Raw genomic sequence first — 63,197 nt, 5'->3', positions numbered from 1 at the left:
CAAAAGCAAAAGCAAAAGCAAAAAGCAAAAAGCAAAAGCAAAAAGCAAAAGCAAAAGCAAAAGCAAAAGCAAAAGCAAAAAGCAAAAAGCAAAAAGCAAAAAGCAAAAAGCAAAAGCAAAAGCAAAAGCAAAAGCAAAAGCAAAAGCAAAAGCAAAAGCAAAAAGCAAAAGCAAAAGCAAAAGCAAAAAGCAAAAGCAAAAGCAAAAAGCAAAAAGCAAAAAGCAAAAGCAAAAGCAAAAGCAAAAGCAAAAAGCAAAAGCAAAGCAAAAGCAAAAGCAAAAAGCAAAAGCAAAAGCAAAAGCAAAAGCAAAAGCAAAAGCAAGCAAAAGCAAAAGCAAAAGCAAAAGCAAAAGCAAAAGCAAAAGCAAAAGCAAAAGCAAAAGCAAAAGCAAAAGCAGCAAAAAGCAAAAGCAAAAGCAAAAGCAAAAAGCAAAAAGCAAAAAGCAAAAAGCAAAAAGCAAAAAGCAAAAAGCAAAAAGCAAAAAGCAAAAAGCAAAAAGCAAAAAGCAAAAAGCAAAAAGCAAAAAGCAAAAAGCAAAAAGCAAAAAGCAAAAAGCAAAAAACTTAAATTTAAAAAACACAATTTGTGATAAAATAAATAAAGTTGCTCATTTGGTCGCAACTGCATCGTTCAACTTTTAATGGATTTGACAATGGACAAAACTATTCATGTTCGTTTGATTTTAGAGTGTAAATCGATTGCAAAAAGTGCACTTCTTTTCAAGTATGTTGAGACGCTTTGAACTTTGTAAATCATTCAAAATATAAACTGTCTGAGGGATTATGTTTTAACTGAAGATAATCAATAATAAAAAGTTTATGGTTGAAATAAAAGGTTTTATGAAATGTAAAATGTTCATTCAGTATAACTAACTATTGTTATTTCAAGTTTAAAATTGGTAACTTCATCTTAAAATTTTAATTTCAATGCAACATTACAGAAATATGATTATTACTAGGCAATGTTGGTATTGATTTTAATAAAGTGCCTCATTGTTCTAGCAAGGTGCGTCAAACAAAATTTAAAAAAATAATAAAAGTGGTGAAGATTAAAAAATATTAAGTACACCTAAAAAACATAATAAATGGTCTTTATGTTCAATTAAATTTCAATGAAAATTCAAGATAATATAAAAGGGAGAATGTTTAAACGTTTTGCTTGAATTGGAAATGCTTAAAAAAACTGATTTCTTACATTTGAACTTTCATAAAACCAACAAAAAATATCAGATGGTTGACTTTCTGAACGCAATATGTGCGTAAAACTTATTCAAAGCTTGACTTGTAAAAAAATGATTCTGTTATTGACCAGAATGATTCGAGAAACCCGCTCAAAACAATACCGATGGGCTTAAACCGAACATTGTGTTGAAGTGTTTTCTGAATTTTTCATGATGCTGCATTTTTCTATGATCGTCACCGACCAAAATATTTATCCAAATAGTGTTTGCTGGCGTCTTAAGGTTTTCTCTTATCGTCCACTCAATTGGTAAGTGGATTGTTTGCTGCATTTTACTCGATTATTTGCAACATGTGCTTTAAATAAACATTTAATTTGCTTCCGTGAAGTGAAATTGAAAGCACGTTTTTAAATATATACATTTGATATGCACGTGCAGATACAGGCTGTCCTTATCAGAAGTAAAAATAAGCTAGATGTTTGAAGAAAATGAAATTCTATTCAAAGCATGTCAACAATATTTTAGAGAGCAAATTAGCGATTAAAATCAAATTATTTAAACTGTAAACATGAGATTTCGTAACCAGACATAATGAGCTTTTCTAACTTCTCTGGACTGTATGTAAAGCGAAATCTTAAAGTGTCAATCGAAAGAACTTCTTGTTTTTTTTTATCAAAATGTTATTTATTGGTGGGACTCTCAGTTGGAAATCCAGTTCCATCTGAAGTGCATCGTCATCCCTTTGAAGTGCATTATCCGTGTGACACGTGCTTCCTACATTGCATTCTCTTGGATTGAGTGCATTTAAGCACATGCTCCCAGAGAAAAAGTTCATCAGAGAGTGGGTTTCTGGTGACGTATTCGGAAACTATTCACTGTTATCAGTACGTGATATCTGTAACAGCTTTAAAACACGTTCATTTTCTAGAAAAAAAATCTTCTGAATTTCCGTGAAATCTTGATATCAAGCAAAAGATAAACAACACATCCAGATTCAAGTAGACAAAATTGTTTGGATCGTTAAGCTAAAAATAAATCCTACCAGCTTGGACTAGCACAAAATGTTGCGCGATGTCCAAGTCATACTTGCCTTGGCAACTGATGCTGAGGACAGCCAGTAACTCGAAGGCAATTTCAATTTCCAACGCGTTTATCCCAATTGAATAAACGCACTTGGATAACTCTGTAGGCACTGTGAGTATTTGTTGGTATCTTTAAACATGTGAAAATATTTTGTTACATTCCTTGGTACAAAACTCTAACCAGTCGTTTCAGAGAAATAAAAAATTTTGAATGAGTTCACTAAAAGTAAAAGAATAGTCAAATTGTCCAGAGTGCACCATAAATCGTGCAGCCAAAACACCCTTATCCGTTAACAAGGATTTCCTCCCGGACCATAAACCAAATTTGCGACACTTGAATGTCACTCTCGAATGAAAAAAAAAATCACTCAGCTATTTGGGAGTGAAATTTCGCCAGGGTCATATACTTTTCAGTTGGCCTGAAGATTCTTCCTCCATGTCCACGTTCGTTCTCCTGATCAAATGAATATGACTTCTAGCTGTCCGCACTGAAAGGCGATCTCATTATCGTCCTCGCCCGCGATCATCTTATTATCTAATAATTCTGGCCAATTTTCGCGATAGCGACAACAACAAGGCACGATCACGTGCTCCTCCGGGTATCTGCACTCGGCTTGTTCTGGCGAGAAGGAGATTCTGTGTCAAACTGATACAGGTTTAGTCAATTTTGCTTGTTTGTTGAAATTTGCACAAAATCAACGCTCTGTGGAAAGTGTTACGAGCTGTATGATCTCACGGTATCTCATTGTCACTTTGCCTCATAAAATTACACCATCATTTTCATTTACTACATCTACTCAATCTGCCTTGATGTGAAAAATATAAACTTCAAATTAAATAATGCTAAAATTCATGAAAAAAGAATAAAAAATTTCACCAGAAAATATGGACATTTCTACTGACACTTTTTTTCTTAGTTTTAAGGCCGTTGCAAATATTTTTCAAAGTTTAGGTCGTCCCCGCTCTTCAAAATTGGTCTGAAAAATCAGGAGGCAAAAAAAAATATTTTATCCAAAAAACTTCAAAATGTCCATGAAAATAGAAGTCTTATCAACTGAAAGCAATCTAAAATGCATTTTTCTGCATTAATAATCATATTTAGCATGTTTGGGATAGTTTAAAAATGTTTTGAATTTTTATGAAATTCCTTTGTACAGCACCGCAAACAAAAATATTTTTCGCGAAAAAGAAAACGTTCGTCAATACTTCGATATTTTGGAAACTAATGATGGCAAAACAACTGGGCAGGTGTATAATTTTAAAACACTTTTTTCATTAAAATGATAGAACCATGGCTCGTAATTTCAATTGTATACATTTTTTGCCCCCCTCGATTTTGGTCAGAAATGAGAAACATAAACTTCAAAAAATATTTGCAACGCCCTAAGTATATTGAAAACTAAAAAAAGCGTTCAAAATGTCCATATTAATGAAATATCAAGTTCCAATATTAGATTTTTCATAAATTGCAGCGATCTTTTGAAACATTTGAAATGTATCTGTCAAATTTTTAGGGAAACTTATCTCAGTTAAAAAAGTAAAAATTTCAGCCGATTTCAATCATTTTTAAATTTTGTGTTTTTTTATTTGACTTAAAATTTGTTGGGGGTTTTCCCATCACCAAAGAAGCCATTTTCTGTCATTGGTTCACCCATATTAACCTCCATACAATTTTGGCAGCAGTTCATACAGAAATGGTACATAAATATTCAAAAATCTGTAACAATTCAAGGGTTTTTTTTATTGATTTGAAGGTACACGAAAAAAAAAAATCATGATTTTTTCAGTTTCTTATAATCCGTAATTTTTACTTTTTGAATGTTTTACATGTTAATGGTATAACCCCGCATATTTAAATATCTATTATGATTTTTTTTAAACAGTAACTTAAAAAAGGAAATCTTCTACTTAAAATGTATTCACCTTTATTAATGAAAAATTGAGTATGCAATTGAAAAGTACCTAACATTTTATTTGATTAGGTACACCGTTTTAAAAATATAGCCATTCAAAGTTGATTTTTGATTTTTTTTAAATAGTATCTATAATTGTCCGTTCCTGAAATTATTTGTTTTGAATAGTTCAAAAAATCTGCTCTAAATTTGTCTAAGAGACATTGAAGATTGGACCTCTGATTGCCGAGACACAGCAGCTTAAAGAAAAAGAAACAGGAAAATTGAATTTTATTAAGCCTCACCCAAACAACAGTCCAATTTCTAATGTCGATTTCTCAGCAACTAATAGTCCGATTTTCAATGTTGAAATATGTAAAATTCGTGAAAATATCCGATCTTTTCGAAAACAATATTTTTATTTTTCTGAATTAAGTCTAACATTTCAAAAATGCCAAATATTCAATATTACGCTCTTTTGAAATGTCAGTATTAGTTATTTTTTTTTGAAAATATTGTTTTCGAAAAGATCGGAGAATTTCAGAATGGGAGCAGACGGAAATCGAACCCAGAACCATTGGCTTACAAAGCGAACACCGTAAACATTCAGCCACAGCTGCTCCTACTTTTCGATTGTAAATTAAATTTTACATAAAAAATGAGGTGAAAAAATGTAAAGCACACGATTTTATTATTTTTTTTACAAAATTCACTATTATAAAAAATCATTACTCATCAGCAAAATTTTGGTCCATACTTCTGAATGGCTTCAAAGATGCGGGTTTTTTTCACTAAACACATAAAAAATTAAAAAGAAAAAACATATTTTTTACCAAATTGTCCTCATTAATACCTAAAACTTTGCCAAAGACACCAAATCAATGAAAACAATCTTGAAAAGTTACCGAATATTTATGTACAATTTTTGTATGAACAGCTGCCAAATTTGTATGGAGACTATTATGGGTGAACCAATGAAACAAAATTACTTCTTTGGTCATAGGGAAGGCTCCCACAAAGTTTGAACCAAATAAAACAAATAGTAAAATCCATTTCCGGGTTTCGTGAAGAATTGTTCATTTGCTCTTTTGTACGAAGCCTGCTGGGATTCCTATCTAGATAGATAGAAGAGAGTACACGGGCATCGAAGTATTGATGGTATCAATAGCTCAAAAATCTAAATTTGATATTTAATCGATAGTGCAAACAAGTAAGATGACCTAATAGTTGTAGCTGGCTTACGTGTGAATTGTTCTTACTATCCGACGATTTAGCTGTAAATGGAAAATCAAACGGATGTGATAGCGATTAATTGTACCCTACTTAGAAAACACAACATTACGCTTTTGGTACTACCACGATCAAGACCACGATGAAACTATCTATAGTTTACATAGTTTGTAACGTTTTTATTTCCTACTTTTTTATAAAGCCAATGAACAGCGAATAAAATAAAACACAAACTTACTTTTTTACATAAATTTAGAAGGCAAATCCTGTGAAAAGTATTGAAATAATGAGAACACGAAAAAATAGGTTGAAATACCACTCTTTTATTACCTAAAAGTTCTAAAACTGCCACTAAGTAGTGCGTCCATCCCGGGAATTCCCGGGACAAAAATCCCGGGATTTTCCCTAAACCGGGAATTCCCGAATCCCGGGATTTTTTATATTTTGTCCCGGGAATGCCCGAAATTGAAAAATAAATCATTTTTTGGTCTGGAAACTCACATTTGGTTGTGGAAATAGATGAATGAATATTTAGTTATCGAAAAGAATTTTAAAGCATTAGCAAATTTGTATTCGGCACATATCAACATTTATTTGGCTTATAAGGAAAAATTATTAAAATTTTGCAGAATGCTTAACGCTTTAAATATTTTACATTAAATTTTATTTATTTTATAAATATTTACGTTTTGTGATGATTTTAAACTTGAAAAAAAAATTAATTATTTTTCATCAAATATCGGCATCTGGAGCAAATTAGGACAATAGTAATGAACTTAGACAGCTGTTTAACCCAATATTTTTTGCATAATGTTCTGATTTAGTATAATAATTAGTACACCGATTTTCTAATGTATTGCTCTAAAATATCCTGAACCTATTCAGACTGCAGTCCCGATTTCTCTCAGTTAGCGGTAGTGGCTTTAAGATAATTTTTTAAATATTTTTTTTGTAAAACATGAAATTATAAACTTTTCTAAAATTTAACATTGGATGGTATCATTTTATTTGTTTTCGTTTCTTGTTTTTGTTTACAGTTTCAATGAATTTCTTTAAGCGTAAGATGTCATTTTCTATGAAAAATAATAAATTTTTTTAATGATTTTAAGATGATTAATATGAAATAATTTAAATCACATTGGATTAAAAATCATGATTCATTAAAAATCCAAATCACAACAAAAAACAACAATATTTAATATTTTTTAAACAAACTAAAAATCACTCTTCTTGTTTAGATTGAAGTATAGAATATCAAAAAATAACAGTATTGAGCTTATTCTATATTAGTAAGCTTGAAAAACATAACAAATTTTATAAAAATTTAGATTTTATGGTTGTTTTAAAAAAAATCCCGGGATCCCGGGAATTCCCGGGATTTCAAAAATATTTTTCCCGTTTCCCGGGAAATTCAAAACCCGGGAAAATTGGACGCCCTATAACTAAGTATTAGGCTGGATCGTCATCATGTGAAAATCTAAAAAAAATCAAATCAAACCAAAATAAAGCTTTTTGGTGCGTTTTGGGCCTCCAAATAACCCCTCAATGGTTGGAACCGATTGATTGCGTCCACACTTTGCGCATTTCACTTTAATTTTGCTTAAAAAATTTTAAGCATTTAATTTAATTAGTATGGGAAACCCAAATTTTTTAATTTAGATTTTTGTAATTTTAATTTTGAATTGAATTTTCAATCCAATACATAAGCGTTGAAATCAAGAAAATTTTCTGAAACACACCGATATCTGCAACTTTGTAGAACTTTACACTGTTCAAAAATTATCCTGCGATTTTGCAAAAAAAAAAATAAATTTCGAAAGGAAAAGTTTTGTTCGAAATTTAAAAATGACCCTTCTGGCCAATGACTATTTTTTTGAACATGTCTTTTTCGAATGTTAGCAATAGCTTTCTTAAAACATTTTGTAAATATTTTCCGCTCAACTTAAATAAGCAAAACAAAGTCTCGCAAACAATTCCAAATAACGCTCCAGAAACATCTGCCAACCTTTCAAAATTACGGAAGTAAAAACGACCATTCGTCAACATTATCACCACTTTCAGTGACAAATTTACATACACTCTCTCGTTGCACTAGTGTTTACTGGCCCTGAACGCGACAGCGATGATCATCGCCAGAAATGGACTGAATAAATCTCCTCCCATTAAAGCCTTTCCTCATTCCATTACGTTTTTTATTGAATGACTATTTGGCCACCGACCGCGTTATGCCGTGCCGGCCGGTGAATTACCGCGAATCATAAAGCTCTGCAGCCAGCGTTGACCAGTGTGACATCGCTGATAAACAAAAACATTTGGTAACATAACTATTCCCATGATTTTGCGCTGCGGGCACTGTTTGCGAAAAATAAACTAGAAGAAATCCATGCCAATTGTGTAAAAAATTCCATGATTAAAAATTATTGATCTTTTCTGATTATTTTGTAATGATCAAATATTATCTAGTTATCGCATGATTTTTTTCAAACAAATTGGAAAACAATTTGTAACAGTGTAATTCCCAAAAAAAAATGTGTTGCGATTAGGCATGGATTCACTCGTGGATTAGATTCAAAAACCATAGAGCGCACCGGCAGCACCGGGCCGGGTTTCATTCACAAAAGAGAGACCTTTGGTTTAGTGTGATCTAAAATGTAAATTTTTCGTACATCTCCTCCAAATGGGCATGAAGGTAAACAACATTGCAGCGCTGCCACCAACCGCCGGGGATGCCACTTGGTTGGTCGGTCACACAAAATGGGGAGAGGAAAAAGGATTGCCAATTCAACGAGCAGCTGGAATGCGCAATACCCGGCGCAACATTTTGGCAATGGTAAGGGGCTCGATAATTGGTTTGTAAGCTATGTTTCGTTTGATTTATTTATTTTTGGTATTTTTGTATAAAAAAAATCAAATATAAAAGGTTGATGATTTTATATTCAAATCAAGTTTTCATGTTTCAAAAAGTGTTGATGGAATTTTACTGTTGGCTTATGCTTTTTGCTTTTTGCTTTTTGCTTTTTGCTTTTTGCTTTTTGCTTTTTGCTTTTTGCTTTTTGCTTTTTGCTTTTGCTTTTTGCTTTTTGCTTTTTGCTTTTTGCTTTTTGCTTTTGTTTTTGCTTTTGCTTTTTGCTTTTGCTTTTTGTTTTTGCTTTTGCTTTTTGCTTTTTGCTTTTTGCTTTTTGCTTTTGCTTTTTGCTTTTGTTTTTGCTTTTTGCTTTTGCTTTTGCTTTTTGTTTTTGTTTTTGCTTTTTTGTTTTTGCTTTTGCTTTTGCTTTTGCTTTTTGCTTTTGCTTTTGCTTTGCTTTTGCTTTTTTTGCTTTTTTTTTGCTTTTTTTTTGCTTTTGCTTTTTGCTTTTTTTTTTTTTTTTTTTTGCTTTTTGCTTTTGCTTTTGCTTTTTGCTTTTGCTTTTTTTTTTTTTTTTTTTTTGCTTTTTTTTTTGCTTTTTTTTTTTTTTTTTTTTTTTTTGCTTTTGCTTTTTTTTTTTTGCTTTTTTTTGCTTTTGCTTTTTTTTTTGCTTTTTGCTTTTTGCTTTTTTTTGCTTTTGCTTTTGCTTTTTTTTTTGCTTTTTGCTTTTGCTTTTTTTGCTTTTGCTTTTTTTTTTGCTTTTTTTTGCTTTTGCTTTTGCTTTTGCTTTTGCTTTTTTTGCTTTTGCTTTTGCTTTTTGCTTTTGCTTTTGCTTTTGCTTTTGCTTTTTTTTTGCTTTTTTTTTTGCTTTTGCTTTCAAAAGCTCAAAATCAATGCAATTACCCTCCTTTTATGTTTTGCGTATCCGCGGTGACCAGCACTGTTCGTCGTTGGACATTTTTGGCGGATCAGCTGCCGACTGGTCGTCCGGCCATGGTAAGGCTCTCGTCAGCTTATGAGGTCTCACGTTTTAACGACCATCCACCTCTACCTCTCACTGGGTTATGCACACTCGACTATGCACTCCTGACGACTACTGACTGACTGATCGAAAAAGGGGGGGTTACAATGTCCAACCGTACAAACAACCCCGGGCAGTACCTCTCGGAACGTGATCCAGTCAGCAGCACAAGCTGCGATTAGTGAGAAATTGTTCTAGTTAGCAACACCCAACTAGTTTGTGCCCAGTTTAGTGCAAATTCATTTACTCTGGGGGCGCCACCACACACATGCCATAAACTGGGCACCTTTTCCAAGGACACTTGGCCGCGGACCGGTCTTTGGTGTTGATCGAGACTGAACGAAAAAAAAAGTGTGCGCAAAACTCCTTAAAAGACCTTGGCCTTAACCGTGACGATCGCTGGTTAGTGGAGTGTTTTTATTTAGTGGGACGGAAGAATCGATGCTTGGTTGAGTGAATTTAGTGTGAATTAATTTTGGGACTGGAGCTTCGTTTAGGCTGCTTTCAAGTAGTGTAATAGTTTGTTTGGGTTACGATGAAGACAAAAGCAGATCAAGTAAAGCCAGCGAAGGTGGAGCCCACTGGAAATGTGCAACAACAGGCGAAAACTGCTGATCCGGAGGTAAGTTAGAATTGGACAGAGATTTGTTATTATAATGAAGATTCAAGCAAGTTTGTTTTATTTTTTGATTATTTATATTCAGCATAAGCAAAACAATATTCAAAAGCCAATGAGAGTTGGTTAGAAAAGAGTGTATCCCTGACGTAAGTAGAATACACTCTTTGTTTAAAAACTGTAATTTGCGTGCTTTCGTTGTTTTGCCTGAATTTTCGGCTGGGTGAAATGCAATCACGCTTACCCCTACACCACGAGTCCTGATAATTGATCAAAAATAAATAACAAACATAATATGAGCGTTAATATTTTAAGAACTTTTATTTTTGCTAACCTAAATTTAACCTATTGTTGGTTATCATTCAAATTTGGATTTATTTGTGTAAAACATAAAAAGTTTTGATGAACTGTAAACCGGGACGACATTGATTGATTTTCTTTTTATTTTTAAAATATTGATCAACCGAAAAGACTTCTTTCAGGATATTTTTGAAACGTGGACGGCCAAACAATGTCCATGGCCGTTTTTCAAAACTATGTTTTTCAATAGTTCTTAAAATAAATATTTCGTTCAAAAATTTAATTAAAAAATTCGGGCCGAATAAATAGCTACTTTGTTTCTACAAATTACTGCAGAAACTTTTGTATATTGAATAGATTATGTCAAATAGGCCAAGGTTAATTTTAACGTTTCATTTAAAAAACTAATATTTTTTGTTGAGATAAATGTATATACTTTTTAATAAAATTTTACTTAGAGTGAATAAAAAGTTTAAAATTTGCTAAAAAAATCATTAGAAACTGTTTAATTCATTAATTTAATTTATAAGCAGGCATCAACACAAATTTTGAAATAAGGTTAAAGTAAGTTCCACATTTACTCCGGATATTGTGAAACTGAAAATGCCTATCATTTTTAGATAGTTTAGAATTTTGTTTCAATAACACTTTAAACGATAATCCATTTCCCGTTTTGAATTTATTTTCATAAACTACATCTTTGGGTACTTTGAGCACATCACTTTCATACCATTCATGATTTCATACCATTTCTGTTAAAATAAATTCGTATTTTTTGTTTTGCAAAAATTACATCAAATTCGAGTTTTTCGACACAATTTTAGATTAGCATTTATATGATTACATATTAAATAATAAAATGCATTTTTTCAATATTTCGTTAGCCCCATATTGGCTGTAATTCTCGATTTAAAAATTCTTCTTCACATTAGCGTAGTTAAGGGGTCATACTGAAGCTCCATAATCAAAAATAAGATATTTATTTTTTCGTGATTCGATTATCTAATATTTTGATTATCCGAAGTGATATTTTTCCGTGGCCTTCGAATAATCGAGTCTAGACTTTAATCAAAAAGCTTATTAACAAAATCAATAAAGAAGCCAATGAATACAAAAAAGCGCTTACTTTTTAATTATTCATACAGTAACCTTTGTTTCGAAAAATTATTAGATTTTATTATAGAAATGATGTGTTAATTTGAACTGTTTTTTTTATGTTTTTAACAAATCTAATCTAATCTAGGTTAATATGGTTTTATTAAATTGATAGAAACAAAGTACTTTAGAGCATCTAAACTCATGGTTTAGAAAATGTTACAAAAGCTTCAAAGAAATGTCTGTCAGCATATATATTTGAAATAAGCGTGATTTCGATTCAACGTTTGAAAGCATTTGAGCAGTTCTCTACAGAATCGGTCTTTTTTCTTTAATTTTAATTTTTGTATTTTTTAATCCGGCTGAAACTTTTTTGGTGCCTTCGGTATGCCCAAAGAAGCCATTTTGCATCATTAGTTTGTCCATATAATTTTCCATACAAATTTGGCAGCTGTCCATACAAAAATGATATGTAAAAATTCAAAATCTGTATCTTTTGAAGGAATTTTTGATCGATTTGGTGTCTTTGGCAAAGTTGTAGGTATGGATATGGACTACACTGAAAAAAAATGATACACGGTAAAAAAAATTTGGTGATTTTTAATTTAACTTTTTGTCACTAAACCTTGATTTGCAAAAATACACTATTTTTATTTTTTATATGATTTAGAGGACATCAAATGCCAACTTTTCAGAAATTTCCAGAATGGGCAAAAAATCTTTGACCGAGTTATGATTTTTTGAATCAATACAGATTTTTTCAAAAAATCGAAATATTGGTCGCAAAAATTTTTCAACTTCATTTTTCGATGTAAAATCGAATTTGCAATCAAAAAGTACTCTAGTAAATTTTTGATAAAGTGCACCGTTTCCAAGTTATAACAATTTTTAGGTAACTTTTTTGAAAATAGTCGCAGTTTTTCATTTTTTAAAAATAGTGCCCATGTTTGCACACCATTGAAAAAAATATTTTTGATAAGCTGAGAAAATTCTCTATATTTTGCTTTTTCGAACTTTGTTGATACGACCCTTAGTTGCTGAGATATTGCCATGCAAAGGTTAAAAAACAGGAAAATTGATGTTTTCTAAGTCTCACCCAAACAACCCACCATTTTCTAATGTCGATATCTCAGCAACTATAGGTCCGATTTACAATGTTAAAACATGAAACATTCGTGAAATTTTACGGTCTTTTCGAAAAAAATATTTTCAAAAATTTAAAATCAAGACTAACATTTCAATCGGGCCAAACATTCAATATTATGCCCATTTGAAATGTTAGTCTTGATTTTAAATTTTTGAAAATATTTTTTTCGAAAAGATCGGAAAATTTCACGAATGTTTCATGTTTTAACATTGTAAATCGGACCTATAGTTGCTGAGATATCGACATTAGAAAATGGTGGGTTGTTTGGGTGAGACTTAAGCTAAGAACAAGATAGTCCGTTCGACGCAGTGGTGAACGCAGAACGCTGTGCCAGTTCGATTTTTCCATCAACTGTCAGTCGAACAATCTGCAGGGGTTGCTTTGTTCAATGGTCGATGACTGCCAGGCTATGATGACAGGCGCAAAATTTTGCGTTTGCGTTTAGGCCTGACGGACAATCTTGTTCTTACCTTTATAAAACATCAATTTTTCTGTTTTTTAACCTTTGCATGGCTATATCTCAGCAACTAAGGGTCGTATCAACAAAGTCCGAAAAAGCAAAATATAGAGAATTTTATCCGACCAATATTTCGATTTTTTGAAAAAATCTGTATTGAGACAAAAAGTCATAACTCGGTCAAAGATTTTTTGTCCATTCTGGAAATTTCTGAAAAGTTGGCATTTTATGTCCTCTTAAACATATCAAAAAATAAAAAAAATAGTGTTTTTTTGCAAATCAAGTTTTAGTGACAAAAAGTTAAATTAAAAATCACCAATTTTTTTTACCGTGTATCATTTTTTTTCAGTGTAGTCCATATCCATACCTACAACTTTGCCGAAGACACCAAATCGATCAAAAAATTCCTTCAAAAGATACAGATTTTTGAATTTTCACATATCATTTTTGTATGGACAGCTGCCAAATTTGTATGGAAAATTATATGAACAAACTAATGATGCAAAATGGCTTCTTTGGGCATACCGAAGGCACCAAAAAAGTTTCAGCCGGATTAAAAAATACAAAAAAAATCGAATGACCGCAATCTCACAGAATTGATTATTTATCAAATTTTGCAAAATGGTTCACTGAATTTGTTACGAGCACAGTCGCCTTATAAAAAAAATCTTATAATTCTAGTTCAATTCAGATGAACTGGAGAGCAAAATACATTATCATACATCACACGCTTTCTTCCAAGTCTTTGCTGCTTTGCTGCTGCTCTCATTTCAGCTGCTCGATTTTTTCTGTGCGAAGCTTCTGCAGTCGTCTCCACGAATGCTCCACGTTGCCTACTTTACGGGGTTAGTCGTTGTTCTAAAAAGCTTGCGGGTGATATTTCTTTCGCTCCTCCTACACAATTTCTCGATGAGACGGGCAAGCTTTTCATTCATCACAAACTGAATGTAATGGGGAGCTTTACGCTGCAAAGGCATTAAATTGCTCAGAGGCACGAGATCAGCACATGCTACGAGCGATGATCTTTTTTCGATTACGAGATTCAGTATTAAATTTTAGTTTGCTGAGTACACCAGATTAAATCTCAGCACTCAGAATAAAAAAAGTAGATTCCAATAAAACAGTATTTTATCTTACAGGAAAAATAATTTGAATTCGATCAATCTACGTTGCATACTCACACATGGGAAATAAATCAACATACCAAGACACCTCTCATTCATGCTTTAGCCGCAATGGATGTGTGTGATTTTCAAACGTGACGTCATGGAAATTTTTCATTCACACATATCGCAGCGCAGAACTGAAAATGTTGCACTCGCTTCTGCGCGGAATTTCTCACGTGAGAGTGGAATGTTTCACGCAGGTGCTACGGCGTGATCGTATGAGTTTGACGGAAACATTTAAATAATGTTGCATTATATATAATTGGAGTTCATAGGAAAATTTGATTGATTATTTTTATATATTCTAAAATTTCACCATGATTGATCTTAAATTCATGTAATTGATAACCAAGATGTCCATGACTTTGGGTTTAGCGCCACTTGCTGTAACTCCTTCCGCCATCAACCAGAACAACCAGATTGTGTCCGACTCGTGTCAATTGAGACAAATTGCTCTTGACTGGCTGGATTCTCTATCGGTATAACGCGCACTTTCGCTTTCATTCGATCAATACAGCGCTTCTTTTCCAGCCCAGTTAAAGCCAGACAAAATGGACAAAAACTTTGATTGGAGCCCTCCTTAATTGATGGACTTTACGCACTGGATTCGCGACAAGCTGAGAGTTTCGTTCCTTCCCACTTCTGCGAAAATCAAAATTGATTGAGGAGTGCGGTCTCGGTCCCACACGAGTACGAAACTGTTCACACATTGCCAATTTCGATCAATTTAAACCATCTCAGTGTCAAAAATAACTGCGGAATTATAGCTTGATTGAATGAGGTTTCTGGTGACGTTCAAGCGCCATCAGTTTGACGAATTTGGTTTCAATGAGTATCCTTAGAATTAATTTCAACTCTCAAAAATCATGTTCTTGAAAGTTACAAAATTTGCTTTTAAGTTTTTTTGAATGCATTCTTAACAAATAGCAATCGATAATTGAAGTTTCTCATAGTTTAGATTTAGTTTTTTTTCGTTGCCTTCTGTTTTTTTTGTAATATTTTTTCATGAAGTATTTCACAGTTAGTTTCAAAATAAATTATTTAAAAAAATACATGGTCAAGGAACTCTGGTTTAAAATTTTGCCATTAGTGAAAAAAAACTAAAAAAATAAAATTGGGTAAAGTTTTTTCAATAATCATTATCAATTATTTGAAAAACTAAAGTTATTGACTTAACTAGCAAAAAATCAATAGAACATTCGGCACATATTTTGTCCCAATTTCAAAACTGATACAACAATCAATAAATATGGCACCAATAACCAATGTTTGTTTATCAATTGATTCAAGAAATGACTGCTGGAAATATTTCGAGGAATAAATTTTGCATTTTTTATTTGTTGATAAATTAGTGAAAACAAATGATGATGCTTCGATTTTAGATAAATTTCATGTACCTATTAAATAAAAATGCCTAAATTTAAATTAAGAATAATACTAAAGTCGAGGCTCTAACAAAGTGTGAACCGGGAACACATTAGAAGGATTTCAATTTACCTTTTAAAAATGACTAAAGTTGTAAGACTTGTCTCAAGATTTATATTTTTGAAACATTTTGATTTGATTTGATGTGATAAGCAACAGGGCCACAATGATGAACTATGTATGAAAATAGTTATTTCAAAAACCAGGGTGACTTTCATAGTCACTGTGTTTGTTAAAAATTTCAGTCCAAAAGAGTAAGTCCTTTTATTATTTCATTCCTAAAAACTACAATTTAATGTTTACTTACCTTAGTTCATAAACGTTTAAAATAATGTAAATAAATTTGATGTTAAGAAATCTAAAAGATCCTAGTTTGAACATTATTCAATTGGATTTAGCTCAACATTAAATTATGATTGCCACAAAAAAATGGAGGCATTTTTCGCAAACTTTCCAGATTTACTTAAAAACTTGTTCCACTGGAAATGCCTGGAATCTGAATATATTTTTGAATTCTGTTTCAATAACCCTTCAATCTTGCAGCTTATTTGAAATGTTCTATGTGTAAAATTTTCTAAAAGATCCAATAATGCAGTATTTTTCTGATTTGAACTAATTTTTATTGAAGAATGTAAGACAGTTTGAGTGTGTTTAAATAATCCTATTTATCAAAATTTTCATAATTATACAGCAGTTACATTTGAAGAGAGCAAAACCAAAACAAATAAGTTCAGGTCAGGCTCATAATTGGGTTCTTTCAATTCGTCAATATAATTAGACTCATATGTTTTTTTTTGTTTTGCTCTTAGGGTGTCCTACGTTGTATTAGGGTGGTCCAAAAAATAGCTGTTTTTGTCAGTTTTAGCAAAAAACATAGTTTTTGTAAAATTATTTACATCGCACTTTACCGATTTTTTGACACAACGCAAATGAAAGGTTATTAGTTGAACTTTTATGGAAAAATAGTTTGATGCCCAAAAGAGCCTAGTCTAACATTTTAAAAAGCTGTATGAAAAATTAAAATGTTGTCAATATTTCATCAATGCCATTTAGGCCACCATCGTGAATTTAAAGTTTCAAAATCGGTTTAGAGCAGGGAAGGAATAACCGCAAAAAAAAACCTTTTTCGCGTTCGACCATTCTTCATCCGCGAATAAAAGAGGAGGCTAAACACCCAAAAGAAAATCGCTCCTGAGCTTTTCGAACAAAAAATCAATCAATAGAAGATTTTTTGTGAATCTCATTGTTAATATAACATTAAAGTCACGTTAATACAATAAACAATAACATTGTTACTACTGTTTTATTAACAAACATTGTTCATCTACGAATAGTGGCAGGTTATTTTTAGACACGTGACGTTACACCTGCAGATGTAGTATTGAAATCGTTGTTCCGCCGAATAATCCAAAGATTTTTTGATTTTTTTGAGTTTTTGAGAAATTTCTTTAATCGATTTTTCGTGCGCGAGTGAGGAGAGCCATGATCACTTCCGATTTTTTTCTTTTGATGCACGTCAAACGATTTTTTGGGCCATATTTGAGCTCAATGACTCAAAATAAGACAAGACGATATCGTATCGATGCCCGTGTGCTCTCTTATTCTAACTAGATATTAAAACCAGCAGGCTTAGTTCAGAAAAGCACACCGCCATCGGTATGTTAATTGAAATAAATTCTGAATAAGAGCACTGAGATTGGAATCACATGCTAGAGATTCGTTAACGTTATTTTGCACGTGCTTTTGAGTCGCAGCGCTCGTGTACACCACAGCGACTGCAACACTTTAGTAACACTTTCGTGAAGATGTCGCGCAACAATAAATGGTTACTTCTGGTACACCGTGACGTTGCAACCGGTAATAGTCTCCATTTACTATGTGTGACATTTTTGTATGTGAAAAATGAGTGAAAATGCAAATAGGGACAAGAAAGAGAATTCTTAATTTTATGAAGTATGTAAAATACTCTAATGTTAGCTTATAATATTATTTATAATTATTAGTGCATTATAATCTTTTTTGCGATTTTTTTCTAAAGTAGTTAGATTTTCTACATCAACAATGTTTTTACATGCTTCTTTTCAACATAAGAAAGAGAAGAAAACGAATGGAAAATAACTTCATCTAGACAAAAACGAGACCTCTTTTGTACTCCTCAAAACCGGCATTCCCCTTAAAACACGTGCATCAGCACACAAAAAAAAATCTACGAACATTCCGTCAACAAAAGCGATCCCTTAATCGCTCCAAATCTAGAACATTCCATTGAAATACACCGACGTCGGCGATCAACAAAAATCCCCGGAGTACCTGAGTCTGCATGTGCAAAAAATAATGTCGCACACGACACAGTACTAGCCGGTGCGAAGATCGCCGAACGTGACATTGAATGCCATATTCGTGTTCATGTTGCAGAAAGTGCCGACGCATGCTGTTTCACTAGCCCCATGCCGAGTGTGTGTGTGTGCGCGACTGTTCTCATCTTGCGTCGTCTAAATATTTAAATATTTGCATTCCACTTCCCGACTTCTTACTCAGCACTTTCGATCGGTAGTTTAGTGTGCGATTTTATCTCGGTGAATCAAGAGATGAAAGTTTTATCTTATCTCACAGTCGAAACAGTCACAGTTGTTCAGCGTGACTAATGAGTAATTCATTGACGTCACACAAGGTATATACTACCTACCTATAGCGTTGTTGTAAGCGATTGTTTCCTTCGCAATGTCGGCTATCACCCTCGGAGAGTAAACTGGCGCTTTTCAGGATACAAATTTAGGGGATTGAACTAAAATTAGTATGCGCATCCCTTATTTATAGCAGCGATCGCTGAACTTCTTGGCTAAGATTATGGTTGCTGGTGGGGAGGGAGATGAGCTTCATTGTTGGGTTATTTAAAGGAAAGCTAAATTTCAAACAGTTGTTTAACATTTTTGCCAAAAAATGCTTACTAAAATTCATAATTTTATGTATTCTTTGTTCGACAAAATAATCTCAACAGTTTTATTAGATGTGACAAAAATATACCATATTTTTTTATATTGTTATCACTCGCGTGCACAGGGTGGGGTAACCGTCCCACGATCCTCAGAGATTTATACTAAATTTGTTAGGGGGGCGCCCATAACCGACGTAATTTTCAATAAAATCCATATTATTAACCCACCTCTCTCGAAGAGATAGGCCCGCAAGTGATTCTTAAATTGAATTTTATTTAGGGCGTTTCATACCTGGTAAATCGGCAAAACTATCAAGGGTTGGCATGGCACGTACATAAACTATTTGTAATAATTTTTTTTCAGGATATTAAAATTTTCAGTTTTCAATAATTACCAAAACTAGTTTGAAGATGTTTAGTTGTATCGTTGCCTACATATAGCTATTTAAAGTCGACAATTTCAAAAAACGGGTGTCACGATATCTAAAAATTTTGGAGAAGACTCATTGAACTGATCCCGTGTGAATGACGGAGCCGATTTTAAAAATGTTTAGTTTAGAAAGAGATAAACATATTTAAAACATATTCAGTTTTTGATTTTTGTAATTTTTTTACAAACAAAATTCTCAACAAAATTGTGCTTCGTCTTGGACAATGAATAACTCTTGATAGTCTTCATCCCAAATTTCATCCAATTCCATCCAATTCCACCCAATTTCGAGTTATTGTGGCATATGTAAATAAAATCGAGATAAACGCTCTGAAAGTTTGACAGTTCGCTTTGCGCATTACACACTCAACTCTTCTGTTACATATTTAATAGGGTGGGTACGGATTTTGAAAAGTTCTCAGATCAAGTTCTGGTGTGGTTCCCCTTGTAGGGCATACCCAAAGGTACTCTCACACCAAATTTCAGCTCATTTGGTTGAAAACTGGCTTGTCTCAAGCGGGTTCAAGTTTACATGGAAATTACTATAGGAAATTTTGAATTTTCGTTCATTCGCTCCTACAGGCCTGGGGAAAACATGTAGAAACTTCTAGGATGGCCAGAAATGAGCGGAATCGTCTGGAGAACAACTTTCCCTAAGAGACCAGGTCGATTCGTTCAACCCCCCATCGAGCTCAACAGCAATACATCCGGGGTTTTCGAAATCAACGGTTTTCCTCAGAAAAGCATCAAATTTTCCTTAGCATGCTATGAATGCTTGATGAACACCGCGACGCCACTTGTCAAACAGCTACCACGTGATTGTAAAATTTGCACCATAACAGTTTTTTTTCTTATTTGGAGGTTCAGAATACAGATAAATAGTATCCTGATCACCATAAATGATAACTCGTTGGTTCAAAAAGCAATAAAAAGTATTTTTTCATAGGCGATGCTAGTCCACGTGGTAGCTGTTTGACATGTGGTGTCGCGGTGTTCATCAAGCATTCATAGCATGCTAAGGAAAATTTGATGCTTTTCTGAGGAAAACCGTTGATTTCGAAAACCCCGGATGTATTGCTGTTGAGCTCGATGGGGGTTGAACGAATCGACCTGGTCTCTTAGGGAAAGTTGTTCTCCAGACGATTCCGCTCATTTCTGGCCATCCTAGAAGTTTCTACATGTTTTCCCCAGGCCTGTAGGAGCGAATGAACGAAAATTCAAAATTTCCCATAGTAATTTCCATGCAAACTTGAACCCGCTTGAGACAAGCCAGTTTTCAACCAAATGAGCTAAAATTTGGATTTCAAAATCCGTACCCACCCTAATATTTAATCATGAAATACTTTCATAAAACTTTCAGAAATGAATGGAAAAAAATCATGTGGGTGGATTTAATAAATTAAGATTCTCTACATGTATCAAACCCCTTAGTCAAACATTATTTTCAAATGGTGAGTGAATGTCGTTTTATAAATCTCTAATTCAAATAATTCAATTTCTTAAATTTTAACTTGGGTGCGGAATAGCGGCCTTAATTAAGAACTTTCGGAACCAATTTCAATCAAACCATCCACTTTAACGACCCCCAGGTTTTTTTGTGGTCTCTATTGCAAGTTTCTGATTGAACCTAGGAGTCCAAAGGCTTGAATGGGGAGAGCAAGCACCCAATCCTCTTTCTACTCCAAAGAACCTTCCACCCTAGGGTTTGAACCTTCCATCTTTGGATTGCGAGTCCAATCACCGCCAGCGATTCCACCGGAGCAGGCTTGGTTTGGAGTATGGCCTGGAATAACCAAACGGCCTCACAACAACTGCGGCCGGAACAGACGTTTTACTTCCAGTTTACTGTCCGCAAATAGCTAGCAAGAGATAGCAAGTATTGTTATCCACCAATTTTTTTGTAAAGTATAAAAAGTCGGCGAATCGAGCTCGTGAGAAATCGCTGCTCGTAATCGGAGCAAGGGCGTCTATGTGAAGTGTCCCTACACTCACTACACATTTCCGGTGCTTGGCGATGGGGAAGGAAAATCCTTTTTGTTTGTTAGCATTTTGTAATATCTTTCTAAAAGTCACACAAATGCAACTCTTTCGAAGCGCTGTTTCAATGCTTTATGAACACAAAAATTGCTAAAAATGATTTATGGGAAATAATTGGTTACATGAAATTTAATATGGCACAGTTATAGCTGCATAACTAATGGACTTCAGAACAATGTGAGCTGTTTAATTTAATTTCCCAATGTTATGTAGATTGATGTTTGTTTACTAGTAGAGCTAAACTCTACGAAATCAACCGATTTTATGAATTTGTATTTTTTATTTGGTGTCCTCAGCAAAGTTGCAGTTGGTGAGCACAATAAACAAAAAAGTACACGATTTTTTTTCTAGATTTTAAGTAAACTTTTCTTCTAAAAAAGACAATTTCCAATAAATCATTTTTGTTCAATGTTTAAAATTTTCCGATTCTTTTTAGCTTACCCAAACAGACCCCATTTTTAATACCAATAGCAACTTATGGTTAAAAAATATGAAATACTTTGGAAATTTTCTGAATCTCAGTATTCTTAGAATTCTATTGTATCTCAGCAACCATAGCTCCAATCTTAAATAATCCTAAGACGAAATTTTCGATTTTTTTAATCAGCACTATTAAAAAAATCGAAATACTACCATTTCCAGTTAAAAAAATACAGGCCATATCTCGGAAACAATGCACTTAACCAACAGTTCTATAAAGAACTTATCGTTTGTAAATTCGATTTTACAAAAAAAACTGCATTTAAAAAATGGGGTAAGATTCCTATTTTTTAAAAATTATTATTTTTTCAAAAAAAAAAAATGGGAAGTTGAATTTCTGTCTAATCTAATCTAATCTAATCGAACACAAGCACAGCCAGTCCAAAGAAAGCATCCTGGAAGAACTTGTAGTAAGATTACGCCCCAAGTTCTTTCTTGTCAATATTACTAATTGCAGTACACCCGAGTTACCCCAAAAATGTACAGCAAAAATTAAAGCGTCCAGATTGCGTTGCATTAACCACAGAGACAGATTCTGTGAACGGACCTATAAGTTGGGAATAATTTGGGTGTGGTGAGTTAGTGCCTTCTATAGGATGGGGAAGTAAAACGTCGGTCCATTAGCGTAATAAAAGAGGTTTTGAGTGACTCACCACACATAACCTTCGGACGCCTAGAAATGAGCAGAAACTTGCAACAGAGACCACTAAAGACCCGGGGGTCGTTAAAATGGGTTGCTTTGCTTTGAGTTAGTGTAAATTGACAATTATTTAAATTTTTAGGGGGAAATTGAAATGTGTAAATTGGGGTTGGAGAAATTGGGATTGGGGAATGGGAATGTGGGGAATGGTTTGTGAAACTGTATTTCTGTAAAAAAAAACTAATTTAAAAATCGACAAAAAATCTCGAACCAAATATTTTTTGTATAGTTTTCATCAATATCGATCAAAACATTCGTTCCAAAGATACAGATTTTCGAATAATTACTTAATTTTTTTTGTTTGGACAGTTGTAAAAGTTAGATGGAGTTTTGTGTATAGGTGAAACAATGACACATAATTGCTTCTTTGGTCAAATTGAGGGTTGGTTTAATTAATTAATTGATTGATTACAAACTGCATGCAATAAATCGAATCAAGTGAAAAGGCGGAATGATTCTCACTTTTGCTCAATCACGTTAAAGCTTCCCACATGCCCAACCATCCTTCCTTCACACGTGCGTTTTCACCAACCCTCCTTCTACCACAATGTCGCATCACACCACACGCAAGCGACGCGACACAACGTCACGTCACACCGTGTGCGCGCAAATCGCACCCCGCGTCAGCGTGTGTATGTGTTTGCGTTACGTTGCGTTGCTCGCACTCGGATATCATCGCGACGCAACACCAACCCTCGTTGACCAGGCTTAGACAGAGGGCGGCTCATTCGTGAAGGAAATCTCGTGCAAAACGGACGTTCTTTTTACAACCCTCTCCCCCAGTCGTGAAAGTGCCGCGCGCGTTTCAAGGACTTTTTTCTCGGTTGGAGTTTAAAAGACTTGAAAGTTTGTTGGAAGTGTGATATTGAGTCAATAAAACAACGATTAAAAGACATTTGCTAGAGTGATTTCGTGATTTTAGAAGTGTTTGAAAAAAAAAACTAACAATTGCCGAAGGGGTTTCAAACCAGAATGGATAACTTTAAGAAAAAGACACCGGGACGACCCAATTTGGAGTACACGGTAAGTCCGCTGCTTTGCTTAGTCTAGGCGGTTCGTCCAAGGTTTCCTAACCTAGACAAAGCTCGATCGAGGAAGAAAGACCGTTCGCCCTCGTCGGTACCTTTCGTTGTAAGAAATTAGACCTGTTGCAACCGTCGTCTTCACGCAAGTTCAGCACTTTGGCATTGATCTTGTTTCAACGGTCAGTCTGCGACGACGGGGGCTGTTATACTTGAGGATAAATTTAGCGTCGCGACGCTCCTCGAAGTGCGTCGTCGTCGCGTGTGTGTGATATAAACACCAGCACAAGAGAATTTATTTCTTTCGGCGAATTTCCGACTTGGGCACGATAAAACGGAAAAGTGATTTTCCGGATTTTCATGCGTTACAGAGGGGGTTTGTAGGGGTGGGGGATCCAAAAATACTGATTCGATTTGTTTAGCTTGCCGCCGGCATCGGTGGTCGTTGAAGGATGTGATTTATGAGATTGATTCTTGTTTTTGCTCCAGAAAGCAATCAAATTGCGTGGGAAGCTGGTGCTGTTGCTGTCTGCGGGGTGATGGAATTGTAATCGGATAATGTTGATGGAAAAGTGGAGAAGTTGGATTATTGCAATCGTGAATTGGAGATACTTTAGTTATGGATGCAAGATTATGTTGCGGATAAGAACGAATAAATATGTTTAAAACATCATTTAACATGTTGAGTACAAGTTTTTTTCAGGTCTAGCTACTTAAAAACTACAACCCTAGAGTTTTTTTTTTTGAATAGGTCCTATCAACATATGAAACACAATAGCTTATGGGACCTTTGTTTAAAAAAAACTGTAAAAAGCATGATCGTTTTGATTCCTTGATTTCCTGTTTTTTAAACTTTTTGAGTGAAAAATGATATGACGAATGTCTCGAAGGCCAGAGCAGTCAAACAGCCGGAAAAAATGTTTAAAAGGTTCTTATAAATCGTAGTTTCAACCAATCATGCTCATGAGTGGCTTTGATTCTTGATACTCTCTTGCAAAGTAATAATAAAAGTTTAATTTAAAAGTCTCAAAGTAAATAACAGGCTAAAAGAACAAACCAAACAAAAACTATTTTCTACATTTAATCCGACATTTATCAGGACACAACATACTACAATTAGCAATATAAATGAAAAAAAAATCATTGAAAATTGAAACCAATTTTTTTATACTACTTTAAAAGAGGTCTTTCAGATATAATAACTTAAACATATTAAATTAGAGTCTCTTTTCTCTCGAGTCATTTTAAAATTATTATTTTATTTAAATTTTTAATAATTTTTTGTGTTCATCTTTCGTAATTGTTTTGAAATGTTCGAATAAAAACGATAACATATGGTCATATAATTTTTTTATTCATTTTAAGAAAATTACAATAATTTTAAAATGAATATCACAAGATTTGTTAAAATAATTTTATCTAACGTGAAATTGAACCAGACCAACTGTGGTGAGAGGTTACCTCAATAAATGCTGAAGAAGTATAAATAAATACATATTTTACTATCATTTTTCTCCTTCAATTTTGTGAAAGTTTTGATTGAGTTTGGAACCTTTTTATATTTTTGGGACATATTTTTTTAAATAAATTATTTTGATTGCGTTGATAATTTTTTGTGTTTGAAATATTTTTAAACTGTTTACAAATTATTTTTTCAGATTAAAAAAAATATGTAAATTATTTCTGATTTGGCCACGGGTATGAATTTTAAGGCAATTTCAATATGGCGACTTGTATCAGAAGAAAGTAAAGCATTTTTGCTAGTTCTCACTGTTCTGTGTACACATCCACACACATACTAACACAAAGTGCCACCAAGAAGCAAAAGGTCATAACGAATACTTTTGGCACTTTCGTTATAAAAACATGCTGTTTAAAAAAAATAAAAATAACAAAACCAACTTTTATGTGTAGTTTGACTATCAAACTTGTAATTTGCTCGAAAATTTGTTATTTTTTTTTTTTGTTGCACGGACCTTTTGGTTCCTTGGATAGCCATGGATAATTTCACAGTGTAATAAACAGGGCAGCTACAACCAGGTGGCGCCACCGTTTTGAAGGAGAAAATAATACAGGTTTTTCAGACAAGTCTCAATCCCGTATTATGGCACAATGAGAAAACATCTAAGATTTATTTTGGAGTGGAACAAATCTTACATGAAAATTTAGTATAATACTTTAGTTAAAATATTAGCATAAACTGTTGTAAACGAGAAAACAAGTTTTATGTATAATAAATTATTTCTTTTATCCTTAATACCTTTGAAAATCCAAATCAAATTATTCGCTCTACAGCATTGCTTTGGCGTTCTCGATTGCGAGATTTCTACTCGAAACTAGGTGTCCGAAGCCTTGATTGTTGAGGCAATTGCAAACCTCTTTTTACACCTTAGTTTCCATCCACCCCGGGATTCGAACTGACGACCTTTGGATTGTGAGGCAATCACGCTTACCCTTTGAAAATCCCTTGGTCCTAAAAATTTAAATAACATTTGTATTTGTCTGAAAATAAAAGAAAAATAACAATGGTTTTTAAGTATCCTGTCAGACTGATTACTAAAACAGAATTACTTAAAGATTTATAAAGAAATTTAGTAATTCCGAAACATTTAATAAATATAACACCGACCAACAAAATTTCTGCGCAGGCTCAACTCGAGGGTAAGCATGATGTTAGGGGTCCCCAGAAACACGTGCACTTTGAATTTTTGAAAAATATATAGACTAGGCCGAATGGTTTTTTCTCCAAAGTTTGTATGGAGAACTAGTGCTGTTCGCTACTCCCTCATATTGCATGCAATTTTTGCTTGTATGCAAAACCGCCCTGATTCTCCATACAAACTTTGAATAAAAACCATTCTGCCAGATCTAAATATTTTTGAAAAATTCAAAGCGCATTCTGGGTACCCCAAACTTCATGCTTCCCCTCGAGTTGAGCCTGCGCAGAAATTTTTGTCATTTTTTGCTAGTAATTCCATGATTCTCTTTTTAGGAAATCATTCAACAAAAAATGATATAACAATTTAAAAAAAAAACTATTAAAAAATAATAATCTCGATAATCCATTTTATAAATCCATTTTTGAATTATTTATCTTAAGAGATTCCAGCACTGTGCTAGAATGTAATCAGGCAGAACTCGAATTTTGAGCAAGTAATTCAGTAATTTCGGAGTAATAAAAATGCAATGTTTATAAACTTTTCAAAATGGAATGAAAAAAACAAAATTCATATCATATTTTGAAACAGAATAGGAAAGGTTATAAAAACAAATCAAGAAGAAAATTGAATATCAGGCATTGAAAATATGTTGAAATTAGTTAACAATCATGCATGTTAAGGCAGTAATAGGTATCATTCATCGGTCGGTCATGTTTATTTTAGGGAAAACCCCATTTGAGTATCGATTTATAATGTACCAATCATAACCCTTAAAAATACTAGTACTGATTGCAAAGCAGTAAAACAAAGTAATTTAGAGTAATTTTCATTAGTTTTGTGTAATTACAGGTAGTTTCTTGTAATTCCATGTTACTGTGGTAAATTAAAAGAAATATTTGACATATTTTTAGTATTCCTGGTAATTCCATTTAGACTGTTTCCCTTGAGACTGTAAAACCCTTGTATCGTACATTTATCTGTTAATTATGTAAAATATGCGTAAAGATTTTGTTTAATTTTTTATTGAATTAGACTTTTTCTAGCCTTCTGAACTTTAAGAATTCTGAAACAAATGATCGGAAAAATACGTCAGCTAGAAAATAAAAATTCATGAATTATTAAATGTTTTGCAAATTTTCAGCAGAATCACGTGATTTTTTCCTTACAAATCCTTTTAAGGGTACAATCACTGCTTTGAACATCCCTCTAGTCGTAATTATTTGTTTGCAGGCCGGTCCGTCGTACGTCATCCGAAGATCGGCATTTTCATTTTTTTTCAAGAGACAGAAGATCCTGGCAGAAAAACGGCAATAAGACAAATTTTCCACTGCTGGTTATTTTTAGGGGTCACATTTGCGAAAAATCGCACAAACGCACGCACACACATTGTTGATGTTGATGTTTACGTGTGTGTGTGTGATGTGATAGAGCGAGCAACTCGCGAGGAATTTTCAAACAAGCTTTTCTATCACGACAACATAAACACTCGTGAAAAATTGACCACATCACACACACGATCACGCGTTCTGCCCCGAGTCGGTTTCGAACCAACGACGGCCAGCTTGTCGTTCGAAAAAAAAACGTGGGATAGTATCAACAAAAATATTATACAACCAGGGCGCGCGTTAGTCGGTACTATTTTTAAAATGTCGTTATTTTCCCTCCTGTCTTCGGCGGATTGGATCGTGACCGAAAGGACCAGAAATTTATGAATATGAATGCGAAATTTTTGCAAAGGACCTGGCGCCAAAATTGTGGCCAAAATATTTCCTCAAAGTTCGACACAAATACGTGCACACGCGACCCTTGTTATGAATGGGAAATTGGCCTCTTCTTCTACTTTTTTTTCTTTCTGATGGAAATGTGTTGTGGGTGGGGGATTGGGTGGAAGGAGTTATTTTCGGGCAAAAGGTTCACGGTGTATCAGTTGCGATTGGGTTAGTGGTATGATTTGAAAAAAGCAAGCAAAATAAACAAGAAGAATGCGGAAGGGAAACATAAACAGAATGTTTTGCCAAATGCAAATTGCGCGTGATGTGAGTAAACTTAGACCCATTTACAAACCGTGATGTTTCGGTCAGGTTCAAGGGATGAACTTTGTAGAAGGGTTTTTGTAAAATAAAAAAAGTTCAGCCATGTTTAGTTTAGTTCGATATCAAACCAACTTATTCAAGCGGGTGGTATTTTAAAATTGTCATGTCTAGAAAAACGAACTTTCAGTATTGATAATTTTACAGACATTTCTTAAAAGAAGCTACCTTATAAATAAATTTCATAGAATTCTTTTAAAACCCATTTATTAAACATTGATTTTTCATACTCTGTTACTAATCACTTTTAACTAATTAATTTGAAAGTCTATTTTTAGAAGATGGTTTATTTGATAATAAAACATATCCATATATTCAATAAAGTATAGGTTTCATGTTTCAACATTTTGCCTTCCTCACTGAGGTAAGGCTATAATCCTGCTCTAAAAATGAACTTCGTATAAAAACGTCGTAGACCCACCTTCATGTATACATATCGACTCAGAATCGAAAACTGAACAAATGTCTGTGTGTATGTGTGTGTATGTGTGTGTGTATGTTTGTGTGTATGTATGTATGTGACCAACAAACTAGCTCATGTTTCTCAGCACTGGCTGAACCGATCTGACCCGAACTTGTTGCATTCGACTTGGTTTAGGGTCCCATAGATCGAGTTTTATACAGATTGAAGTTTCGATAAGTAGTTCAAAAGTTATGTATAAAAATGTGTTTTCACATATATTTGGATTTCACTTAACTGTATGTAAACTATGTCCAGGTCCATCATCCGACCCATCGTTGGTTAGGTTATCAAAAAACCTTTCCAACGAGTCCAAAACATTGAAGATCTAGCAACCCTGTCTCGAGATATGGCCACTTAAGTGATATTGATATACTTTTATGAAGCCGGATCTCACTTAAATGTATGTAAACTATGTCCGGGTCCATCATCCGACCCATCGTTGGTTAGATTATCAAAAGACCTTTCCAACGAGTCTAAAATATTGCAGATCTTGCAACCCTGTCTCGAGATATGGCCCCTTAAGTGATATTGATGTACTTTTTTGAAGCCGGATCTCACTTAAATGTATGTAAACTATGTCCGGATCCACCATCCGACCCATTGTTGATTAGGTGATCAAAAGACCTTTCCAACGAGTCCAAAACATTGAAGATCTGGCAACCCTGTCTCGAGATGTGGCCTCTTAAGTGATATTGATGTACTTTTTTGAAGCCGGATCTCACTTAAATGTATGTAAACTATGTCCGGTTCCACCATCCGACCTATTGTTGGTTAATTTATCAAAATATCTTTCCAATAAGTCCAAAAGATTGAAGATCTGGCAACCATGTATCGAGATATGGCCACTTAAATGATATTGATGTACTTTTTTGAAGCCGGATCTCACTTAAATGTATGTAAACTATGTCCGGTTCCACCATCCGACCTATTGTTGGTTAATTTATCAAAATATCTTTCCAATAAGTCCAAAAGATTGAAGATCTGGCAACCATGTATCGAGATATGGCCACTTAAATGATATTGATGTACTTTTTTGAAGCCGGATCTCACTTAAATGTATGTAAACTATGTCCGGATCCATTATCCGACCCATTGTTGGTTAGATTATCAAAATACCTTTCCAACGAGTCTAAAACATTGAAGATCTGGCAACCCTGTCTCGAGATATGGCCACTTAAGTGATATTGATGTACTTTTTGAAGCCGGATCTCACTTAAATGTATGTAAACTATGTCCGGATCCACCATCCGACCTATTGTTGGTTAATTTATCAAAAGACCCTTCCAACGAGTCCAAAACATTAAAAGATCTGGTAACCCTGTCTCGAGATATGGCCACTTAAGTGATATCGATGTACTTTTTGGAAGCCGGATCTAAAAAATAGATGAAACTTGTGTATAGCCATTGTTGTGAGGAAGGCTCCAACCACATAGGTGGATTAAGTTAGTTTTTTGTTAAAATATTAAAGCAAGAAGATTCAAAATAAGGATTATGCTACATACTGCCAACAGATATCATTTTTACTTTTTTTTCAAAACTTATTGCTTTAAAATTGGAAGCCAATGATTGCCAAATAAATGTAATTGTGTGTGAAGCATTTTACAACACTTTTTTTCTCCAATGTTTTAAACATGGCTTAAACTTCAATTTTATTTTCTTCCTGGCTTGTTATGAGATTTAAGATCGCAAATGCAAGATTATCGGCACAAAATTAATACCAAGTTCTGCAGTAAGAACTTGCTCCGATAAGTATACTTTTCCTCGACAATCACAGCAAAAAATGTGTCAATCTCGCTCTCCAATCTTATCCCTAATTGAATACCCAACCAGATTACCAATAACCACCCAATTATCTAATAGCTGCCGGCGCTATCTCTGCCGGCAGACAAAATTACCCCGTCGGAACCGTACAATTCCAGCAGCACGACGTGCACACTCCGGTGAATTACCCGGTCTCCCGAAAGACTACAATTATCATCAATTTACACAGCGCAGCCAGCTCGTGCTATATGCAACTGGCGCAGTTTTTTTTGTTGTACTCCAACTGTTTGCACCATGGCGATTGCAGTTCTAAGCGGAAAGCAAGTGACGAACCTCGCAATTTCAGCTGAACCAACAACTAACGCTAGAATTTACACAGTGCGAATGGGACAGTTTTGCTTCCCACAGTCTTTTTTATTGGAGGGTTTTATTTCCACTTTAAGTGCTCATTTGGAAGACACCAAATGTTGGCTGATGTAACGTCACCGCTGGTCAGCGATATTTTTTGACTTTGGAGCGCCGGACCTTCATAAAATTTTGACTGTTTGCAAAAGTTGGCAATTTGTTCGGTACAATGTAGCATCATTATCTGTCATATTGAGATTTGGTGTTTCAAATGTCAATCCTAGTATCGTGCACAGTCAAAACGATGAACCTTTTCAAAAAATTTGATTACAAAATTATTAAGAGCAAGTTTAGCTACAACATCAAACCATCAAATCATTATTTTTTAAATGTCTATTCTTCTTGTCTTATGGCATCAAAGTTAATTTTTTACTGTTTCAATTTACAGAGCTAACATTTAATAAACATTTACAGCGCCATTTCTTGGCTTAATGGCTTGTCTCCCAGTAGCACAAAAGCTGATTTAGGGTCCGACCACTTGACGAGAACGTGTGTCTATTTTGGCTTTTATTTATTCAGAAAGTAACAAATGTGTTAAAACTGTTCTCGTCCTGCAACGTGACCAATAAATCTCTTCTTTTTTCACCGCACACACTGACTGATGAGATGGGTGTGTTCTTAAGTATTGAAAATAATTTTATATTTTGTGCTGCAATATCTCTCCTTCTTTAAAAAAAAACTTAGAATCAAATTAAACACATTTTTGTCCTGATAAATGATGAAATAGAAATTTATGCAACAGGTTGCAAAAAGTAGTTTTTTAAGCACGAGTCGCACTCGGTAAACCTCGTTGGATAAATTCGACGAGTGCTGAAAAAACAAGTTTTGTAAAGAGTTTCATACGACATTTTTTACAATTTCAAAAAACACCATTTGACTCAAATTATAAGTCAAATGTTCATGTATTTTGTCAATAAATCATTCAAATTAAAAAAAAAATGTTGAAAAAAATAATTTCGAAACAAATGCTGAAAAGTTCAACTTTCCAACATCCATTTATTTTGAAATGTCTTGTTATTCGATTCTGTAATTTTTGGTACAGAAAAGTTGTTTTTTTTTTTTGTCGTGCAAGAATGACAGGAAAAATGTAAGTTTCACGACGGAATTGCAAGAAGATTTTTTTTTGCAATTCCGTCGTAAAACTATTTACTTTTCCTGTCATTCTTGAACGACGAAATAGCCTACTTTTCTGTACCAAAAATAACAGAATCGAAAAACATCACTTTTCAAAATAAATGCTGAAAAGTTCTACTTTTCAGCACTGAAATGGGTGCTGAAAAGTTGAACTTTTCAGCACTTGTTTTGAAAAGTAAAACCTTTCAAAAAAAAATTATTTAAACGATTTATTGACAAAATACATGAAAGTTCGACTTAAAATTTCACTCAATGGGTGTTTTTCAAAATTGCAAAAAATGTTGTATGGAACTCGTTGCAAAACTTGATTTTTTCAACACTCGTCGTATTTATCCAACTCGGTGAACCTCGTTGGATAAATGTACGACTTGTGCTGTAAAAATCCTCTTTTTGCAACTTGTTGCATAAACTACTATTTTGCAATTACATTGTAAAACTTCGTACTTCTCTGGCATTCTCGAATGACGAAACGGCTTACTTTTCTCTACTAAAAAACACATACTACACATGGGGCGAATTGGGACAGCAGTTTTAACCAAGTCAGAGCACAAAATTTTAATTTTCTGGTTGATTTCGGATAGAACAGACTCAGACCAACAAAATGTGTACACCCATTTCCAAATTTAAAACCTGTAAGTGCTCTAAACACTGCTGTCCCTATTCAGACTGTATACCGATTCGCCCCAGATGATGGTATTACTTTTCAATATTGTTTTGATTTTACTGGTGAATTGATCATTTACATGGTTATTTTGACTTAATTTTTTTTCTTGATTGCAAAAAATGTTGTAGCAAATTAAATATTTTTCGGCACTTACAGCAATAAGGGGAATAGCATCTAACTCCATCGTGCCACTAATGTTTCCATATCACCCATACTTTGACGTTCAATTACAGCTCATCAAAAGCGTTTTCAACTGAAATCGAGTGATAAATAGCTCAATAGAAAGCAAGCAAGCTAGTTTCTATCAACAGTTTTACAAATTAAATTGTATAAAAAGTGAAAATCAGCTAATTGGATGGGGTTAGAAGCGAGTGCTCAACCTGCCGAACATACGAGAATTTCCCCTATTCTACAAGGTGAGCCTAGTTGGAGAAATGTACAACTCATGTGGAAAAAATCTTCTTTTTGCAGCATCTTGCATTAACTGCTATTAAAAATAAACAATTTTAAATTTTATAAATGTTGTCTGTTTTAAAAATAAATTTCAATTTCAAATTGTTTCTAAAGTAAAAATTAAAAAATAATAAGCAATGTTATTCCAAGTTAGATAAACACAGCGTGTAAATTTACTTATATTGGTAAGCTAACATATTGGTAAGCATAACATATTTCGTCAAGTATGTTTAGCATTTTATTTTTTTTTTTTTTTCAAAAATGTTCTTACTCTTGGTAACCCCCTTAGATACAAACAATAATTGTTCCAAAATGAATTATGATGTAACACACAGCTGAAAGGAACCCCAACACTCTGTTGTGCTTTCCAAAAGAACTTATTTTATCTTAATTATTCACCAATAAATCCAAATTGAATTGAATTGAATAATACAGTCGACTCTCTGGTTGTCAATATCCAAGGGACCGTCGAGGAAGAGAATCATCAGTTTACAGAACGATGCAAAATGAAGACTCGATTGAAAATATGTTTTTCTTGGTACCTAGCTATGGGAGAGAATCATGGCAACGTCCAGCAAACAAAAACAAACTAATGTCAAACACCCTTCAAAGCTTCGTTTCGCAAAGAAAAATGTCTATGCAAGCCATGAGATAGTGACAATATTGACAACCGGAAGAGGTTTTTAAAGCAAACAGAATCCAAGGGACCGTCGAGGAAGAGATCCTTCAAGCAAGAGAAAATATCGAGGAATAAAGCCAATCGAAGTATGCAGTTTGAAGGGACTGAAGAATTCATCGATAGATGGAGCAATATTGATATTGAGAAGATTGACAGCCAGAGAGTCGACTGTATTTAAACTAATAATGCTGGACCCTTCGAAGCAGAAATGGTTGAAGGTCCCAACATTTGGTTTTAAATTAAAAACAGTTCATCCGGTTCACATCGTTTATTAAGTTAACTTACTACAAATAGTTTACCAGTAAATGCAATAAACTTTTTTTAAAGCAATTTTCATTGTTTTAGGAACATTAGTGGGAACTTAGTGGGTCTGTGAAATCCGAGTTATTTGGAAATTGAAAAATCGTATTTAATTGAAAAGTTTGATTTGCTAAAAATAATAACACCAAATTAATATTAAAAAAAAAATCATCAATATTTTTTAACAACAATCGATCTAAATCGAAATCTAAACAAAATCTGCCAAAATTCAGTTGATTTTGAAAGCTGATGTTACCCATTTAAACATAGTTTATTTACATTCAATTTTTTTTTCTTGGGCCGTTGCAATGCATATAATGTAGATAAATTTAAAATTGCAATCCATAGAATCAACATTCCAATGATAAAAGTGTATGCATTACACACAAAAAAAGGAAATAACAGAAATATAGATTTTTCATCAAAATTTAAAATATTTTCAACAGGCCCAATCATTCTAAAAATAAATATCAATGCAAGAAAATGTAATTAGAAATGTTTACAATTTCACTTCTATTTCCATTGAAATTTTGAAGTTTTTTGAAAACATATTTTTTCCACTAGATTTTTGAAATGAAATAAAATTTGAAAAATATTTGCATTGGCGTCATTATTTTAAAAATGGATGTACTTCAAGCACTTATTTGTCTTTTTAGCCAATAAGCTCCAGTAAAGTAAACCTATCATACTGAACACTAACAATCTTCAAATCATCTGCTCTTGCGATGCAAGAAAATCCTATTTGTGATAAAATTATACGTCTGCAACTGGCACTGTCAAGTTGCTTGTCATAGGTCATGTCCTTCTTTGCAGAAAGGTTATAAGTTGCATCCGCTGACTTCTGCTTACTTTTATTTTGCTTGAACATTTGTGCAGATTCTTCAAGAAGCTATTTTGCTTTTCTTTCCATATCCAAGAAATGTTTATCAAATATCTTGAGCTGTTGACTTCACCATCATAACTTGGAAAAAAATCAATGTTTTCACAAACAACTGTTATCAAATCATGTCCACATCGATCTCAGCCACAACAAGAAGCAAACACCTTTTTTTTCCATTTCTGTTGTTTACCATCGATACTCGTGAGGAATTTCAAAGCGTCACATGCCAAAGCAAATTGGCAAAATTACTTTTTTGATAAAAATAAAAAAAAATATTGCAGTTTTCAAGCCAGATATTTCATTAAAAATTCAAATTAAACTAAATCGCCACTCGAAACATCAAGTTCACATCCCCGATATCAAATCAACCGTTTTTCCCCGCTCACGTGCCGTCGCGACGCCCACTTGGGTGGTAGGTGGGTTGTTTTGGCGCCAGTAAATTACAATCGTGGAGAAAGGATACTCGCGTCACAGCAGCAACACCTACGCATGCAAGTTTCCCCCCAGCCCACTCCACATCACGTGGTAATTGACAGTGACCTTAATGTGATACGACAAATTTGGGGTGGAAATTGAGCGGGGGTGAGTGGGGTGGAAATTACGCGTAACTTTTGATCAGCTAGGGTTATTGGAGGGTCACATTTTGTTAGGGTTTAACATTAATTATATTTTTTTTCAAGTTTGTTTGATTCACAATTTGGAACAAGATTTGAAATAATATGAAGAAATAACAATAAAAATGTTTAAATATGTGTCCATTTACAATGTTATGTTTAAAACTAGTCCTTAGCGAGTTAAGAAACGGAAATGAGCTCCATAAACCAGGGTGGCTTGAACTTCAACCAAAATTCAAGGTTGATGACGCAGTTGGGAAAAGCATCCCTCGTAACAAAAAGTCATGTTTTGTCGGCAGCTGTCGAGCCCCCTTTTTTCGCGAGAGGGACGGCGCAGCTGCGGTAAAATCCTGAATGAATTTCTTTGCGGCTTTTCCCCCTCTTGCTCGTTTTCTCTTAGCCACGTAAGGATATTCAACCGGGCAACGTGGTTTTGCGTGGTAGGATATTCAAGACAAGCATTAGGGGTAAATCGCTTTTTTTTCAAGGTCGAACGAGAAACAAGTAAAACTTCCAGTGATTGATGAAGGGGTTGCTAGCGGTGAAAGGATTTCGAAACTTCTGGAAATTTGGCGAGTTTGACGGTACGTGATTAATTGGATTGTTTTATGATTGGATTTTTTGTGCAATTTTTATCAGCTCCTACAATTTCGTTGCACCAATAACCCAATTATCTTGAGTAACGAGCCTTTTTGACTCCCGATTAGAACCTCAATTTATTACCGATTACCCAACTCGTTATCATTTTCGCTGAGTCAGTTTATTTCCTGGACTCGCAATTCCCAAATGACGACACTTAGCTGTCGTCATCAACTTCATTGAACGGTTATCGCGTGCACTGATAAAATTTCCAACCTTAAAATAACCATAAAAAGTGTTCAAAGATTTACAACCGAGAAACAAGATGTCCAATTTGTCTGAGTTTCCAACCTTGAGCCACCTCGTCGTACAAATTGCAATTGGATCCACCCAAGAAAGCCGTCGTCTGCCCGATAGAACTAGACTAAATTGAAGGGGTTCCAAGTGCGGACCGACTAAGTGGAATGGAAATTTCCACTTTAAACCAGTCGCCCAGTCAGTCAGCCACGATTGTGTGTTTAAGCAAATGCAGCGTGGTGACACGCTTTTTTGCCAACGTTTGTTTGTTTGCTGAAAAAAAGATAAATATATACAATAGAGTGCGAGTTTAAGGGACGGGGTACCCGAGCAGAAGAGTCGTGAACGCTACACAACAACTTATGTTAAAAGTCATTTGTTTCATTTCTTGTCATCTTATCTGCAATGAGATTCTTATGACAAATGAGCGATTAAAAGCTACGTTAACGAGCCTCAAAATAGAAAAACTATAAAATGAATAGTTTCCCACCCCCTTTGCTCGGGCACCTCGAGCCCGGAAACATTTGGTGACTGATGCAATTTGGTTTGCGCGTGAAATGTGCCCACAAAAGTGCATCGGTAAGCAGCAACGACACACACACACACCGTCTGTTTGTGAGTGTGTAAACAAATATAGAGTGCACTAACAACCCAACCACCCCTGTCGGCTAGAAATATGAGCCATCGTTGATGGATAGCTGACGCCAGCCAAGCCGCGCGCGAAAGTCACGATTTGCATAATTTGTCACCTTGAAGCGGGGGGAAGCTTACCTCGTCGCCATCGTGCTAACTTGTCGTACGTGCATTTTGGGCCAAATTGAGTTAAGAACGCCATTTTGTGCAGCTTACAATGCCTCACCTTTTGACCTTCACAGATCCCCAAAATTCGATTTCAATCCTGAGATATTCAACAAAAACCGAAAAAACTCTGTGCATTTTTGTCACTTTACATATGAAAGTAGTTTCAATCTTGTCGTGCTATCTTGTCACTCCATGAAAATTGATGTAAGTGCGACAAAAGGCCAAAGGGATTTCAGGCCAGGAAAGCCAGGATGCGTTTGTCGCACGTACAAGCTAGACTACCGTAAACATTTGTAATTATAACTTGGGACTCCAGCAACCAACTTCAACCAAACTTTGGGACAATGCACAGAATGGTGAGCCAAACAAAACGTGTTTGTTATTGTTTACATTGCGTGCTTTCGTTTTTGAATATTCAAGGTCAAACATTAAAATGCGTTTTTCTCGGAACGTCAAAATGGCGGGTGCGACAAGATAGCACGACGACGTCGACCTGGGAGGGTGATTTTTTTGTCGTGGATTCTAAGTTGACTGAATTGAAATGAAGAGTAACATTTATCTGAACTGAAAAACAATGACTCTTAACTTTTTCAAATCAAAGTTATCAGTCAGTTATTGAACTATTTTTATCTCAAGTATTTCCTAAACAATGTAGTAGTAATGACGATAAATGATGGACCCCACCTAAATTGACTACCTTGCGCAACTGGAACAGACCATGCACCATTAACGAGCACTTCAGGTGATAAAGTGGATAAATACACTGTGCTCGTACTATCGATAACGATAATAAGTACTTTCATACTCATTGTAAACCCCAACTTTTATTTCCGGAAACGGCTTTGATCTTTTAAAGCTTGAATTGAAGCTCAAATTTGGTGGGACTGTTGTTGATACCGTCAAAACAAGCTAGATTATCGATTTTCGCCCAAATTGCACCAATCAATGGCCCTCCATTTGCAGGAATGGTTTTAAAAATTTTAAACAATTTTTTTCAAAGCAATTTCGCAGTCAAAAATATCAACTAGTGGGCTTAGCCACACAGATACACCAATCCATCCACAAAACATTACATAATCAGTACTCCAAGCCCTCCCAAGGTACTTCAAAATCCCACTTCCTCACGTAATCCCACCCCGTAGCTGACAACCCAAGCTTCCACAATTCGGTTTGAAGCGGTTACTCGTGGCGCTCCCGTCTGAGAAATGTATAGCACCCCGTGTGTGCTAATCAGCAAACTTATTTATCAACCAAGCACGTGTGACGAGATTGCTCCAATGCTGGACTGTACAACTTGTCCAGGGTTGAAGGCGGACGCAACCTTGTTGAGGGAAGGTCTGTTTTTTTTTTCTAAGAATGGAAAAGCACACCTGGGTGTGAACTGGGTTTGGCTGGCACATCACTTGATAAAGTGTCAATTTTTGCGGTGATAAATGTGCTGCCTTCTGAAGAAGACCCCTTTGGCGGCAGTGCTAATTAGCTGTGATAAGAAACTGGCCAGATAAATATTGACAGTATCAAAGAAGTCATCTTCGAAGGTATTGACTCTGTGGAGGGAAAATTACCCCATGAGCACCGGAAATCACACGGAGATTGACGTGAGAATTGAGTCACCTGCTAGCAGAATTTGTCCGGATTCACCAGTACAAATTTGCATTTCAGTAAATCATGACTATTAAATTTCTTAATTTTTTTAAGAATTCAAAATGTAAGAATTTTGAAGTGATATTTATCAAAGTTAGTTTATCACAGCATTCGATTTAAGTAATCATTAGAAAAAAAGTATATTTATATTTGTTAAGAAACTTGGAAATATTAGAAACTGAGCAACTCTCTACGAAATCGGCAAATTTTGACCATTTTCATTTGTATTTTTTTTTTTGACTCAAACTTTATGGGGGCCTTCCCTATGACCAAATAAGCTATTTTGCGTCATTGGTTCACCCATACAAGTCTCCATACAATTTTGGCTGCTGTCCATTTTTGTATGTAAGTAAATATTCAAACAGCTGTAACTTTTGAGTGAATTTTCTGATCAATTTGGTGTCTTGGGCTAAGTTGTAGGTATTGTTGAGGACTATTGAAAAAATAGATACATGGAAAAAAATTGCAGATTTTTTAAACAATTTTTTTTCACTGAAACTCAATTTCCCGCAATACGTATTTTTTGATTTTCAAGATTTTTTGATATGTTTTAGGGGGCAAAAAATCCGAAACTTTTGAGCTATAGCGAAACATGGTCAAAAAATCTGGCGCCGAGTTATGATTTTCTCAAAAAATAGTGATTTGTGAAAAAAATCTAAATTTCATGCGAAAACAAATTTGACGATATTTTTTTATGCAAAATTGAATTTGCCATCGAAAACCATTGCACAGTTTTTTTGATAAAAGGCTCCGTTTTCAAGATATAGCCACCGAAAGTTTGATCTCAGCGAATTTTTTTTTCGATTTTAAAAAATAATGACCATTTCTAATTTTTTTTTAAAGTTCAGAAAATTTGCTATAAAATTGTCTAAGAGACATTGAAGATTGGACCTCGGGTTGCTGAGATAGAACCGCTTAAAGAAAAACAAACACGAAAATTGATGTTTTCCAAGTATCACCCAAACGACCCACCATTTTCTAATGTCGATATCTCAGCAACTAATGGTCCGATTTTCAATGTTAAAACATGAAACATTCGTGAAATTTTCCGATCTTTTCGAAAAAAAATATTTTGAAATTTTTTAAATCAAGACTAACATTTTAAAAGGGCCGAACAATGAATATTACGCCCATTCAAAATAGTCTTGATTTAAAAATTTCAAAGTATTTTTTTCGAATAGATCGGAAAATTTCACGAATGTTTCATGTTTTAACATTGAAAATCGCACCATTAGTTGCTGAGATATCGACATTAGAAAATGGTGGGTTGTTTTGGTGTGACTTAAAAAACTTCAATTTTCCTATGATTCTTTTTCTTAAAGCGGTTCTACCTCAGCAACCCGAGGTCCAATCTTCAATGCCTCTTAGACAATTTTATAGCAAAATTTCTGAACTTAAAAAAAATTAGAAATAGTCGCTCATGGTCACTATTATAAAAAATCGGAAAACTGCAAATATTTCGCTGAAATCAAACTTTCGGTGGCTATATCTTGAAAACGGAGGCCTACATCAAAAAATCTGTAAAGTAGTTTTCAATTGCTAATTCAATTTCGCATTAAAAAATAAGGTGAAATTTGTTTTTGCATAAAACTTCGATTTTTTTTCATAAATCAATATTTTTTCAAAAATTCATAACTCGGTAGCAGATTTTTTGACCATGTTTTTCTATGGCTCAAAAGTTGCGGATTTTTGTCCCCTAAAACATATCAAAAAATCTCGAAAATCAAAAAATACGTATTTTGGGAAATTGAGTTTTAGTGAAAAAAAAGTTCATTAAAAAATCTGCAATTTTTTTCCGTGTACCTATGTTTTCTCAATAGTCCTCAACAATAACTACAACTTTGCCGAGGACACCAAATTGATCAGAAAATTCACTCAAAAGTTACAGCTGTTTGAATATTTACATAAGAGGTGGGCAAAAAAGAGCGAGCCGCTCAAAGAGCCGGTTCACTAAAAAGAGCGAACGAACCGTGGCTCAGAAAAAAAGAACCGTGGTTCTTTTTAAACTTCGGTCTTTTGAAAGAACCGTTTCAAGATGGCATGATTTATTTTATAAATATAATTTATTGAATTTCAAACAAAAATAGTTTTAAATTTGTTTTTGAGAATTGAAAATGCAATTTTAATATTTCAATGCTAATAAAAATTTATCTCAAAAGTAAATGATTGTCTCAACAAAATGAAAAAAAAATTCATTGTACTAGTGATTGTACACTAAAGTATTACCAGAATACGAATTTGAGCATTTCAAATTGCAGAATTTGTAAAATATTACCAAAAATCTACTGAATAGTTTAGAGATTAAACCTTTTGACCGATTAAACTTTAGCGTTTATAGACTTTATCGATTAAATCAGAATGTAGAAAAGAGTTCACAGAACTTTTTCTTCAAATAAAACATCAGCAATAGTTCAATTCTTGCAGAAATAAACGCAATGAAAACAATTTTTCCAGCATCCTAGATTTAAGTTTGGATGCCATTCAATTATTCGAATGTTTAGGTTCGAGTAGAAATCATGAAAAAGAGACCACCAAGACCTATGGTTTCCAAGGGCATCTTCTCGTTTTCAGTTTTAATTTGTTTTATCAAATAATTTATAAAAGTCCAATGTGAAATAACTTATAAAATCACACGATTCTTAAAAAAACCCTTTTTATCCAAACTTTAAAAAAGAGCGAAAGAGCCGTTCAAAAGAGCGGCTCTTTTTAATGAGCGAACAAAATTAAGCGGCTCCTAAAAAAGAGCGGTTTTGCCCACCTCTAATTTACATACCATTTTGGTATGGACAGAAGCCAAAATTGTATGGACAGCAGCCAAAATTGAATGGAGACTTGTATGGATGAACCAATCACACAAAATAAGTTATTTGATCATAGGGAAGGCCCCCGCAAAGTTTGAACCAATTAAAAAAATACAAAAAATTAAAATGGTCGAAATCGGCTGATTTCATAGAGAGTTGCTCTAATTATTTGTTATTTTATCGTCTTTTAAAAAAAATCATTTCATGGTCTATTTTATCCGTTTTTTCATTCAAGTTTAACATGTAAGTAAGTAAGTAAGTAAACTTAAATCATTTTCATATTTTTTACAAGAAAAAAACCCTTTGTTGTATCATTATTTTATAAAAATCCATTTGTCATGCAATCATTATTAATATTTTTATCTGAGTCATTGTCAATTCTAGTTGATGATTTTTTTTCAAATCCATTATTTCTATTTAATGTGTAACAATCAAATAACAAGACACAATAAAGTGTCAAATTTTGCAAATTAACCATCACTCATTGCCCACCGATGACGCCTGACTCTTCACAACAATGAGACAGTTGTTTTCCAACAATTTAATAGTAATCTATTTTTAAGTGAAAAACACCCATTTCTCTCCGTTAACACACCCCTCAAATCACGTCATCCATCAATCAGTCCGCGGACAGCGCGATGCGTAGTTCAAACTTTGCCCAGTTTAAGCTACAAATGTATGCTCAAAAATAATAAACAATTTTTTTCTGCAAAAAAAATATCAGCTCAAATTGCGACAGGACGCTTGTTGGAAGAGAAAATTCACTCACCCTAAAATAGATCCACGTCCATGACGCCGGATTCGGTAAGCAAAAAGAAAATCTCGGGGGTGAATGATTTTATACTTTGTAGAAAGCATCCCCCCTCCCTTTGGTCGGACAGATGTTTTTAGAATGTTGGCCACGATTTTTGCATCGTAAATAAAGGTTCGGGAAACCCTTTTAAGGATTGATGCGTTTTTTTAAATTATCCAATCATAACAACTATAGATAATTATTGATTTAAAAGTAATTTGCGATTCTCTTTAAAAAAAAATAGGTAAAAAATGAAATAAGAATCAAAGGTACTGAAAGGGTTCCGTCCAATACAGTCTTTCCCGAAACTGAACCGTCTGAACTCAGTCAATTAAGTTCATCTCGTCCGGATCGTTGAATCGACCTTTCCTCGCGGGGATTCGCGCGGTTTTTGCGAAACGTTAATTGTGAGTTCGTCGGAAAATTCGTCGCTGGAATTCCGAGTGCGCTAAATCAGCTGCAAATCGCCGCTGGTCATTTTAAAAGAAAATCTTATTTCCGACCAGAGGCCAAGAAAATCCAGCCAAGTGGAAGTGAAATTGATCTCGAAATAACGCGTACTCCCACCAGCAAAAATCCAACGTCAAGACATTATTGCCAGCAGTGCAAAAAGGTGAGTGGTGGAAAAATGTGTCCACCGGGCGTGAAATATGGCGTGGGCGGCCGGACTCCCGGCTGTTGGCGCTTCAAACGAAATGGAATTTTCTTGCTCGAAGGAGCTCGTTATTCGAGGGTGCGAGCGTTTGCACTAATAAAGAAGTCAGTCCCATTAATGGACTCACTTTTCAGTGGGGATTGTTTTCTTGGAAGGATTTTTTTTTTTGACAATTGAAGGCCTATTTGTAGAATACGAATTTCAATCACATGAAATCCCGAGATTTCCCGAATAAAGGGTTTTTTTTTTTGTAATCTTCCCGGGATTTCTAGAAATTTCATTAAAACATTAAAACTGTTCAAATTTATTTAGAAACAGAAGAACTGTAACTTTTGACTTTTTGAAACGTTTTGAATTAATTTCAAATAATATTATTTTTCTTGCATCTTAAAATTTTCAAGTTAGTTGTTTTTTAGTGGTATTTGAAAAATTGTCCTTAAATTTAACTATATTAATATATTTTTTTACATTTTCTGACAAGAAAATACTCAAAAACTCTAAAAGCCTGCAAAAAAAAATACTCTAAAAGCCTGCAACAAAATTGAATATTTTTTTAAAGCTATTTATTCTTTTCACAAGAAAATTAGAAAGACATTAGATTTTTTTAAATTTCCTAAAAATAATTGAGAAACAGACAAATGACAAATACAGTCGACTCTCTGGCTGTCGATCTTCTCGATATCAATATTGCTCCATCTTTCGATGAATTCTTCAGTCCCTTCAATCTGCATACTTCAATTTTCTTCATACCTCGATATTTTCTCTTGCTTGAAGAATCCCTTCCTCGACGGTCCCTTGGATTCTTTTTGCTTTAAAAATCTCTTCCAGTTGTCAATAATTTCACTTTCTCATGGCTTGCATAGACATTTTTCTTTGCGAAACGAAGCTTTGAAGGGTGTATGACGTTAGATTGTTTTTGTTTGCTGGACGTTGCCATGATTCTCTCCCATAGCTGGGTATCAAGAAAATAATATTTTCAATCGAGTCTTCATTTTGCATCGTTCTGTAAACTGATGATTCACTTCCTCGAAGGTCCCTTGGATATTGACAACCAGAGAGTCGACTGTATTTTCAAGCCTTTTCCTTTTTTAAGGTTGCCTTAGAGTTTAATTTTGTGCAATATTTTAATGAAAACCTCAATTTAATATCACCAAGAGGTGAAATAGATCCTTTCTCACATAATGGTAAAAATCCGAATAAAAACACCGTCGTGAAACTACTTACTTTTCCTGTCATTCTTGAACGACGAAATAGCCTACTTTTTGTACCAAAAATAACAGAATCGAAAAACATCACTTTTCAAAATAAATGCTGAAAAGTTCTACTTTTCAGCACTGAAATGGGTGCTGAAAAGTTGAACTTTTCAGCACTTGTTTTGAAAAGTAAAACCTTTCAAAAAAAATTATTTAAACGATTTATTGACAAAATACATGAAAATTTGACTTAAAATTTCACTCAGTGTGTGTTTTTTGGAATTGCAAAAAATGTTGTAAGGAACTCGTAGCAAAACTTGATTTTTCAGCACTCTTCGTATTTATCCAACTCGGTGATCCTCGTTGGATAAATGTACGACTCGTGCTGAAAAAATCCTCTTTTTGCAACTTGTTGCATAAACTACTATTTCAGAAACATAATTTAACCACCCAGTGAGAATTTGACCTATAGCCTCGAGTCTTTTTAGGCTCAATTTCGAATGTCATTTTTGTTTTTATTTCGGTGGTAAATTTTGGGTAGCAAAATGTTTATATTTAGTTAAGAAAAAACATATTGGCTAACATTATTAGAATCAGAGGCGCCGACTAGTCCAAAATGTTGGGGGGGCACGGTTGTTTTCCGAAATCGTTAGGTGAGAGTGGCGATTTGATGTTTAAGTTTATTGTATATCACGAATTTTACCAATTTTAATATTACGATGTGATAAGAGTTTTTTTCATCCGGAATCCATTTTTTTTTTTTTGAAAAAGATAATTTATTAAAACGTGATTGAGAATGTTTATTGGGGGAATTTTTTATATGTTTGGAAGGCGAATTCCTTCTAATTGGCATATTCTCACTTATTTTCCAGAAGTAACAGTCAATAATAAAAATTATCAGGTATTTAAAATTCAACAACACAAATATTCTAAAAATGAAAACAAAAGTAAAAAGCAAAAATTTAGAACTTTAGAAATTGGAAAATACACATTAAAAAACAACATTTTTTTCAAATCTGCAATTTAGAAAAAAATAACAAAAAAAATAAATATTCAAAAACTTATAAAAAGTTTTAGAAACCCTACGGTTAAAAAAAACTCATGGCTTAAAAATGTTAAGAAATCAAAAGTTGAAATTCAGAAATTTAAAAATTAGAAATCCAAATTACAAAAAAAAACAATGTTTAAAAAAATCGAAAATTTAATATCAATTTATTTGTTCAGAATTCAAGAATATAAGAATTTAAGAATTTAAGAATATAAGAATATAAGAATATAAGAATTTTAGAATTTTAGAATTTTAGAATTTTAGAATTTAAGAATTTAAGAATTTAAGAATTTAAGAATTTAAGAATTTAAGAATTTAAGAATTTAAGAATTTAAGAATTTAAGAATTTAAGAATTTAAGAATTTAAGAATTTAAGAATTTAAGAATTTAAGAATTTAAGAATTTAAGAATTTAAGAATTTAAGAATTTAAGAATTTAAGAATTTAAGAATTTAAAATTTAAGAATTTAAGAATTTAAGAATTTAAGAATTTAAGAATTTAAGAATTTAAGAATTTAAGAATTTAAGAATTTAAGAATTTAAGAATTTAAGAATTTAAGAATTTAAGAATTTAAGAATTTAAGAATTTAAGAATTTAAGAATTTAAGAATTTAAGAATTTAAGAATTAAGAATTTAAGAATTTAAGAATTTAAGAATTTAAGAATTTAAGAATTTAAGAATTTAAGAATTTAGAATTTAAGAATTTAAGAATTTAAGAATTTAAGAATTTAAGAATTTAAGAATTTAAGAATTTAAGAATTTAAGAATTTAAGAATTTAAGAATTTAAGAATTTAAGAATTTAAGAATTTAAGAATTTAAGAATTTAAGAATTTAAGAATTTAAGAATTTAAGAATTTAAGAATTTAAGAATTTAAGAATTTAAGAATTTAAGAATTTAAGAATTTAAGAATTTAAGAATTTAAGAATTTAAGAATTTAAGAATTTAAGAATTTAAGAATTTAAGAATTTAAGAATTTAAGAATTTAAGAATTTAAGAATTTAAGAATTTAAGAATTTAAGAATTTAAGAATTTAAGAATTTAAGAATTTAAGAATTTAAGAATTTAAGAATTTAAGAATTTAAATTTAAGAATTTAAGAATTTAAGAATTTAAGAATTTAAGAATTTAAGAATTAAGAATTTAAGAATTTAAAATTTAAGAATTTAAGAATTTAAGAATTTAAGAATTTAAGAATTTAAGAATTTAAAATTTAAGAATTTAAGAATTTAAGAATTTAAGAATTTAAGAATTTAAGAATTTAAGAATTTAAGAATTTAAGAATTTAAGAATTTAAGAATTTAAGAATTTAAGAATTTAAGAATTTAAGAATTTAAGAATTTAAGAATTTAAGAATTTAAGAATTTAAGAATTTAAGAATTTAAGAATTTAAGAATTTAAGAATTTAAGAATTTAAGAATTTAAGAATTTAAGAATTTAAGAATTTAAGAATTTAAGAATTTAAGAATTTAAGAATTTAAGAATTTAAGAATTTAAGAATTTAAGAATTTAAGAATTTAAGAATTTAAGAATTTAAGAATTTAAGAATTTAAGAATTTAAGAATTTAAGAATTTAAGAATTTAAGAATTTAAGAATTTAAGAATTTAAGAATTTAAGAATTTAAGAATTTAAGAATTTAAGAATTTAAGAATTTAAGAATTTAAGAATTTAAGAATTTAAGAATTTAAGAATTTAAGAATTTAAGAATTTAAGAATTTAAGAATTTAAGAATTTAAGAATTTAAGAATTTAAGAATTTAAGAATTTAAGAATTTAAGAATTTAAGAATTTAAGAATTTAAAATTTAAGAATTTAAGAATTTAAGAATTTAAGAATTTAAGAATTTGAGAATTAAGAATTTAAGAATTTAAGAATTTAAGAATTTAAGAATTTAAGAATTTAAGAATTTAAGAATTTAAGAATTTAAGAATTTAAGAATTTAAGAATTTAAGAATTTAAGAATTTAAGAATTTAAGAATTTAAGAATTTAAGAATTTAAGAATTTAAGAATTTAAGAATTTAAGAATTTAAGAATTTAAGAATTTAAGAATTTAAGAATTTAAGAATTTAAGAATTTAAGAATTTAAGAATTTAAGAATTTAAGAATTTAAGAATTTAAGAATTTAAGAATTTAAGAATTTAAGAATTTAAGAATTTAAGAATTTAAGAATTTCAGAATTTCAGAATTTCAGAATTTCAGAATTTCAGAATTTCAGAATTTCAGAATTTCAGAATTTAAGAATTTAAGAATTTAAGAATTTAAGAATTTAAGAATTTAAGAATTTAAGAATTTAAGAATTTAAGAATTTAAGAATTTAAGAATTTAAGAATTTAAGAATTTAAGAATTTAAGAATTTAAGAATAACCAAAAAGATACACAAACGGTTTTTAATAAAATCAAAAAAAGCATTATGACAACTTGATACGACCAAAAATTTGCAATTTTTTTAAAAGAAATCAAGAAAAAAATACTTAAAATTACTCAAAAAAAATATCGAATTTATCAGCATTTTTTTTAAATGTAAAGCTGTCATCAAATGACCATTTTGAAAAGTGTTTCAGTTCATTTTCGCTAAATCCTGATCTACAATGGCAAATCGCAGAATGTTGCGTCTGAAAACTTGATGATTGTTTTGACAAGAGTTTGCGTAAGTTTGCTCTTGTATACTAAGCTTGCTGGTTTTCCTACCTAGTTAGCATAAGAGAGCGCAGTAGTATAGATGAAACGTTGTCGATTTAAAAACAACAAATGTTTTTGAACTATTTTACAGATTCGCTTACAAGAATTCTATCAATTCCAATTCAGTTTTAAATATTATTTTCAATTATTTCTGTGATTTTTTTGTAATATTTAAAATACGAATATTTTCTTCTAAAATTTCTGGGGCACAATGTATGGGCTGCCCCCCCTGCCCAATTTTAAGGGGGGCAAAAAGTACCGTGCCCCCCCAGAGTCGGCGCCCCTGATTAGAATAATATAAAGGGTACTCAATCTTCAATGTTAGTCTATGATTAAAGGGTTACATACATGTAGAAAATCACAAAATTTCATATTACAGAAAATTTATTGAATCCACTATAAACATGATTTTTATTCACTTCACACACAACTTTCATGAAGATATTCCATGATTAAACTGAGTTAGAGACGATTTTAAGCTCATCATTTTGCCGAGATGGGATGGACCAAATTAGCTGAAATTTGGGGTGAAGACTCCCAAGACATATCCCGTGTGCATGACGAAGCCCGATTTTGAAATTTTGCTTTTTAAAAAAATACAAAAATCATAAACTGACGATTTTTTATATGAAAAACACAAAAATATTTTTATCATTTTTCAAAACATTTTTTTTTTTTGAAATCGGCCTTCGTCATGTACAGCTATATCTATATCTCGGCAATGATACAACCAAATGTCTTCAAATTTGTTTTGGTAATAGATGAAAATCTATATTTTAATGCCTTGAAAACAGATTTTGAAAAAAGTTTAAGTGTGTACTTAAACCAACCATTTTTGCTGATTTACATATATGTAACCCCTTAAGTTAAAAAATACTTTTTCGATCTATTTTAGAATCTTACGTACAATTTTTGTATGAACAGCTTCCAAAATTGTATGGTTTCTTTGGTCATAGAGAATTCCCCCAAAAAATTTGAGCCAAATAAAAAAAAAAACAAAAAATAAAAATGGTCGAAATCAACCGATTCGTAAAGAATTGCTGCATAAAAATGAGAAAAGAACCTTTAAATTTTTAGTAACTTATTTTTAAACAAAAATTTATTAATTATAATTACAATAACTTAAAATATTTTCTCATGTTTAATTTACTTTTTCTAAAAATAAGGTCCAAATTTTAATTTATTTTTTATGTCTCCCGCAAGAACGACAAAGGAATTAAAAACAAAATTCAAATGTCTAACCTAATTAACAAAGTTTTAGAACAAAGAGTATTTAAAATGCATTATGCGTTGTTATAGTTGTGCTATTGATCTAAATTAAAAAAAAAGACCAAAAATTTTAAAATATACTTTGTTTCTCAAATCTGTGGTTCCAAATTCAAAATTTGTAAAAATCAATCAATAATACAAAAAAAACATCAGTGTCTTCTTTAAAGTTTTAAATCGATTGTACAACTTTTTCGATGAAAATGTAACCTTTTATTATATATTTTTTCTCCTGATTTCAAGAAGGAGAAGGGATAAAAACTAGAAATAAAATAAGAATAGAACTGAATTATTATTTTTTTAAGTACCTTGAACCAACAAAATTAAAATAAATTGATAAAAAAACAACAAATTAAATCTTTCAATGCACGCAAAAATATACATTTCTCAGAGCAGCTCCAACAAACGTGACACCCAATTTGCAACGTCAATCATTGGCGCAGTTCTAATTCTAGCCGCTCTACAGAAAGGGGTAGTTCACTGCGCTCGACCGCGTGTTCACAGTGGAAACTATTTTAATTTTTTCCGTAATTACTCCTGCCACGACTGCACTCGTTAAGCTACTAATATCATTCACCTGCCACCCCGCCACTAGGTAAACGTGATTAGCGTGTGTCTACCGGCTTAACCGGTTCTAGCCGCCGGCCCTGCTGTCATCACTCGCCGTCGTCACATTATAATGAACTCTCAGTCTAGAACCGCGTCGCCACACCGCGTCGTATCACCCTCAAGCCCTTGAAAAAAAAATCAGTCTAAAGGGCGGTCAGCTTCCGCGTTTTTCCTTCGGTGAAAACCACCCCCACCATGGTCAGCTGGGTCATCGCTCTCAAGAAGAAGAAAAAAATGTCTCAGTAAATCGTCTGGCCCCGACCTTCACCAATTTGTAGGGAGTGCGGAAGCACGATCGGCACAAAGCTTGGCAACCGGCCCAAAAACCCGAATCGGTTCTCGTGCACAAGCTGTGATGATCTTCGCGCCCGGAATCTAGGTCAGCGTGAGTGAACCACTGCACGCGAGATTCGTCGGCACGTGCGTGTGCACGATCTCAGACTGGGAAGATCGTGCACGTAGAAAATTCTGTGTTTTGACCGACGGGTCGTGAAAAAATGCGCGCAGCATTGTACTAAAAAATTGTTTAGCGAACGAACGAAAGATAGCCCGTGTTTACGGCCAGGGTTCTAAATTTAGTCTCTCTCACGCGAAAGGTGGTCAGCAATAATATGAAGTGGTTGGGAAAACAGTAAACAGTTACGCACGTAAACTTTACACTTTTAAATTTGTGAAAGAGCGCCTGCGTGAGCTGACGGTTATGTGAGGGATGACTAACCTAGTTCGGTTATGTGATGGGTGGTGTGTTTGAAAAGGCTTATGAGCAATAATATACCAGGAGAGCAACAGAATATGATCTTAAGTTTTGAAATGTATAAAAAAAAATTTCAATGCCATCATACAATTAATGTTTTAATTTATAATAGGCTCTATTTTGTAATATTTCCTTCCTCACTGAGGAAAGGCTTTAAATTAATCAAAAAATGAACATCTAAATTTTTTCTCCTAGACCTATTTTCAAGTACAGTGAAACCTATTTTTACGCGGTGCGTTACGCTTTTCTAATTTGTCGATTTCTCTGGAACGACACAACATTTTTGCAATGTTTTAAAAGCAATTTTTAGGTTTAGTTCAGATCTACAAAACGCTTTTTGAAATTTGCAAAAATATTGTATGGTTTACGAGAAATCTACGAAACAAAAAGCGTAACGCCACCGCGTTAAAAGAGGTTTCTCTGTGTACATTTCGAAACAAAATCAATTTTTGAGCAAATTTCTGGAGGATGCGAGCAAAAATATGCAATTATTTAGACTTTGGCTGAAATTTTTCTCCGGAAAAATTTAAAGTCCATTTCAGGTAGTTGTTCAAAAGCAAACAATCAATTTTGGTGGATGTAAAAAAGGGTTGATTTTTATATAACCTGAGGAGTTCCGGCTCGGCTGTTGTGGAAACTATCTGTTCAAAGTTTTTTGGAAGTTTTTTGCAAGCATTCAGGCGTAATCAAATACAAACTTTAAGCTTTCGTAATTAGTTTTGTGAAGAAGGTTTAAGAACAGTTTTGAAATAAAACTGTAACTATTCTTTAGTTTTCCACATATTTCTTACCCTTCACATTTTCGATGATTCATTTTTTATTGGATACATGATATTCAATTATTTTTAATTATAAAAATGCCAAATTGAGTGAAAGATGTAAATGGGAACAAAAATACCTTTTTTACTCGATAAAACCTACAACGGAGATAGCTTAATTTAGCCTCTTTGTGGGGAGGTGATCAGTTATTTGATCTTTAATTATAATTAAATATTAAGCAGCTTAACAAATCTCTTGCATATTTGTTTTGTTTTTACACTTTTTAAATTTAATGCTGTAATATTAAGTCAAAACAGTACAGCATTGTCAAAGTCACAAAAAACATCAAACTACCAAACCCCAAAAAATCTTCTTTCTAGTGCTTTTTTTTAATGAAAGTTGATTTTTGGCAAATTGTCAGTAAAGAGGCAATTTACAAATAATGTTGAATGATTTAAAATAGTATTTGGATCATTCCCAATCCCCCTTCCGATTTTCGTAGTATTTCGCATTTAGTTGTATTTTTGTTCCATGAATTACGAATCAGATGAATATTTTTTGATACGATTTCCAAGTACAGTTTTTTGGACATCTTGTGACGGAGGGGTGGTACTACCCTTTTTATGTTTCGGAGTTTTACCAGAAAGAAGGGAAATACTCTTTGTTTTTACTGAGCTACGTTTTTCTATGATTTCTAGCTCGAAGAAGAGATAGAAATTTGCTGTCAAATGAATTTTAATGTAAAATTGCACATATCATTAACAAAAAAGTAGCAAACATTGTTTTAAAACTTTCAATTTCAGATGATTTTTTGGATCGTTTCATGGTTCAAATTTAATGGCACATGTCAGACTGATATTTGGCGCAAAAATTTCAATCCACGCCAAACTTTTCACCGACATGGCATGAGAAAACTTACCGAAGTTGTGAGTATTGTTAAGCTCAGAGTTGTGTTGTTAAATTGATTTTGGTTAACCGCGGTGGATTTTCTTGAAATATTTCGAACTGTCAAAAATCCACCAAAGAATTAACCACATTGATCACACAAAACACTGTGTGTGTGTGTGTGGTCCAATCCAATACCCACTAACCGGTAGCGAAATTATGGGAAAGTATAATTTGTATATTTTTTCTTCTAAACCTATTTTGAAGTATACATTTCGAAAAAAAACAATTTTTGAGCAAATTTCTGGAGGATGTGAGCAAAAATATGCAATTTTTGGCTGAAATTTTTTTCCGGAAAAATTTAAAGTCCATTTCAGGTAGTTGTTCAAAAGCAAACAATCAATTTTGATGGATGTAAAAAAGGGTTGATTTTTATATAACCTGAGGAGTTCCGGCTCGGCTGTTGTGGAAACTATTTATTCGATGTTTTTGGAAGGTTTTTTTGCAAGCATTCAGGCTAGAGGTGGGCAAAAAAAGCGAGCCGCTCAAAGAGCCGGTTCACTGAAAAGAGCGAACGAACCGTGGCTCACAAAAAAAGAACCGCGGTTCTTTTTTAATCTACGGTCTTTTGAAAAAACCGTTTCAAGATGGCATGATTTTTGATATAAATATAATTTATTGAATTTTCAAAAAAATAGTATTAAATTTGTTTTTTAGAATTGGGAATGCAATTTCAAAAATGTCAATGCATATAAAAATTAATCCCAAAAGTAAATGATTTGTTAAAATCTTACCAAAAATGTACTGAATACTGAATATTTTATCGATTCAATCAGAATGTTCACAGAATATTTTCTCCACATTGATCACACAAAACACTGTGGTAGAAAAGTATCCACCGGTAGATGCTTTGGTGGATTTTTGACAGTTCTAATTATTTCAAGAAAATCCACCGCGGTTAACCAAAAATCAAATTAACAATGCAACTCAGGTATTCTGTCACCCTGAAAGTTTCAAGGGTAGTAAAGCGAGGGCTAATACCACCTAATACCAAGGACCAAGAAAAGCTGTATCAGCATAATCCAAGGCTGATAAAAATTATACTTTCCCATAATTTCGCTGCCGGCTAGCGAGTATTGGATGTGTTGATATAAATTCACTTAGTTTTGAAAAAAAAAATATTTTGCCCAGCTAGGAGTTGGTAGCTTTATTATTGCTATATTATTGATATATTGCCTTCTCAACAACAATAGCGTTCATTATTTCAGAGTTTTGCTGAAAAGGTCCTATAAGCAATGGGTTCCCAATGTTCATATTACCTTTTCAAATAAAACTCTAGAATTGTAAGATTTTCACTCAATTCAATTTGATGAAACAATCTTTAAAAATGCAATAAAATTGCACCTAAGGAAGAAACCCTCTCTTTCTCTCTTTCGCATTGCAAACCTCCCTATCTGATTTCCACAAATCCAATTTATCCATCAATCAATCGCCAGCTGCGACAATCTATCTCACTGCAAACTCCGGAAACGACCTATTTTTTCCATCGCAATCTAAAACGAGTTTTCACCACAGCACTGGTTCTAACTGGTTTAAATCTGGTTAGACGCCGTAAACCCCCTGTCAAACAGTAGCGTTGAAACAATGGAATCTCTCATCACCGCAGTAATTTGTATTAAGCGTGTATCATATCGCATATCACGGGCCACGTGGCGTCGTACCTTGACAGGAAATGTCTAACGTGAAACTATTTTTCTCTTTTCGACATTTCAGCCCATCCGGCCGCACTGGACCGGCTCGAGCAAGTCCGAGGTGAGCAACTACATCTTCGGCAGCATGAAGTCCAGCATGACAGACGTTCCGGCCCAGACGGCAGCTGGCTCGACCCTGCCCCTGGTGGGAATGCCTCGGGACGACGAGGAATCGGCACTGTACAATCCGTTCGAGCACCGCAAGTTGACCCATCCGACGTCCAACACGGAAACGCTGGTGCACCTGCTGAAGGGTTCGCTCGGGTCGGGCATTCTGGCGATGCCGCTGGCCTTCGTGAACGCGGGGTTATGGTTTGGATTGGGCGCAACGCTTGCCATCGGTGCGATCTGTACCTACTGTATTCATATTCTAGTCAAGTGTTCGCATCTGCTGTGCCGGAGGGCGCAGATTCCGTCGCTTGGGTTTGCTGACGTGGCGGAAACGGCGTTTCTGGCGGGACCGGAGGGACTTAAGAAGTACTCCCGACTGGCGAGGTTTATCATCAATTTGTTCCTGGTGCTTGATCTGATGGGCTGCTGCTGCATCTACATCGTGTTTGTGGCTACCAATGTGAAGCAGGTGGTAGATTATTACACCCACAGTCACTACGATGTGCGGTACTACATCGTGTTGACGCTGGTGCCGCTGATTTTGATCAATTTGATCAGGTAAGATTAGCACAGTTGTGCTGAAATGGAGCAAATAATGACAATCTCTCAAACCCCTTCCAGGAAGCTCAAATACCTCACCCCGTTCTCGATGATCGCGAACGTCCTCATCGGTGCCGGCGTCGGCATCACCCTGTACTACATCGTGATGGATCTGCCGGCCTTCTCGGAGCGCAAGGGCATCGCCGATCTGCACCACATGCCAATGTTCTTCGGAACGGTCATCTTTGCCCTGGAGGGAATCGGTGTAGTGATGTCGCTGGAGAACAACATGAAGACGCCGCAGCACTTTATCGGATGTCCTGGAGTGCTGAACACTGGAATGAGTGTTGTGGTGGTGTTGTACGCGGCCGTTGGTTTCTTGGGGTATTTGAAGTACGGTGATGACACCAAGGGTAGCGTGACGCTGAATCTGCCGGTGGAAGATATGTGAGTGCGAGATGTTTGTTGGTGTTCGACAAAGTATTAATAATCTCGTTTTCTTTAGATTGGCCCAAGCGGTAAAGATCATGATCGCGATCGCCATCTTCCTGACCTACTCGCTACAGTTCTACGTCCCGATGGAGATCATCTGGAAGAACGTCAAGCACAACTTCAACGAGCACAAGAATGTGGCAGAGTACGGAATCCGTATTGGACTTGTGGTAAGTAATCTGCAAAGTTCATCCAAGAATCAAGATTAACTCGATATTCTTCATGCCAACAGTCCATCACGGTGATCATCGCGGCCGCCCTGCCCAATATTGGCCCCTTCGTGACTCTCATCGGGGCCGTCTGCCTCAGCACGCTCGGCATGATGTTCCCGGCGGTGATCGAGCTGGTCACGTACTACGAGAAGCCCGGCTACGGCCGGTTCAACTGGATCCTCTGGAAGAACATCGGCCTGATCCTGTTCGGCGTGGTCGGGTTCATCACCGGAACCTACGTCAGCATCGAGGAGTTCTCCCAGCATCTGGAAGAAGTTTAAACCTCGACCTCCGACTCGACGAGCGGCTTTGCCGCGGATACTTCCCCGGGTGGATGCCCTCGCGGGAAGTGTGCGCAACCGGGGGTCGGAGTGGCACACAACTGGCGCGCTGCAGAATGTTCCAACTCCTGGGACAGCGGCGCACGTGTCACTCCATAGTCCCCTCGTAACCTGTTTCCTTTGTGGGAAACGTCGTAGATTTTTGCCTCTTTTTCTAAAGTAAGACAAACTGTTAGCCTTTTTTGCAGTTCTAGTTGATAATGAGTTTTTCGAATTAAATTCGAGTTCTTATTGGAAGAAAGAAACAAAACCAAGTATACCTACCATCATCGTCGCTGTAAGCCCTTGAAAACACGGGAACTTCATTGGACATTGCTTGTTTAGTGGTGAATTATTTAGCAGTAGAACCGAAACCATTGTGATTTTGAACCTATCTCTAATTATTTTACCATTAGTTGTGTAAGATACAAGAAAGTGTTTTATTTATATCGCACCAAAAATAAACAGACCTTTTATATTCTCGAAAGCCAGAAAGACAAAATCACACGACTTAAGCTGTTCAAAAGAACGAATCATATCGAACAAAAATAACATATTTTAATTCGACATCGAAATCAAAACCAAAATCAAGAAGCAAAAGTCTTCCATTGCAAATTCGGAAAACTGCTTTGAGCAGACTCAAAAGAAAAAACAAAAATGCTTTAAATTTGAAACCAGATGCTGAAAACAAAACCACTACAACTCATGAACTGAATGGTTCCTAGTAATCAATGTATATTGCTTTTACAAACATTAAATTAAACAACAACAAAAAAAAGATGTTAGCGAACATTGTTCGAGGGCTGTTGTCAGGAATTAAGCATAGTTAAACACACCCATCAATTGGATTTCTCTCAGACAGATTATATCGCATAAAAAAGAAACGTTATTTATTAGGACAGATTCTAGCGTGTACGTTTACGGTAAGCTCGTTGTTACGAAGTAAGATAAACAGTTTTTAAAAAGTGATAAAATAAAATCAATAAACGGTTTAACAAGAAGCTGTGTTTTGTTTGTCATAACCGAAACTTAATTTCTGGTCTTCAATTGAACAGGACAGGAAACACATTTCTTCTATTTTGATTTAAATCATCAAATTAAATTCTTATGATGTTCCAATACTTATTTTATGGTTTAAATGCGTGTTCTTACCTGTCTCTAGAAAAAAAAACAGAATTATAAGGCATACTATGTGAAATGAAAAATATTAATATTATTGAAATAGCAAATTTTTAAACAGAGACGAAATGGCCATTTTTCATTACAAAAATTAACAGTACTGAAAGTCTTTTCAGCATTCATTTGAGTGCTGAAAAATTCAACTTTTCCATTCTGGTTTGGTGTTCAAAAGCTATGTTGACGCATCTTGAAGGCAATTAACACTCAAGGGGAGAATCAAATGTTTCACTGAAAAATTTAATTCGAAGGAGATTGCCTAAATTTTGGATTAACGAGTTCAAAACTTGATTTCTAAACACTCGTCTTATTTATCCGACTCAGTTATCCTCATGCTAAATGCTCTGAATTTTTGCAAGCAAAAATAATATATTTGAATCAAGCGCTTCCCAAAACTCCAGCATATTTGAATATCTTCCCCCTGCTCAACAGCAGCGGCACCCCGTGGCGAACACTTGAAGCATGCCCGAAAAGCATTCTACCAGTTGCCTAACGACAGGCGTAAACAGAGGGGTGCGAGCTTTTCAAGCTCACCGTTTCTAGTTTTTCGTGCAAAAGCATCTCTTTCGCATATGCAGGGGTGCTTAGTGTAAAAATACAAATGGCGGCAAATATTTGTCTTGGAAACCAATTTCCGCTTAAACTCTAAATAATTTTGAATAATTTTGGCTCTTATATTAAATTATTTCAAAAAGCTTGTAAGTACCCCATTTGGATACAATTTACCAATAAACGCTCAAGATTTCTAGAATTTTGCTTTTTTCGAGTTTTACTTTACGTATTTTTTTCAATTTAAATGAAACATTGTCCATTGCCTATGCCAAGAGATGCCATTTGAATTATCAATTTTCAATACAAGTCTCCTTGTAACTTTGCTGGCTGGTTATACAAAATGGGCTTGTGAATATTCGAAAATTTGTACCTTGAAAAGGGTGTATTTGGCAAAGTTGTAAGTTATGATTAGAACATTTGTGAAAAAAATAGTTACGAGTATCAAAATTGCCGATTGTTTTAATTGAATATGTACCACTTTTGGTTTCCGATTTGTGTTTTATATTTTTTGACGGACCAAAAACGGCATCTTTTGAGCTTAAGTAAAGGATTTTGCATTTTTTTGTAACGAAGATATGAATCTTTGAAATGATAACCATTTTTGGCTTCGGATAATCGAGTCTAGACTGTATTGAAAAAAAAAGAATTCTAAAATTTCAAAAGCATTTAAGATTTAGAACAGCTTAATACTTGGTTAAAAAAAAATCCCTCATTTACAGTATGTAAAAAAAGTATTTACACCCCTTGGGCACTATGCACATTTTGTGATGAAACATGTAAAAAAATTAAAGTTTGACAGGAACCTAGTACTACGTTTTGTTCAAAAACTCATGCCAAACATTTTGCTACAAAAAGCTCATGAAAAGATGATTTCTATAAAAAGTTATATAACAAATACTATTACGAAAATAAAAAAGGTGCAAAAAAAGTATGTACACCTTTCGAAAAATTAACATAAATAATGTTATTTGTTGACAAATCACCATAAATCCAGTCTCCCAACTCCAAATAGGCATCCTTGACTGATTAAAAAAAGAATTTGGATTGAATATAAAGTTTACTAACTACTTAGTATAAAAGTTTATATAACTCTGGAAATTCTATTTAAAACTTATCTAAACTTAATTTTGCAAACTTTTAATTCAACTAAATGTCAATATATTACCATAGAATTGCTAAATAAACATTTTGGAGTGAGTATAACACCGTTTTGGGGGTATTTATATCGATAGAATAGATTTTTCGTTGGAATTTCATACCAACCCGGAATTACGTCGTAGGAAAATCCGCCGGCATCCGAACCGGTCCACGATTCACAAGTCAACCTATGTGGAATCGGAAAGGGCATATAATTTCCAATCTTTTGATACCCAAACATCTAGGTTTTCTTTAAAACCTACGTTTTTAAATACCTGGGCAAAAAGTAAGTTTGATCCACGAGAACAAAAATTACGAAATTCCATACATTTTTGGCAGGTTGCTCAAACGAAACCATAACAACGTTTTTGCTTAGGTATTTAAAAATGTAGGTTTTAAAGAAAACCTAGATGTTTGGGTATCAAAAGATCGGAAATTTTATGCCCTTTCCGATTCCACATAGGTTGACTTGTGAATCGTGGACCGGTTCGGATGCCGGCGGATTTTCCTACGACGTAATTCCGGGTTGGTACGAAATTCCAACGAAAAATCTATTCTATCGATATAAATACCCCCAAAACGGTGTTATACCCACTCCAAAATGTTTATTTAGCAATTCTATGGTAATATATTGACATTTAGTTGAATTAAAAGTTTGCAAAATTAAGTTTAGATAAGTTTTATATAGAATTTCCAGAGTTATATAAACTTTTATACTAAGTAGTTAGTAAACTTTATATTCAATCCAAATTCTTTTTTTTAATCAGTCAAGGATGCCTATTTGGAGTTGGAGACTGGATTTATGGTGATTTGTCAACAAATAACATTATTTATGTTAATTTTGAAAGGTGTACAAACTTTTTGCACCTTTTATTATCGTAATAGTATTTGTTATATAACTTTTATAGAAATCATCTTTTCATGAGCTTTTTGTAGCAAAATGTTTGGCATGAGTTTTTGAACAAAACGTAGTACTAGGTTCCTGTCAAACTTTAAATTTTTTACATGTTTCATCACAAAATGTGCATAGTGCCCAAGGGGTGTAAATACTTTTTTTACATACTGTACTAAACATTTTGACGATAATGTTAACCAGGACCCCTCCGCACAGCCAACGATCATCTCCTAACAAGAAAGTGTTGACAAAATATAGTCATTACTCAAGGAACTGCAATAAAAAAGCACACCCACGCGAAGATGACAACGCGTTGAGGTCTCGTCCGCAGACAGGGAACTACATCCATTACCCAGCGAATTATGATAATTTGATTTAATTTTTCGATGTTAAGCTGCGCTTCCCCCCTTTCGAGCGCGCGCAAACATGGGTTCAAAGCGTCGTCGTTGAGGTGGAGAAGCGATCCGTGGTCACTTTTTGTCCCCGCGGTTGTCGTGCCTTTGGAACATTCCCAAACCATCACAGGGTCGGTTGATGGAGTTCTGATTTGAGTTCAGATATATTTTTTTCTCTAATTGAAAAAAACTATCAGAACTATTTGAATTCAAAATTTAGTACGAGTACTAAAAATCTCGAAAACATGAATCTTTTAGAACCAAAATATTTACCAAAACATTCAAATAGCCCTGTTTCTCCCCCGTCCGGGTTGATTTAGTATTCACAACTTATTCAGTCCGCTCACGCGATCGCATTCAAGCGCGCGCGACGCCCGCGAGAAAACAAATAATAACAAACAGATCATCCCGCGAATATCAGTCACCGCGATCACCCCCAGAAGTCAACCTTCTCTGCTCTGCTCTGCTCTTGGCCCTCCCACAGCAGCAGCATCTCTTTCTCATAATACTACGATGATGACGACCGCGATATGAGATGGCAATGGGGCTTTTTCCAGAGCTTTGGATCTTCGATCTGGGGAACTTGTATAAAAGAGTTGTAGAGTTGTAATGAAAATGTCTGCAGTGCTAAAAAAATAAAAATGGTATTAAGTTTAAATCTGAATGAAGCCAAAAAAAATAAATAAAAAATATCTGTTAATTATATTTTTTTATAATTGAGTAAAACAAATAATTTCTCAGTCTATCTCAATCAATCTCATTTCCTGATTCCAAGATCCTTACCTTCGACTACAACAAATAAAAAACAGCTAGCGAGCCTTTGTAAAGTGTTTGTCGTGTTCACACTTTTCCGCCAACGCAACTGGCGCACAAGCAGCTGAGCAGACCAGATCAGAGGGGGAGGGCACTGGAGGAGGGCTCTGATCTTGACACGAGGATCTCTTTCCTCACTCAGGTGTCATGGACCGTAGCAGTGCCGGTGCCACACATTCGTTCGGAGACATTTGGGTGAGAAATGGGCTTAAGATTCGTAAGAGTGGCTTAAGAAACATAAAATTCTTTAAAATTTGAGTAGTTCTTTTAAAACCAAGGTGATTTTTTCCTATAAGAAAAAGTTTTTTTTAATTATTAATTGTTTCAAATGAGTTAAACGAACTTTTAAAATGTGCAATTAGGCTAGTACATATTTTATTTAAAGTTTTTGTCCCCCCCTTTAAAGTTGGCTCGAAAAATAAGGGGGCAAACTTTTTTTTAAATAAACTTCCAAATTTCAATGGAAATTTAAGTGCAGTCAACTGAAACCAATTTAAATTCCCTGTGTTTAGCATCATGTTTAGCACGTTTAGGTCAATTTAAAAATCTTTTGAAAATCAGAAAGTTTTTTCTTTCGATAAAATTTTAGTTTTCGTCAAATGTTATTTTTTTTTAAACTAATTTTAAAACACTTTTTCCTTGCAGATGTTGAAACTATGGCTTATTATTTAAATATTTATTTTTATTATATACTTTTTATATTTTGTAAAACATTGAAAAAAAAACATTATTGCTCACTTCCTACTGAGCTATTTTTCACTCGATTTCAGTTAAAAACACCATTATATAGCTAAAATTTAACGTCAGAGTGCTGATATGCCAACGTTGGAGGCATGATACTGTTCCCCCTTTTTAAATCAAATTTCAAAACAGTCTTTATCATCATTAAAAATATTCCTTCAATACATTTTGTCACGTTTTGTTGAAAAATTGTATAAACTTGGATTTTTTGCCCCTCTTTAACTTGAATAAGGACTAAGGGCAATACCGTTAAATGAAATTTGTAATTCCCTCATAGGATTACGAATAGCAAAAATAATAACAACAAAATAAAAAACGTTACTTAATCCACCTTTAGGTGGTTGGTGCCTTCCTAGCATTCATAAAAGTGAATACCCTACACAGCCTCAAAAAAGTGTAAAAATAACACTTACTTTTATCAAATTATCTGAGATCCGGCCTAAAAAAAGTGTTTATAAAACACTTAAGTGCTCATAACTTTTGATGGGGTTGTCAAATCTTTAATCTTTTGAATGCATTGGAAAATATCTTTCTAACAATATGTAGCATGACGGGGTTTCTTACAAAAACCACCCTTTTACAATCTTCAGAAGTTGAGCTAAAATGGTTTTTTTAGCATAACTTTTGAAGTACTTCACTAAACTTCATAATATTAACTAGGGTCTTGTGGGACCCCAAGACGGATCGAATGAGACCGAAACGGTCCAAATCGGTTAAGCCAGTCCGGAGATAATCGTGTGCATATTTTTCGGTGCACGGACTCACCTCCAGACACACGCACAGACATTTGTTCAGAATTTGATTCTGAGTCGATAGGTATACGTGAAGGTGGGTCTACGAGGTCGAATAAAGAAGTTCATTTTTCGAGTGATTTATAGCCTTTTCTCATTGAGGTGAGGAAGACAAAAATAAAAACATAAATGAATTGCAACTACTTACAACTATATTTAATAAACGATTATTATTTTGAAAAGTTCATAATAAGTAATCAAAACTACATAAAGTCATTGTTTTCAAGTATAAGCACATTTATAAAATCTTCCTCTTATTTATTTCTAAAATGAATCTGTTTTTATTTAAAGATAAAATATTTCATTTATTTTTGCTTTCAAATTACGTAATAATATAACGTCGAACTTTTAAGTTAAAGATTTAAAGAATTATTCGATACATTAATTGAAAAAAGTATAAAAACCGCAAAGAAAAACAAATCCTGTTTTTTTATAAGAAACAAGCCAAACCAGTCACGATTTTTTAATAAATTTAACAAATAGAGTATATGATAAGGCTATAAAAAAATATTGGTTTTCTAAAATAGTCCTGGAGAATGTAACAATAAAAATATGTTTAAACAATTCTTGACTTTCAGTTCGATTTAAAATTATATTTCATAAAAATATATAAAATAATAATAAAAAAGCAGTCCAAAAAATACCTTTAACCGGAGAGTCTACGAAAGGTTTGAGATTTTTTCGAAAAAAAATAAGAGAACAAATTCAAAACGTACGGAACGGTATGGAATCTTACTGACCGTGGTAGAGAAGTGTTCACTACCGACACGGGATTGAAACTCGTCTGAAAAACCTGTATCATTTTCTCAATCAAAACGGTGGCGCCGCGTAGTGGTAGCTGCCCTGTTTATTACACTGTGAAATTATTCATGGCAAATCCAAGGAACCAAAAGGTGACAACAGAAATGTCCGCCCAAAAGGGGTGCTGCAAAAACTTTTATTTAAAAAATCCCAACAAATCAGCAACAAATTACAAGTTTGATAGTCGAACTACACTTAAAAGTTGGTTTTGTTATTTGTTTTTGCAAAACCGCATATTTTTTAACAAAAGTGCCAAAAATATTCGTAACTACCTTTTGCCTCTTGGTGGCGCTTTTTGTTTGTATGTGTGTGGTCGATATTTGCGGACACAGAACAGTGAGAATTAGCGAAAATGCCTCACTTTCTTCTGATACAAGTCGCCATATTGAAATTGCTTGAAGATTCATACCCGTGCTACCGAGCAGACGGAAATAACGTGGGAATAACATTTTTTGATTTTTGAAAATACTAGGCCAATAATAATTTATGTTATTTATAACAAGATTTTTTTTTGTTATTGGATTGTTATTGTGATAACAGACT

At 33.7% G+C, this 63,197-nt stretch overlaps 1 protein-coding gene across 2 annotated transcripts; it reads left to right on the top strand.

The window, feature by feature from the left end:
• Positions 1-9,373: 9,373 nt before the first annotated feature.
• Positions 9,374-56,354, top strand: LOC6043898 (proton-coupled amino acid transporter-like protein pathetic). Of its 2 annotated transcripts, none has more exons than XM_038257678.1 (5): positions 9,374-9,874; positions 53,701-54,347; positions 54,411-54,776; positions 54,835-54,991; positions 55,054-56,354. In XM_038257678.1, the coding sequence occupies exons 1-5, from the start codon at positions 9,788-9,790 to the stop codon at positions 55,312-55,314; spliced, it is 1,518 nt and encodes a 505-aa protein (XP_038113606.1). In that variant the 5' UTR covers positions 9,374-9,787; the 3' UTR covers positions 55,315-56,354. The 2 variants fall into 2 exon arrangements, with proteins under 2 accessions (XP_038113606.1, XP_038113607.1); XM_038257679.1 differs by lacking the exon at positions 9,374-9,874 and adding an exon at positions 22,773-23,063.
• Positions 56,355-63,197: the final 6,843 nt, after the last annotated feature.

Source organism: Culex quinquefasciatus, chromosome 2 (assembly GCF_015732765.1).
Source record: "Culex quinquefasciatus strain JHB chromosome 2, VPISU_Cqui_1.0_pri_paternal, whole genome shotgun sequence".
Lineage (NCBI taxonomy): Eukaryota > Metazoa > Arthropoda > Insecta > Diptera > Culicidae > Culex > Culex quinquefasciatus.
This window is presented reverse-complemented; position numbering and strand designations above follow the sequence as displayed.

What these genes read in the sequence shown, in the direction of transcription:
- LOC6043898 (XM_038257678.1), top strand. Translation starts at nt 9,788, where the DNA reads ATGAAGACAAAAGCAGATCAAGTAAAGCCAGCGAAGGTGGAGCCCACT. An exon ending in ATTTTGATCAATTTGATCAG is followed by an intron (nt 54,348 to 54,410) that starts GTAAGATTAGCA and finishes AACCCCTTCCAG; the next exon opens with GAAGCTCAAATACCTCACCC. An exon ending in AATCTGCCGGTGGAAGATAT is followed by an intron (nt 54,777 to 54,834) that starts GTGAGTGCGAGA and finishes CGTTTTCTTTAG; the next exon opens with ATTGGCCCAAGCGGTAAAGA.